Source organism: Arachis ipaensis, chromosome B7, assembly GCF_059453495.1.
Source record: "Arachis ipaensis isolate K30076 ecotype BB chromosome B7, ASM5945349v1, whole genome shotgun sequence".
In the NCBI taxonomy this organism is placed as follows: Eukaryota; Viridiplantae; Streptophyta; class Magnoliopsida; order Fabales; family Fabaceae; genus Arachis; species Arachis ipaensis.
The window spans coordinates 33,234,510-33,306,598 of NC_142442.1; the positions used below are offsets into that span (position 1 = coordinate 33,234,510).

The window sequence follows — 72,089 nt, forward strand, 5'->3', positions numbered from 1 at the left end:
TGTAGAAATTACTCCTCAATTTTGACGGTCCTCAACTTATTCCATTAAGAAATAAGAAAACATCATACTGCTCCTTTTCCTTGGCTCCGTCAAAAATATCATACTGCTCTCAATTATTCTTCAACTCTAGTATAATGAGAAAGTATAGACATGCATGTTAACGTACATAAATTGCTATAACTTCAGTTTCAAGATCTCATCTCATTCTTTAACTCCAAATTCAACTTCATCTTGTTAGGTATTTTCTTTTCCTCTCTCAAGATTTTTTATTCTTTCATAAATCTGATTTAATTTTTGCTTTGATGCTTTAGATTTCAAAATTTTTATATTCAAGCTTCTTATTACTTTACGTATTAAGGTAAGTATTCATATTCTAAGATCTATTCCCTAATTTATATTTCTGATTTGGCTTCTGATGAGCGGATATTTTATACGCTTTTTGGGGTTAATTTCATATAGTTTTTAGGATGTTTTAGTTAGTTTTTAGTTTAATTCTATTAGTTTTTAGGAAAAATTTATATTTCTGGACTTTACTATGAGTTGTGTGTTTTTCTGTGATTTCAGGTATTTTTCTGGCTGAAATTGAGGGAGCTGAGCAAAAATCTGATTCAGGCTGAAAAAGGACTGCTGATGCTGTTGGATTCTGACCTCCCTGCACTCAAAGTGGATTTTCTGGAGCTACAGAACTCGAAATGGCGCGCTTCCAATTGCGTTAGAAAGTAGACATCCAGGGCTTTCCAGCAATATATAATAGTCCATACTTTGCACGAGGATAGATGATGTAAACTGGTGTTCAACTCCAGTCCTCTGCCCAATTCTAGCGTCCAGCGCCAGAAAAGGATCAAAAGTTGGAGTTCAACGCCAGAAATGGATCCAAACCTGGCGTTGAACGCCCAAAACAGCCTTAGGCACGTGAATTGCTTAAGTCTCAGCCCCAGCACACACCAAGTGGGCCCCAGAAGTGGATCTCTGCACCATCTGTTACAGTTTACTCATTTTCTGTAAACCTAGGCTACTAGTTTAGTATTTAAACAACTTTTAGAGAATTATTTTGTATCTCATGATATTTTAGATCTGAACTTTGTACTCTTTGACGGCATGAGTCTCTAAACTCCATTGTTGGGGGTGAGGAGCTCTGCTGTGTCTCGATGAATTAATGCAAGTATTTCTGTTTTCTATTCAAACACGCTTGTTCCTATCTAAGATGTTCATTCGCGCTTAACTGTGATGAAGGTGATGATTCGTGACACTCATCACCATTCTCAACCCATGAACGTGTGCCTGACAACCATTTCCGTTCTATATCAGATTGAATGAGTATCTCTTAGATCTCTCAATCAGAATCTTCGTGGTATAAGCTAGAATTGATGGCGGCATTCATGAGAATCCGGAAGGTCTAAACCTTGTCTGTGGTATTCCGAGTAGGATTCAAGGATTGTATGACTGTGACGAGCTTCAAACTCCTGAAGGCTGGGCGTTAGTGACAAACGCAAAGGAATCAAGGGATTCTATTCCAACCGGATCGAGAACCAACCGGTGATTAGCCGTGCTGTGACAGAGCGCGTGAGCGTAGTTTTCACTGGAAGGATGGAAGGTAGCCATTGACAACGGTGATCCACCAACACACAGCTTGCCATAGGAGGACGTGCGTGCGTGAATAAGAAGACAGAGGAAAGCAGAGATTCAGAAGACAAAGCATCTCCAAAACTCCAACATATTCTCCATTACTGCATAACAAGTAACCTTTAATCCATGCTCTCTTGTTTATTTGCAATTCACTTGATAAACATAATTGACTTCCTGACTAAGATGTACAAGATAACCATAGATTGCTTCAAACCAACAATCTCCGTGGGATTCGACCCTTACTCACGTGAGGTATTACTTGGACGACCCAGTGCACTTGCTGGTCAGTGGTACGAGTTGTGAAAAGTGTGATTCACAATTTGTGCACCAAGTTTTTGGCGCCGTTGCCGGGGATTGTTCGTGTTTGGACAACTAACGGTTTATTTTGTTGCTTAGATTAGGAAAAAATTTTCTTTTTTTTGGTTTAGAGTCTTTTATTATTTATCCCTTGTTAAAACACTTTAAATTTATAGCTCAATTAGTTAGAACGTGGTGTTTATGTTCATGGTAATTGGCTATCATATTTTTAAAATCTTTTTCAAAAATATTTTTTTTTCTATTAAATCCTGTGCCAAACTTTAAGTTTGGTGTTTTCTTGTTGATTTTTCAAAAAAAAAAAATTCAAAAATTTATTTTGGTTTTCTAAAAAAATTTTAAGTTTGGTGTTCTTCCTTTGTGTTCTTGTGTTCTTGTGAGTCTTCAAAGTGTTCTTGAGTTTTCCTTGTGTCTTGATCTTAAAATTTTTAAGTTTGGTGTTCCTTGGTGTTTTTCCCCCAAAAATTTTCGAAAATAAGGAACCTCAGATCTAAAAATTTTAAATCCTGTGTTATCTTATTGTTTTTCTCTCTCCTTTAAAAATTCAGATTTTTATTTCAAAATTTAAAACCTTTTTCAAAAATCATTATATCTTTTTCAAAATCTCCTAACCACTTTCTCTCTCCTCACTTTTTCGAAAATCTTTTACTCATTTTTATTTATTTTATTTTGATTTATTTTATTTTCAAAATAAATTAATAAATAAATAAATAAAAATAGTTTTTCTATTTTACATCATCTCCCTTTCTCCATCATGGACCTAAGCGGAAATGAACAGTCCAGGAGGACTCTGGGGTCATATTCTAACCCCTCTACTGCTTCATATGGGAGTAGTATCTGCATACCCTCCATTGGAGTCAGTAGCTTTGAGTTGAATCCTCAGCTCATTATCATGGTGCAGCAAAGCTGCCAGTATTCCGGTCTTCCACAGGAAGAACCTACAGAGTTTTAGGCACAATTTTTACAAATTGCTGACACTGTACATGATAAGGAAATAGATCAGGATGTCTACAGACTATTACTGTTTCCATTTGCTGTAAAAGATCAAGCTAAGAGGTGGTTAAATAACCAACCTAAGGCCAGCATAAAGACATGGAAACAGCTGACAGAAAAATTCCTGAATCAATATTTTCCTCCAAAAAGGATGACACAGCTAAGGCTGGACATCCAAGGCTTCAAGCAAGGAGATAATGAATCTCTTTATGATGCCTGGGAGAGATACAGAGAGATGCTACGAAAATGCCCCTCTGAAATATTCTCAGAGTGGGTTCAGTTAGACATCTTCTACTATGGGCTTGCAGAAGGAGCTCAGATGTCTCTAGATTACTCAGCTGGTGGATCTATCCACATGAGAAAGACAATTGAAGAGGCTCAAGAGCTCATTGATACAATTGCCAGGAATCAGCATCTGTATCTAAGCAGTGACCCTTCCATGAAAGAAGAGGTTAAAACAGCAACTGCTGAACTCAGTCCTGTAGAACAAGCTGCTGAATTCAATCAGCAATTGGACTTCCTAACAAGGCAGTTAGCCGAATTCAAAGATAGACTACAAGAGACAAGGATGGCTAATGTACATATGGAAGAACAGTTTAAGAAAACAAAGCAGCAGTTGTCAAGGCAAATAACAGAAGAATGCCAAGCAGTTCAATTAAGAAGTGGGAAGACATTAAATATCTCACCTCAAGGCAACAAAAAGTCAAGAAATGAGCAACCCACCAAAGATTCACCTGAGGACAGTAAGAGCCCAGGGAAAAATAATGCTGGCGCTAAAACGCCAGAAAATTGGTGGAAGGCTGGCGCTGAACGCCCAGACCATGCCCACAACTGGCGTTCAACGCCAAAAACAAGGCAGGATTGGCGTTCAACGCCAGAAATGGGCAAGAATCTGGCGTTGAACGCCCAAAATGGGCAGGATCCGGCGTTGAACGCCCAAAATAGGCACTTTTCTGGCGTTCAGACGCCAGGAACAGACAGGGAGCTGGCGTCTAACGTCACTCCAGCTTCTGACTCTGGCACTCAATTGCCAGTGAGGGATCAGACACACACAAATGCTGATAACAACTCCTCTAAAAAGGCTTCTTCAACCACTTCTGTAGGTAATAAACCTGCAGCAACTAAGGTTGAAGAATATAAAGCCAAGATACCTTATCCTCAAAAACTCCGGACAGAGGAGCAGGATAAGCAATTTGCTCGCTTTGCAGATTATCTCAGGACTCTTGAAATAAAGATTCCATTTGCAGAGGCACTTGAGCAAATACCTTCTTATGCCAAGTTCATGAAAGAGATCTTGAGTCATAAGAAGGATTGGAGAGAAACAGAAAGAGTTCTCCTCACTGAAGAATGCAGTGCAGTCATTCTGAAAAGCTTTCCTGAAAAGCTTAAAGACCCCGGGAGCTTTCTGATACCATGCATATTGGAAGATAATTGTACCAAGACAGCTTTATGCGATCTTGGGGCAAGCATCAACCTAATACCTGCATCCACTATCAGAAAGCTTGGTCTAACTGAAGAAGTTAAACCAACCCGGATATGTCTTCAACTTGCTGATGGCTCCACTAAATACCCATCAGGCGTAATTGAAGACATGATTGTCAGGGTTGGGCCATTCGCCTTTCCCACTGACTTTGTTGTGCTGGAAATGGAGGAGCACAAGAGTGATACTCTCATTCTAGGAAGACCCTTCCTAGCAACTGGACGATCCCTTATTGACGTCCAACAGGGGGAAATAACCCTGAGAGTCAATGATGATGAGTTCAAGTTGAACGCTGTCAAAGCCATGCAGCATCCAGACACATCAACAAACTGCATAAAAGTTGATCTTATTGACTCCTTGGTAGAAGAGATCAACATGGCTGAGAGTCTCGAATCAGAGTTGGAAGACATCTTTAAAGATGTTCAGCCTGATTTGGAGGATTCAGAGGACATGAAAGAGCCTCTGAAATTTCTTCTGAAAGAGGAAAAACCTCCTAAACCCGAGCTCAAGCCATTACCACCATCCTTGAAATATGCATTTCTAGGAGAAGGTGATACTTTTCCAGTGATCATAAGCTCTGCTTTAAATTCACAGGAAGAGGAAGCACTTATTCAAGTGCTAAGGACACACAAGACAGCTCTTGGGTGGTTCATAGGTGACCTTAAGGGCATAAGCCCAGCTAGATGCATGCACAAAATCCTATTGGAGGATAATGCCAAGCCAGTGGTTCAACCACTAAGGCGGCTAAATCCAGCCATGAAGGAAGTGGTGCAGAAAGAGGTCACCAAATTACTAGAGGCTGGGATTATTTATCCTATTTCTGATAGCCCCTGGGTAAGCCCTGTCCAAGTCGTCCCAAAAAAGGGAGGCATGACAGTGATTCATAATGAAAAGAATGAACTGGTTCCTACAAGAACAGTTACAGGATGGCGCATGTGTATTGACTACAGAAAACTCAATACAGCCACCAGAAAGGATCATTTTCCTTTACCATTCATAGACCAGATGCTAGAAAGACTGGCAGGTCATGAGTATTACTGCTTTTTGGACGGCTACTCAGGCTATAACCAGATTGCAATAGATCCCCAGGATCAAGAGAAAACAGCATTCACATGTCCATCTGGAGTGTTTGCTTATAGAAGGATGCCATTTAGGCTGTGTAATGCGCCTGCAACCTTCCAGAGATGCATGCTCTCTATTTTCTCTGATATGGTGGAAAAATTTTGGAAGTTTTCATGGATGACTTCTCAGTATATGGAGACTCATTCAGCTCCTGTCTTGATCACCTGAAACTTGTTCTGAAAAGATGCCAAAAGACCAACCTAGTTTTAAACTGGGAAAAATGTCACTTCATGGTGACTGAAGGGATTGTCCTTGGGCATAAAATCTCAAACAAGGGAATAGAGGTGGATCAAGCAAAAATAGAGATAATTGAAAAATTACCACCACCTGCCAATGTTAAGGCAATCAGAAGCTTTCTGGGGCATGCAGGATTCTATAGAAGGTTTATAAAGGATTTTTCAAAAATCGCAAAACCTCTAAGCAATCTGCTAGCTGCTGACACGCCATTTGTGTTTGACACAGAGTGTCTGCAGGCGTTTGAAACGCTGAAAGCTAAGCTGGTCACAGCACCAGTCATATCTGTACCAGATTGGACATTACCATTTGAGCTAATGTGTGATGCCAGTGATCATGCCATTGGTGCAGTATTGGGACAGAGGCATGACAAGCTTCTGCATGTCATTTATTATGCCAGTCGCGTTCTAAATGATGCTCAGAAAAATTACACAACCACAGAAAAAGAATTACTTGCAGTGGTTTACGCCATTAACAAGTTCAGATCATACTTAGTAGGATCAAAAGTGATTGTGTATACTGACCATGCTGCTCTTAAATATCTACTCACAAAGCAGGATTCAAAACCCAGGCTCATCAGATGGGTATTGCTTCTGCAAGAGTTTGATATAGAAATAAGAGACAGAAAAGGGACAGAGAACCAAGTGGCTGATTATCTGTCCCGGATAGAGCCAGTGGAAGGGACGTCCCTCCCCTTTCTTGAGATCTCTGAGACGTTTCCTGATGAGCATTTATTTGCCATTCAGGAAGCACCATGGTTTGCCAATATTGCAAACTATAAAGCTACAAGGTTCATACCCAAGGAGTACAACAGGATACAAAAGAAGAAATTAATTACAGATGCAAAGTATTACTTGTGGGATGAACCCTATCTCTTTAAGAGATGTGCAGACGGAATAATCCGTAGGTGTGTGCCTAGAGAAGAGGCACAGAGGATCCTATGGCATTGCCATGGATCTCAATATGGAGGCCATTTCGGAGGTGAGCGAACAGCCACCAAGGTCCTCCAATGTGGCTTCTATTGGCCCACACTCTATAAAGATTCCCGAGAGTTTGTACGTAACTGTGACAGTTGCCAAAGAGCTGGCAATCTGCCTCATGGTTACGCCATGCCTCAACAAGGGATCTTGGAAATTGAGTTGTTTGACGTATGGGGAATTGACTTCATGGGACCTTTCCCACCATCATACTCAAACACGTATATTCTGGTGGCAGTTGACTATGTATCAAAATGGGTTGAGGCTATTGCCACACCCACCAATGATACTAAAACAGTGCTGAAGTTCTTCCAGAAACATATCTTTAGCAGGTTTGGTGTCCCTAGATTACTTATCAGTGATGGGGGGCACTCACTTCTGCAATAAACAGCTTTACTCTGCCATGGTTCGGTATGGAATTCGCCACAAGGTGGCCACTCCATATCATCCACAAACCAATGGGCAAGCTGAAGTCTCTAATAGAGAATTAAAGAGAATCCTGGAATGGACAGTAAATACCCGTAGAAAGGATTGGGCACGGAGCTTGGATGATGCTCTGTGGGCTTACAGGACAGCATTCAAGACCCCTATAGGGACCTCTCCATACCAACTGGTGTATGGTAAGGCATGTCACCTGCCCGTGGAACTGGAACATAAGGCCTACTGGGCAACCCGATTCCTAAACTTTGATGCCAAATTAGCAGGAGAAAAAAGATTGCTCCAGCTAAATGAGCTAGAGGAGTTCAGATTCACAGCTTTCGAAAATGCCAAGCTTTATAAAGAGAAATAAAAAAAGTGGCATGACAGAAAGCTGTCATCTAGAATCTTTGAACCAGGACAGAAGGTTCTGCTGTTCAACTCTAGACTCAGGCTATTCCCCGGGAAACTGAAATCCCGGTGGAGGGGACCATACGTGATTACAAGCGTATCACCATATGGTTATGTAGAGCTTCAAGATATTGACTCTGACAAGAAGTTCATTGTTAATGGACAGAGAATCAAGCACTATCTTGAAGGCAATGTTGAGCAAGAGTGCTCAAGGTTGAAGCTAGATTAAAAGCTCAGCAAGGTCCAGCTAAGGACATTAAAGAAGCGCTTGTTGGGAGGCAACCCAATTTTTATTTATTTTCATGGTTTTTCATGTTTTATTAGGTTCATGATCATGTGGAGTCACAAAATAAATATTGAAAATTGAAAACGGAATCAAAAAAACAGCAGAAGAAAAATCACACCCTGGAGGAAGCACCTGTCTGGCGTTCAACGCCAGAACAGAGCATGGTTCTGGCGCTGAACGCCCAAAATGGGCAACATCCTGGCACTGAACGCCCAGAACAAGCATGGTTGGCGTTCAACGCCAGAAATGGCTAGTAAATGGGCGTTGAACGCCCAAAATGGGCACCAACCTGGCGCTGAACGCCCAGAGTTGTGTGCAAGGGCATTTTGCATGCCTAAATTGGTGCAGGGATATAAATGCCTTGACACCTCAAGATCTGTGGACCCCACAGGATCCCCACCTTCCCTCCTCATAATCCTAGTTTTTTTTTCCACATCTTCTTCTTCATCTATTCCTTCTTCTTTTGCTCGAGGGCGAGCAACATTCTAAGTTTAGTGTGGTAAAACAATTATGTGCAGGATCTATAGCTCAGTGGTAGAACATGTGGCTGCAAATCAAGAGATCCCTGAGATACCTCAGGGGATGCACTTCCCTCCACATAATTATTGGAAGCAACTGAGGATAGAAATACCAAAAATCACTAGGAATCAAGCCACAAAGGCAAGGAAGAGACATAAAAGAGCTCAAGAACATCACTGGTGCCTCAAGAAGGAAATGCCATCATCACTAAGGTGGACTCGTTCCTTGTTCTTACTTTCTCTATTTTTCGTTTTCTCTATGTTAAGTGCTTATCTATGTTTGTGTCTTCATTACATGATCATAAGTAGTAATTAGTGTCTATTTTGATTTTATCCCCAATTAAGTTATAGTCTATTTTTCTCATCATCAGCAAACATGAATAAAATAGTAGATCTTTTGAATAAGAGGCAATAAAATTTCGAGTTTTTAATAAGAAAAATTCTAATTAGTAACATGTGGTGGCAATACTTTCTGTCTTCTGAATGAATGCTTGAACAGTGCATATGTCTTTTGAATTTGTTATTTAAGACTGTTAAATATGTTGGCTCTTGAAAGAATGATGAACATGAGACATGTTATTGATAATCTGAAAAATCATAAAAATGATTCTTGAAGCAAGAAAAAGCAGCAAAGAACAAAGCTTGCAGAAAAAAAAATATATATATATAATAAAATAGGCGAAAAAAATAGAAAGAAAAAGAAAAAGCAAGCAGAAAAAGCCAAAAGCTCTTAAAAACCAAGAGGCAAGAGCAAAAAGCCAATAACCCTTAAAACCAAAAGGCAAGGGCAAATAAAAAGGATCCCAAGGCTTTGAGCATCAGTGGAGAGGAGGGCCTAAAGGAATAAAATCCTGGTCTAAGCGGCTAAACCAAGCTGTCCCTAACCATGTGCTTGTGGCGTGTAGGTGTCAAGTGAGAACTTGAGACTGAGCGGTTAAAGTCAAGGTCCAAAGCAAAAAGAAGAGTGTGCTTAAGAACCCTGGACACCTCTAATTGGGGGCTTTAGCAAAGCTGAGCCACAATCTGAAAAGGTTCACCCAATTATGTGTCTGTGGCATTTATGTATCCGGTGGTAATACTGGAAAACAAAGTGCTTAGGGCCACGGCCAAGACTCATAAAATAGCTATGTTCAAGAATCATCACACTGAAATAGGAGAATCAATAACACTATCTGAATTCTAAGTTCCTATAGATGCCAATCACTCTGAGCTTCAATGGATAAAGTGAGATGCCAAAACTGTTCAGAAGCAAAAAGCTACTAGTCCCGCTCATCTAATTAGAATCTGAGCTTCACTCAAAAACTCTGAGATATTATTGCTTCTCAACTTATTAGTCTTCTATTTTATTTGTCTAGTTGCTTGAGGACAAGCAACAGTTTAAGTTTGGTGTTGTGATGAGCGGATATTTTATACGCTTTTTGGGGTTAATTTCATATAGTTTTTAGGATGTTTTAGTTAGTTTTTAGTTTAATTCTATTAGTTTTTAGGAAAAATTCATATTTCTGGACTTTACTATGAGTTGTGTGTTTTTCTGTGATTTCAGGTATTTTTCTGGCTGAAATTGAGGGAGCTGAGCAAAAATCTGATTCAGGCTGAAAAAGGACTGCTGATGCTGTTGGATTCTGACCTCCCTGCACTCAAAGTGGATTTTCTGGAGCTACAGAACTCAAAATGGCGCGCTTTCAATTGCGTTAGAAAGTAGACATCCGGGACTTTCCAGCAATATATAATAGTTCATACTTTGCACGAGGATAGACGACGTAAACTGGCGTTCAACACCAGTCCTCTGCCCAATTCTGGCGTCCAGCGCCAGAAAAAGATCAAAAGTTGGAGTTCAATGCCAGAAATGGATCCAAACCTGGCGTTGAACGCCCAAAACAGCCTTAGGCACGTGAATTGCTTAAGTCTCAGTCCCAGCACACACCAAGTGGGCCCCAGAAGTGGATCTCTGCACCATCTGTTACAGTTTACTCATTTTCTGGAAACCTAGGCTACTAGTTTAGTATTTAAACAACTTTTAGAGAATTATTTTGTATCTCATGACATTTTAGATCTGAACTTTGTACTCTTTGACGGCATGAGTGTAAGATCCGGTTAATTAACGGCTAATTAACCCATAAATGAGAATTTATTCTAGAAAGCCAAAAATGTTATTTTTATGGCTTAATATGATAGAGGAAATTGAGACGAGAATTTCGGTACCAATTTTATAGAAATCGGACCAAGATTGGACCGAACGGGTCAAACCGGGCCAACTGGACCCAAAGTGGGCCCTTGGCCCAACTAAACTAAACCAAAACCCTAGTTTTCAGCACTCTCTCTCCTCATTTGAGACACTAAACACGCTGAAATGGAGGCCATGGAGGGAAGAACACTCTCTCAAGTTCTATCTCTCACTTGATCTTCAAACCACCATAACTTTTGATCTAGAGCTCCGATTGCCGCTCCGTTTGCGGCCACGCGTTCACCGCGGAGAGCTCTACAAAACCCATACAATTAATCTTGAGGTAAGCCACGTTTTACTGTTCAAAATTCCAGCCCTTGATTTCGAGTTTCATGAGTAAAAATGTTGAGATTTTGGGTTCTTTGATGTTATAGGACCCAACTCTCTTGAAGGAGAAGGTTAATCTTGTCTCTTTGGACCTTGGGTGTGGTAAGATTCTCAACCCTAGTGTAATTTGTTGTTCTATGAGGTTTGGGCATTGAGATGTTGTGTATGGGTATGATGATTGTGGCTTAGGTTGTGTATATGTGAATATTGGAGCTTGATTGGTGATTTTGGAAAGCTTGGAAGAGGGTTTTGTGTGATAAAATCTGTTCTTGGAGGTGTTGAGACCTTGAGAGCTTGAGGAAAAGTGGTTTGGAAGTGCTCCGGTTGAGCTTGGGAAATCGGCTAAGGTATGGTTTCGGTTTCCCGTATCTAATATGTAATGTGGTAGGAAATACTTAGGCTAGAGGCCCTAAGATAGGCATTGAATTGATGATGTTGTGGAATGGTTGAGATATATGATGTGATCATATGTGTGATTATGAATATTGATGCCTTGATTGTGTGATATGTGAGAAAATGCATGTTGTGATATATGCTTGATGAATGATTGAGGTTGAATTGATGGGTGGTGCCATATTGTTGGTGAGTATGATGATTATGTATAATGATGGTTGATTGAAAATTGATATTGTTAGAAATTGGGATGAGAAGGATGTATGACATAATATTGTGTTTATCCTTTGGCCTTTTGATTGAGAAGTATTAAAATGGTTGGAGGTAGTTTTGAGAATTTTGGTAAAATGTCAATGCGTGAGTTGAGGATGGCTTGTTGTTGAATTTGGTACACTTTGATTGATTTCAAAGAAAAGGGATGAAATTGGCATGTTTTAATTGATTTCGAAAAGAGTTGAAAGTGGCTTGTTTTGAAAATGGCACTTTGTGGTTTTGAATGAAAATATGGTTTTTGGGCATACTTTGACGGGACATAACTTGGACTACGGATCTTTGATTTATGCTAATTCTATTTAGAAATGAAATTGGATCCGGGATGTCCATGCCGTTCGAAGAACGGGTGAAAAATGATTTAAAATGAGAGAGTTATGACCGTCGGAAGATTGGGGGTTGAATCTGTGAATTCTGCAGCTTTTAACTTAGAAAATTTTTAGCAGAATGACCCCTCGCGCGTAGGCGTACTTGGCGCGTATGCGCCGTTCTTCGAGAAAGCATCATCCACGCGTGCGCGTGGAGTGCGCGTACGCGTGGCCCTGTTTTCATCCCAAAGTTGATTTTTGAGTTTTAAAAGCCAAACTTCATACTTCTAAGCCTCCAATATCACCACTTATGTCTTAAATCATTATGATATGCCTAGCATGAGGAAAAGGGCTAGTGAATGTGGTAACTTGCGAGTGAAGCAAGGGAAAAATGAATGATCCATGAGGATCAAAGATGATTATGTGAGATGTGGAGGATGGCGGTGGAAGTGCTTGTTATGCCATGGGCCGAATGGCCGTAATTGTTAATGAATTGGCTGGTTATGGATTTAACTGTGAGCCGGATGGCTGGATTATGCCGTGTGGCGGCGGAGCCATGTTTATGGCTAAGTATAAATGCATATATGCTGTTGAATGAATTGTGAATGTTGGCACTTCCACCATTGGAGATGAGGGTTTCCCTGGGTAGTAGCAATGGCTAGCCACCATGTGCTCCAGGTTGAGACTCGAAGCTCTGTTAACCCAATGTCGTAAGTGTGGCCGGGCACTGTGAAAGGCCCGGATGAGCTCGCCCCCATAAATATTCACCAGTGATGGTGATGGATAAATATTCACCAGTGAGGGTGATGGATATGGATCATGATTATGATCAAGTTTATGATGAGTATAACTCGAGTTGGGGATGCACGACAGAGGGACAGTCCAATGGCTAGCTACCAGGACTTGTCGGGTTGGCTCTATAACCGACAGATGATATCATCAGCCACTAGGGACAGGCATGCATCATAAGCATACTACATGAATTGTTTGAGATTGCCTATTTGACTGCATATTACTTGCTAATTGCCTAAATGCCTTATCTGTTCCTATTTGTAAATCTCTTGTCTGATATAACTGTGTTTGCTATATTATACTCCTGCTGGTGGTTGGGAGGTCTGAAGGAATTGGAAAGGGAAGTATTAGTTAGACTGAAGAATCTTTAGTCAGTTGCCACTTACGGTTTAGCTTGTTTATAAGCTTTGATATTATCTGAAGGAAGTTCTAGGATTGCCTTCGGCTTTCCTCTATTATTATGTATTATATATGTGGAAGCTGTTACCGTGCTGGGGACCTCTGGTTCTCACCCATGCGGATTTTGTGGTTTTCAGATGCAGGACGCGAGGCTTCTCGTTGAGGCATGCTGGGGACTTCTGGATTAGCGAAGATCCTTTGTTCTCGGGACTCTGTTTTGGGTTATATATCTTGTTTAGATACTTTTATCTCCATTAAATAATACAAACTGTGACGACTCCTTCTAGAGGGGATTTTTGGAGAATAGGTTTTCTGTATTTGTGTCCCTTTGGGTTTCCTTTGGGGTTTTCTTATTTTATCATATGTATATATTGCTATGCTCGGACCGGTTATCTTCGCAACCGGGTTTTGAGTCTTGATATTCCCATTTTTGACACTCTTTATATATATGATCTTGCACTAGCTTACCCTTTGCTCGTTACGTTATCATTCGGAGTGTTACGTTTTCGAGTTACGGTTTTTGTTTACCCCTTTTTCTTCAAAGGCTCCTAGTTATAATCAATCATTCATAATACTATACGTACTAAATTTTTGTTTTAGAGGTCGTAATACCTTGCCATCTCTGAATTATGACTTAAGCATAAGACTCTGTATGGTAGGGTGTTACAATGAGTCTCTAAACTCCATTGTTGGGGGTGAGGAGCTCTGCTGTGTCTCGATGAATTAATGCAAGTATTTCTGTTTTCTATTCAAACACGCTTGTTCCTATCTAAGATGTTCATTCGCGCTTAACTGTGATGAAGGTGATGATTCATGACACTCATCACCATTCTCAACCCATGAACGTGTGCCTGACAACCATTTCCATTCTATATCAGATTGAATGAGTATTTCTTAGATCTCTCAATCAGAATCTTCGTGGTATAAGCTAGAATTGATGGCGGCATTCATGAGAATTCGGAAGGTCTAAACCTTTTCTGTGATATTCCGAGTAGGATTCAAGGATTGAATGACTGTGACGAGCTTCAAACTCCTGAAGGCTGGGCGTTAGTGACAAACGCAAAGGAATCAAGGGATTCTATTCCAACCGGATTGAGAACCAACCGGTGATTAGCCGTGCTGTGACAGAGCGCGTGAGCGTAGTTTTCACTGGAAGGATGGAAGGTAGCCATTGACAACGGTGATCCACCAACACACAGCTTGCCATAGGAGGACGTGCGTGCGTGAACAAGAAGACAGAGGAAAGCAGAGATTCAGAAGACAAAGCATCTCCAAAACTCCAACATATTCTCCATTACTGCATAACAAGTAACCTTTAATCCATGCTCTCTTGTTTATTTGCAATTCACTTGATAAACATAATTGACTTCCTGACTAAGATGTACAAGATAACCATAGATTGCTTCAAACCAACAATCTCCGTGGGATTCGACCCTTACTCACGTGAGGTATTACTTGGACGACCCAGTGCACTTGCTGGTCAGTGGTACGAGTTGTAAAAAGTGTGATTCACAATTTGTGCACCAGCTTCTTATTGATCTGTTCTATAATTCATAGTTTTTTATTTGTTCGTCATACCTAATTGCTCTTGAATTTGTTCCTCATATCTGATTTGGTAATTTGTGTAAATTTGTTCTATATATTCGGTAATTTGCTCTACTTCGTTGATTTTTCTATTTTTTTATTCATAATAAAAAATGAGGGAAAGATAACTGTGACTTAGTGATGCAATTCTATTGTTTGTTCTGTTTTAGAGTTCTATTCAGTTTATGTTTTATCTAATTTGACTTCTAATCCTTCATTTTTTTTCTTTTTCAATTTTTGTACACCAAGTATTTGTTCTTTTTCCTAAATCAAAAGTTCACATCAAATAGGAGTATCTAGCTTTATTTTAAGAGCTTTTATATATATATATATATATATATATATATATATATATATATATATATATTCTATTTTGAGAGTTTAAATTTCTATAATATATTAATGTACATTAGTAATATTGTTTATTTGCTTAGATACTTGATATAGGTCAAACAATTTTATTAATGGTTTCTAAATCGCTGTTAAAGAAACAAAGTCAACTAATTGAGGTAAGTATTTTTTATAATTGAAGCTTACTCTTTGTTAAACTTAAAGAATTTTAATTGTGTTTAGTGCCATTTTAATTGATTAACTATATTGGTAGCATTCTTATTATTAGGATCTTCACTTCTTATACATCATGCTTATTACAATTCTAATAAAAAGATATGTATACATTTAATCTAATCTAATTTGAGATTATGTACCATAATTTATTGTTGAAATTTTCAACTATTATTGTTCATAAAGTTAAAATTGTATATACAAGTGCAACTTCTTATTATGAATAATAATAGTTGAAAGTTTTAACAATAATAGAAAATAGAAAACTTTCTACGGTCAAATTATTCATCAAATTATTCATAAAAAAAATAGAAAATTTGACATTTATAATATTTTTTAAAAATATATATTAATTTTTACACTTAATTACAACTGTTAAAAAAATGTTAAAATAGCTTTTTTTTTCTTGTAGTAATATCAATACACGATTTTATAATATTTAAAGAATACAATTATAAGTAAATCAAAATAATTATGCCTTATTTATGATAGAAATAAATACATTATTTCATATACTAATTACTTCCTCTCTTCTAATTCTTTCTTATATTTTCTCCTCACTCGAACAGTATTAAACAAAGTATAATTTTTTTTGTAATGTATTTTTTTACTTTTTTTATTGGTCTAATTATTCTGTTGGTCCCTATAGTTTCGTTAAATTTTTAATTAGGTTCCTATACTTTTTTCTTTTTAATTAAATCCATGAATTATTTATTTTTTTCAATTAAGTCTCTATCGTGACAAAAATATTTGATTTAACGGAATATTCCGATCCTAAACTAAAGATACTTTAACGTTTTTGAATTCCTAATTATCTCTTCCCTTCGATTTTTTAAAACGACAAAATTAGCCTTTTCACTGTCATTTTCTTTCACTCCCTCTTTCGTCCCCTCGTTGCGCACACCATCGTCAGCTGAGCTCAAATCCACCACTGAAACATTGCTTGAGGGGTGTCGCTTCGCCTTTGTTATCGCCACCATTGAAGGTGTTTTTGCTGAAATTTTTCCACCAGAGTCGTGCTTCCTCGTTCTCTTTTTCACAAAACATGCCATTACGAGCAGGTTTGGTTTTTGTACAAAACTTCCCTAGTACGAGTTGAAGGAAGGATTGGAGACTCACGGGTATAGTTCATGGTGTTGGTTTGAAAACCACTTTTCGTGTTCATCCGTCATGTTGCCAAGGCTTGGCAAGTCCCCACAGATAGAGCCAATATACAAGACTTTGCTAGTATGGATTGAAGGAAGGATCGAGGACTCGCCAGTCTTGGTGATGATGTGATCGGATTCCTGGAGCGACGGGGGTGGTACCTGCAAAGACACTCCGATACTCAAGTCAAAATGGATCTAAGAGGTGTAAGTAAGGGTTAGGAATGTGTAACGTACCCGAGGGAGTTTCTGGCTCCCATTATATAGTTTGTGTTGTTATCTTATCTTATCTTGTTGACTAAGATAAAAAAAAAAAGTATTTGAATTTGAATATTAGTTAGAGATTCCCGACTTTCTAGCCACTTTGGGCCATAGGGATATTTTGGGCTTTGGGACCCGGGTCGTCGTTAGGCGGTATGGGGCTCCATACGCCAAGTCCAGAACAGTTTTCATCGCTACTACTTGCAGCACCGCAGTTTCCACCGTTTAGAGTTTTGAGTTCTGTGAAAATCCTTTTATTTGCCGATTGTAATTTGTTTTCCTCCTAATTGTTATTGGTTATGTTGTCATTGTTGTACACTCAGGAATCTTTTTTCTTATGTGTTAGGGACTTGTAGAACAATGAACGAGTGATTGATGAAGCAAAAATCTTCGAGTAGAAATTAGAATCGAATCGTTTTATATAAATAAGTGAAATCAAATTTCCTTTTGAACTGTGTATTGTGATAGCATAATAATGATGATAACGCACGGTGGCAGTGCATTGAGCTCAGGGGTGAAGCAGCAGGTTAAATTGGAGAAAGAAAACGAGCTCAGGATTGAGGTTGGAAATGATACTTTCTTTCGCCTTCGTCTTCTCAATAGAAATGCCGATATTTTAGGCACTGAACTTACCCCCAAAATTTGGCTCAATTTTTCACTTGACTCAAATTTGCTTTATTTTCAAATTCATACTCTACTATTCTTCTATTTTCATCATTGTTATTGTTATTGCTCTTATTTGTATTTAATTTTTCATTTAGGTTTTTACTTAGTATGGTGCTACTATTAAAATGGAAGGTATTATTGAAACTGATTATATTATTATGGATGAAGTAAACCTTCTTTACTACCATAATTTTTGAGTTGGTTTAATTGTTTAAGAAAAATGTGACTCTTTATGAGTTTGATTGTAAATTCTAATGGTCAATTATATTAATGTACATGCTATATTAAAAGTCAAAAGAATTCGTGCTGAAGCTTCATCCTCTCTTAGGTGTGATTTTGTCATCTATTTTTATGATAAACTGTTATTTTTGTTTATAAATCACGCTGAACAAATTATAGGAAGTCAAGAAAATACTTTTTTTGTTTGTTTGTTAGTATATGCTTATGTGAATTTTGTTGACAGACTTGATTGTTGTTCAGGAACCTAAGATAATTATTGTAAGATTTACTGAATTTAGAAAGAGTACCTACTCAATATGAATAATTTGTAAAGAATAAATGAGGAGTATAATAATAAATTTATTTTTATTTAATATTTTTTATAATGTTTACTATCAGGAGGGGCTTAAGTAAAAAAAATAGTTTAAAAATTTAATTAAAAAAATAGAGACTTAATTAAAAATTTGACAAAATTATAAAAACTAATAGAATAATTAAACTTTTTTCATTTTGTTTATATTTATATTAATAGAAACATAAACAAGAATAACTTCACGTAGATCAAAACTAATTTTTATATCTATATATTTCTTACTAAAATTTTTCGAAGATCATTCAAAAACTGAATTTATGTGAATACTCATTTTTAATGATACAACAAGCTTAATAACTCATATAATGCACTCATAAAAAAAATCTGGATATTATTCGTAAATATAAAAATAATATCTAAAAATATTTAAAATTATTCGTTAGTAATATATCTCTATTTTATTTATATATAAGAATCGATTAATTTTAAATAGAATTTTTTTTTGAAAATGAATTCAATTAATAGACTTAACAACAATTAATTAATAGAGTAATATTTTTAGATTATACCTAAGATAATTATAAAAAAATCCAACTATATTTCAAAATTAGTCTGCCGTGATCGTCGGATTTTGCATGAGATTATTCGGCAATAAAAAAATTCTATTCTTTTAAATTTTATTTTATTCAGGTTCTTTAGATTTAGTGTCGACTTTATAGTGAGATATATAACACTAAAAAAATTCACAGTAATTTATCACTATTTTATTTTATAATTTTTTAATTAGCATCGATTGTGCTGACGGTAATTACCATCAAATAAAAAATTAAACGATAATATATTTTTATCAAAGTTTTTACGGTCAAATAAATTCCAATGATAAATTCCATAATACCGAGTAAGGTTTTGAGAACCGAACCAATCATCAAATCGCTCTAATTACTGATTTATTGGTTCAACCAGTAGTTTAACCGAAAAAACCATTTTTCATTCACTATTTGTAGAGCAATATATTTTCAAGCTAAATCTATTTTTCGTCATAAATTAGAAGAACCTTGTAACTGACTATTGTTAGAACTTGGAGGATTAGGATTAGCAACATCATTCGAATAAGAGGATTGACATGCAAATTATTAATCTTACATTGTTATCAACTTATCACCAATTGCTTCTTGATTAATATTATCATTCATAATTGAAATTAATAAATTATTTATGAAATTAAAAACAACAGCGGCACATACAGCAAGAAATCTAATAATCATCAACAATCAGCATTCAGCATTTGGCATTCAACACCAGCATAAACATTACAAAATAGTGATAACACTAAATATTACAAAACATTAATCAATAATCACACTAAACTTGCAACCAGCATTCAGCATAAATATTACAAAACAGTGATAACACTAAATATTACAAAACATTAACCAATAATTACATTAACATGCAACCAGCAATGACAAAATAGCAACAAACATTAGTACATAAACATTTCAAAACAGTGATAACACTAAATCTGCACCCAGCAACCAGCAATTACAAAATAGCAATAAACATTACAAAACATCACTACAAGAAAAAGCGTATTTATCGACGCAAAAAATCGACGGCTATCTCTCCCGTCGATATTTTTCGACGGCTTGCTGTCGATATTTAAAAAAAAAATAAAAAATAAAATAAAATAATAAAATCGATGGCATGTTCGTCGATTTTTTTATGATGCATTAAATTCCTATTAACTATCATCATATTGTCAACGAACCGGATGGTGAAAATACTTTTATTTTAAAATCGACGGACATGGCGTCTATTTTTATATTTAAAATATCGACAACCTTTCCGTCGATAAATTTAAACAGTTCAGATTGATTTCTTAAATAAAATGAAGGGTGTGGATTTAATGTATAAAATAGACGCTGAAGGCGTTGCTTTTTTTCAAATTAAAATCGACATGAATGGCGTCGATTTTATATAATAATATCGACGGCACCGTTGTCGATTTTAGTAACAATGTAAAATTCCCAAACTTATATTATAGATAGAAACAGTCGATCTCACTACAAGAAATTATTAAAAATAAAATATTAAAATCGACGACAATGCTGTCTATTATTTTAGCAACTTTCAACACCCTTTTCCTACAATCACATTGCCGACAAAGGAACGGATGATAAATCTTTTTCTTTAAAATCGACGGATCTTTTGTCTATTTTAATAATTAAAATATCGACAATTTTTGCCGTCGATAAATTTTAACGATGGAGATTTTCTTTTGCAATAGGATGAACGGTTTAAATTTATTATATAAAATTGACGATTAATATGTTAATTTTTGTTTTAACTAAAATCGACCAACTTACCGTCGATTTTTATCTAACAAAAAATTATGCCCGCGTTTATTACCCGCGTCCTCCGTTTCAATCAATTTCCCAAACATTAACCCCAAACCTCCACAGACTCAAAGTTTGGAGTGAAGCTGCTGCTGCTTCTTCTTCTCCAACGCTTGAGAGTAGAGACCAGAGAGGAAGTCACCGTCACGGAGAGAGGCAGAGAGCAGATCAGTAGAGCTTCTTCTTCTCCGACGATTGAGAAAACCCGCCGTCCTCCGTCAGAGAGCAGAGCTTCTTCTTCTTCTCCTCCTCCGCCGAGCCTGCTGCCGCGCCATCCTGTTCATGTAAGTTTCTCTCAGTCTCTCTGATTATTATACTTATTTTTGCAGTTGTTGTATCTACTATTTTCATAATGAAATTCTGAATTTGCATTTGTTAATAACAATCGCATCACTGAAACCTAGTTAGCATAATCAATTCACCACATTTCATCAATCGCTTCGTCTCTCTGTGCCGTTGTTGCTGCTGCCTTCAATTGACCGTGCTCAATCAAAATCAGTTACTCTCTCTCTTTCGTTCTTCAATTGATTTTTTTTTCATCAATAAAAAATTTTCAGGGAAGAATCATCTCTTGCAGTCTGAGATTAATCAATAATTTTGTAGAAGAAAAGAAGATACCCGAGGTTCTTCTACTAAAATTATTTGTTGCATCAGTTTCTTCTTACAAAGCATGATTTTTTGTTAAATGTGATCAATCATTTTCATATATTTATTTCTGAAACTTCTCAGCTATTGAAGACATTTCCAAATGCATCGAAGTTTCTCAAGAGTAAGTTTTCACTGATTCTTTACACAGGTTTCCTAAAATGCCTCTGTATTATAAAGAAGCAATCACATTTTTTTCTTTTTTGTAGCACTTGTGGCTGGTTTTGAGGTATGCAATTCTCAATTTGGAAGTTATTCAAGCAGCAATCTCTTTGGCCAAACAGGAAGGTCTTCTTGTTTCTTTGGATTTGGCCAGTTTTGAGGTACTAACCGCCACAATTTGTTTTTCTTCTTCTTTTATTATTCTCTTCTATGAAAAAATTAATGAAGCTAACTGTTCTCTAATACTTCTTTTCTTTGACAAGATGGTGAGGAAATTTAAGCCACCACTTATGAAGTTATTGGAGTCTGGCAATATAGACCTCTGTTTTGCCAATCAGGATGAAGCAACGAAACTTCAATTGTAATTTTTTTTGCTGGCTTCTTTCCCAATCTTGTTCTTTTTTGCTTTGGTTGGAAAATGTGTAGTTGACTCTGCTGTGAACTGTTTGCTGTTGTGCATTGATCATTTGGAGAACATGACTAACTATACAATCATGGTAGTTTGGTTCACACTGCAGGAATTTGTTCTCAAGCCATTGCCTCCCAATATAGTGCATATCAGGATCTGATTCATGAAGCTTTCTAAAGAAAGCTAGTGTTCTCATTGCTCTTGCAATGGCTGCTGGCACTGGAGGGGTACAATGATTGCTATATTCATAGTGCTATGTTTTGCTCATATTATTGTAGATTCTAGATTGGCCATCAATAGCATTTTTAATGACTTTGAAGGTCTGGCCATAATAAATATGGAAGTTCACAGCATCCTCCACCTTTGAGAAGCTGCTCACTTTTGTTGGGGTGGTCCCTCCACAAACACCTCCACAACAGCTCAAGACCCAAACCAATGCCAAGAGAGAGAACAAGGCTTGAAGCCAAGAACTACAAGGAGTTGAGTCCATGAAGGTGAATGAATGATAAAGTAATTAAATCTGTTGCTATACAAAAATAATGTGAACAGTTGAGCTAATTATATATGTGCCACACTTTGCTCATAGTCATTATTTTAAGCTACCTTTTAGAAGGTAATAATAGAAAGCTAATAAACTTTTTTGCTATAGCAATTATGTTTTGCAGCTAAGCTAAACTGATAAATAATGCTTTAGTTTCTGTGATGAGAATAATGAAATATAGATGGAGATTCAGACTTGAGAGTGCAGAAATAATATTAAATGGATTGCAATAAAGAAATAATATTGTTGAAATATATAGTATGAAATGAATTATTAGTCATCTATTTGAAAGGTTAGTTAAGTTTGGAGGAAGAGATTATTAGCCATTTAAATTTAGAGGAAGAGATTACTCATTATTGTTAGTTAAATTTTTATCAACAACCAAAGCTATTTGAAAGGTTAAAAAATACATTCAGACTAACTTCTAAAACAAAAATGAAGTATTTGTGTGTTTGTGAATTGAGTAAGATACCTTCTTGTTGATGGTTAATTTACTTTTTTTCCTCTGTCTGTTGTTGCAGTTATGTTAAGAGAAAAGTTGTGAAGGGGTGTGGGGTTGAATAATTAAGGTATTGTGTAGTGATTTTTTATGCACATAATAGAATAGATTCTCCTAATATAGATATAGATCTTCTTTCTCATTTCATACTCTCACGTGCAGAAATGATAAATCTAACTACATCTTTCTATATGGTCCTGAAATCCTATATCATATGATGTCCTTTGAGACTGTATTTGGTAAGTATTTGCTTAGTTCTGTGCTTTGGTTATGTTTATATATGTATGTATACTATAGAAAATAGATGCCTTCTGCAAGATTTTTGTTCTTTTCATTATCTATGTATATGGATGTGAATTGCATAAGAAAGGTAACAACGTGATTCCCATAAATTACTTACGTATGCTTCTTGAACTTTCATTATATGTGTAACTAAAAATAATGTGACTTCAAAGTCTTCATTTAGTGCTAAATAATAATAATTTGATGAAAAGTTGTTCCTGCCCTCAAATATTACGTTGGTGTTAACTGTTAAGTAAGGTTTACATAGTTTCTGGCTACATCCCCACACACATTAGCATAATATCAAAAATAGAAAATTAGTTAGTATTAATTAAATATACCTATATTTGGCATTTAAACCCACCTAAAGTCTATATTTTAGACTTTTAGGTAACTTTAATTAATTTTTCTCCTCTTATTTTAAAGAGCTAGCCTTATATATAAGTGGTCATTTTATTTGGACTATGTTGTGATTATTATGTAATTATTATATTTTAAAAAATATTATTAAAATTAAAATTTGAAAGATTTTAGGAAAATAAAGTTGATAAAGTGAACAAGTATGCTCTGCATATTTATTATCCTTAATAAAAGTTCAACAACTAAGACTTGGAATAATAATCACACTACTCTAAAAGTCCAACGTATTTGGCCTGGTTTAGTGCTTACTTGAGTGCCTGATAGGATGTCAACCCCATGTTTGGCATGGTTTAGTGCTTGAATCATGGTAATTAAGGTGAATCTTGCATCCCCCTCTTCATAGACACTTGTAAGATAGTTGTGAAGTTCAATTTGGCCCTGTTCCATGTGATAGAAGGAGTGAGAAGAAAAAAAAGGTGAAAGAGGATAGTTTCTTGGTGATAATAGGCTCTCATTTTTAAGTTTTTTGTGTTAAATGATAGTGTATTAGAGTAACTCTATGCACAATTCAATATCCTACTTTGTGGTCCATTTCTGCAACTTGAACTAACCTGTGTATTAATCCTTGGTTTATATTTTCCAGTGATTTGGTTGTAGCTTCTCCTGTGGAGGATTACTTTTTATACATTGATGATCAGAAAAATCCTGAAAAGGTTAGAATTTTGTTCAAATTACTTTTCTACTTTATTTCCAAAGAAAGAAACTCTTTTGACTTAATTCCTTTCCTCGTCATTGTTAATGGTAGGAAGAAGCTGAGAAAATTACACAACCAATTTTAGATGCTTTTGGTGAAGACTGAAGACTATTCTATTTGTTGCCAAGGTAATGAATGAATCACAGTTAGTGTTAGCCCACTGATTATTGGAATTATGCAATTTTATTTGTAATTATACCTGAATTCTTTTAAATTTTACTATAGGAGCTGCTTTTTTTCCTTTGCAAAGTTGCATGAACCATTCTTGTTAGTTTTTAGATAAATTAATCTCATTAATTTTCTGTCTTACCTTTTAATACAGTATTGAGAAGCAGCCCCCACATCAAAAAATTTGAAAAGTTGGAATAAATATGGTTGTTTGAGACGGAGATTGCGGCCGCGGCCGTGGCCGAGACCGAGGCCGAAAGGGGAAGCCTAGGTTATTTAGACTTGGATGATTCTGACGATCTTGATGACTCGGATGATTATTTAGACGAGTATGAGTAGGTTATTTAATTACTTTGCTTTGAATATTTTGTATTATTAGTGGATTTCAATTTAAACGAATATAAGTCTAAGTTTAATTATTTATTTTGTCTTGAGTCTTTTATGTTAGAGGATTATTTATTATTTTGATAAGTTTGTAAACTCATTATCTAATATTTAGTATAAATTTTATTTTTATATTTAAAAGTTTATTTGTTTTGTTATTTATATTCTATATAAATTTTATTTTTATATTTATTTGCATTAATTGTTTACTATTTTTCAAATAGAAAAAATAATTAAAATATATCTATTAAAATCAACGGAATGATTGTCGCTTTTTAATTTTAAAATAGACAAGAAAAATTAAATATAGACAAAGAATTTGTCGGTATCTAAATAATAAAATCGACGGCAACTGTGTCGATTTTATTGGATCAACTATCGACAGTCACGTTGTCGATTTTAGTAAGCATATAATGAACGAAAACGCTGTCGATTTTATTGAATCAAATATCGACGACAACCTTGTCGATTTTAGTAAGAATGTAAAATTTTCAAACTCATATTATAGACAGTAACGCCGTCGATTTTATTAAATTATTATCGACGGCTAGGCAAGCCGTCGATTTTATTAGAATTTTGAAAAATCGACAAGCTTTATAGCGACCACCTCCGCCGTTTATTTTACCGTCGAAAATTAATATTATCAACGGCTAAGCCGTCGATTTGGCCGTCGATTTTAACGATGTTTCTTGTAGTGCATTACACAAAAATTTGAACAAAAATTCCAGAAATTAAAAAGAACAAGAAGAACCAAGCATTACGAAATTAAACAGAGTCATAGCAAAATTAAAAGGAAGAAGCGGATGCAAAGCAAAATTAACTAGAGCCATCAATAATCAGAAGCAAAATTAAACAGAGCCATCACTCATCACTCATCAGTAACCACTAACCATGGCAAAATTAAAAGATGCGAAAAAAAATTAAACAGACTAACAAAGTCATCAGTAACTAGAAGCAAAATTAAACAGAGCCATCATTAACCTTCGACGGAGACATGGATGGCAACCGGCGACCCAACGGCGAGACCACGGCGATAGGCGAGGCGACGGCAAGCGGCGATCCAACGGCGAGCTGCTCCAAGCCACGAATAGAGAAGCCAGGGAAGATGGGGACGACGAGTCGAGCTACCTAAGTTCCGGACAGGGAGAAGAGGAAGAAGTGGAGGCGGCGAGAACCTGGGGATGGCGGCGGCAAGGAACCTAAAGCTAGAATTCTCTTTGCTTTGCTTCAGAAGGGGTCAATGGGTGCACAAATGATCCTCGATTCGGAGAAAAGGGGGGTGTTTCATGAATGGGCTGGTTTTGTTTGTTTTTTTTTAAATAATAAAACAACGTTGTTTTCTTAGAACCGGACTATTACTAATCCAGTTCAACAGATTGGTTTTCGACCGATTTAACGGTTTTTAAAGGATTTTTTCTCTAGCGGTTATTAGTACTAGACCAAACTGTTTTATGACCTGTTTTTGGTTAGATCGGTTCAACTAATCAGTCCGATTTTCAGAACCATAATACCGAGCGATCGAATATGCTGTAGTGATCTATCTAACAAGTTATTATTATTTTATTTCTTTTAACGAGAGAAATTTGTTATAATTAGAGAATAAGATACAAAGGAACAATCTTGTAAAAGGTTATTTTTGACTTATAAATGTAAACAATTAATTAACATATACAAATGACTCTAATTAAACAATAATTTTAAATAACTTAACAAAAACAAAATCTAAATTATTTTTAATTTTTTATTAAATGATTATTTCTTATATAAAAGCTATGTTATATTATTTTAGCCTAAGCTAGCGCGATCTAAATCTTGTAGTAATATAAAAGAAAGCTATATGGGTTTAGATTTTAGAAGATGCAAGAATGCTTTTATTGTTTTAACAAGAAAAAACTAACGACAAGAAAGCTATGCCATTTCCTAAAAGTGTTTGATGTGGCACCGTGGGTCAAATGCAAGAGATAAGTGTAAAACTTATTTGTTTTATTTTATTTTGTTTGTTTGTTTTTCTTTTTTTTTTTTTTTTTTTTTGGGAGAAAGAGTGTAAAACGATGTATTTTCTAATTAAATATATTATAAAAGATTATTGCTTTATTTCAATCAGACCAACAAATAAAGCTCAAGATAATAAGTAATATATTATTACTATTTTTCAATCTTTATGATAATTTAGAAAATAATGTGAAATGATAAATATGAAAGAAAAAAAGGTGCTACATAAAAAAGGGGTTCTCTTCTTTCTGCCATTGACCCCTTCCAAGGTCCATGAATGACAAGAAGATCCCCCTTTTGCATTCAATAACAGTATCATCAATTTTCTCAATTCTATTTGTTTCTTAGGATTCTATGCAGATTATTGTTATGTGTATGAAGAAATTAAAACTTTGTCAAATTATTTGAGCTGAATCATGGAATTCGACAAGAAATTGTGAATATGAAGGGGTCATTGACGACTTAGCTTTAATTCATTCACATGATCAAATAAAGGTTTAAACCCTTTTCGTTACGTTGTAATAATCATATTGATCCTTATAATTTCTTCTTTTACCTTTCTAATTTCCACTTAATTTTTTTTTTTGTATTTTGTTCTGAAGATCTGATTTAACATGAGATGTCATGCCTTGCAAATAGGATACATTACATTGTTCGTTGCAAACTTCATATAATTTCTTGTACCCTTTCTTTGATCATCATTATCATATTATGTTAGAGAATGTTAGTTTAATTTTTTGTAAATTAAGAGAGAAATATTTTACTTGTAATATTGCCTAAGGAGATTAGATTAGAGTAGTAATTTATCACACACAATTTCATGATGTAAGAAACAATATTTCTTTTAATCTGTTTCACTGAGATGAACTCATGTTTATTTGTTTCTCTCTACATATATATGAAACAAGAAGAAAGTATATTCTAGCATCAAGCTGCTTTAGAACAAGGCAGCAGATAGAAACAACAATAATGCTTCATCATAGGTATATATCTCTCCTTTGCATACATGTTATTATTTCTATTCACAATTAATAAGGATTTTATATGGAACGTATAAATACTAAAATTTCATTAATATAAACATGTTTAAAGAATGCTCACCTTTTTGGATTTTTATGAGTCTAATAGAGCTCCTTGCATGTTTTTTTTTTTTTTTTTAATTTCTTAGGAGCCTGCAATAAGGTTATAATTTCTTAATGGGCTCCTTTTACTCCAAGTTGCCAAGCTCCAAGTTCCCAAGCTTCAAGTTTGCTTGTCCATCATGTTTTCTGTGCTGTAAGGTAAATTTCTCTTTAATTTGGATTTTGGTATGGTTTTCTTTTGTTTCAGATTTTAAACTTGCATAAACACTTTAGCCCTTTTGGTATAGAAAAATTCTACGTGTTTAGAACACCAAATTAAATTTACAAACTATTAATTAGACACTGGTATTTATATGCTTTTACTTTCACTTTATACACTTCTATAAATTATATAGACAGTCTTTTTGGCATTTTTTTATTATTTTAAAGGTTAAAATTTTTTATATAAATAAATAAATTAAATATTTTATTTATCAATATATATAATTTTAAAAATATTTACGTTTTTAAATTGTATTATAGCGTAAACAAAATAAATAATATTTTAATTAAGTAGATTTTATTTACAAACGAGATATGAAAAGTTCACAATAAAATATATCCCATATGTATAATTGTATATATGTATCTGTAAACGATATATGTAAACGATATATATGTATACAGTATAAATGAGAAAAAAAATAGTGCTTATAATACGATTTGGACCAATTTAAAAAAATAAAATTGATATAATTTATAATGATTAAATTATATCAGTCTAGTTTTAATTTTCAATCTAGTTATTAAATTTATTTTAAACGATTGTTATATTTCAATTTTGAACAATTATTATATATCTAATTTAATTTGATTTAGTGTTAATCTAATTTAAAAAAGATAATCTACTGCTTCCAACCGTTGCCACTTAGAAATAAGGATGGAATTAATAATCATGTTCAATTTCGATAATCCACTTCTCGAACATGTACACTTTTAAATCTAGCATTGCAAAAAAGAAATTATAATTTAAATCTTATTAATATAAAAATTAATAAATTTTAAATATTTAAAATTTACTATAAAAATATAAGTTTGACAAAAATTTAACAATAAATAATAAATTCTGTAGAATTAGCCTTATATTTTATTTAGAGAAAAATTATAAACGATTTCTGATAATTATCTCAAAAAATAACGAAATTCTTAAAAAAAATACCCAACCCGACTCCTAAGTTTTATTTTTATGAGATTGATTAGTCCATGTGTCAGTATTTTATTTTTTTATACAAGAGCTAATCAGTCCTATAAAAATAAAGATCAAGAATCAAATTGAATATTTTTTTTATTTAGGAAGCTCGTAGTCCTTACTCTCTTTCTGTATCCTCTACACATTTTTACTGTATATCACAGTATATATGCACGATTTTAAAAGCTTGTTTCTCGTTAATGATATCTTTTTTAATTCAGTGATTATTCAATTCTTACTATTATTTCTTCCATTAAGATATATTGGTTAAAGAGTAAAACTGAGGCGAAACTTTTCATAAAGCTTATAGAGTAAAAATTTTCATGAATGTTATTACTTATCAAACTCATCCATAGTAATTCCCATCATACCAAAATTTTCAGTTAATTTCATCAAACTTGTTATTTTAATTTTGAGACGAGCTGAAATGTGAGAGTTGTACGTTTACAAATGAGTTAATACTCAATTTGGTCCCTAAATTTATACGCGAGTCTCAATTTAGTCTTTGAAATTTTAATTGTCTCTATTTAATCTTCAAACTTTATAAATATGCCTCATATTAGTCTCCGAGACGATTTTCAGTACAAAAACATCAATGGAGTGATGATATAGACAGTCGGATGTCACGTTTAAACTTGTAAAATGATGCAGTTTTGATTTTGGCATTCAAATAGCTCAAAAACTGCGTCGTATCACTTATTTTGTTAGGTAAAATTTTAATAAACACCACTTATGATGATGTTTTTGAGTTATTTGAGTGCCAAAATTAAAAGACATCATTTTACAAAGTTTAGTATGGCATCTGACAGTCCATGACAGTGTTCCATTAACATTTGTAGGTTGAAAATTGTTTCAAAAACTAACATAAATTATGTTCGCAAAGTTTGAAGACTAAATAAAGACGATTAAAACTTTAGAAACTAAATTGAGGCTTACATGCAAGTTTAGGGATCAAATTAAATATTATCTCGCTTACAAATTACAATGTTGATTTTATTTCCATTCTGTGTCTTCTGTCCTTTTGTTATTAATTAGTCGATTTAATTGTGCAGGTATCTGAAGGTGATGGTGGTGAGAGCCATTCTGGAGAGGTTTCCTCCAAAAACGTGCATCACGTAACTTCCATGCAAATTTGGGAAACAATGCTAGCTCAGGCCAGCACAGACGGCAAGATTGTAAGTCTTTATATAATCCGTGTGGAATAATTAACAATGAGAAATGCTAAAAAAAATCAGAATTTATTATATTTAGACAGCATTTATTAATATTTAAAAGTGTGGTTAAAAATATATTGTTAGATTATTAAATTAAAAAAATTAAATTGATAACTAAAAGTGATGACAAAAAAATAATAAATTTTAACGACTTGTAAGCATTTTTCATTAAAAATATTATTATTGGCGCAATTTATATAAGAGCAGAGTTAATATTTAAATTGACTTTTGAACAAACTTAAATTCATCCTTAAAATTTAAAGTGTTTTGATATAGACTTTAAATTCATTGTGTAATTCACATTAGCTCCTCAAATATATAGTTTCTATTAACACCATGTTGTTGACATGGCATGGTTATATAAATAGTCAATATCATGTATTAGAACAGCATTCAATGCAACTATGTAGAATAAAGAGATGGAAAAGTCTAGGGCCAACAATTTTGTTAAATTTTGGTCAGCATATAATTAACAAAGAAAAGTGAGTTATTGGATGAAATTTTACATCAATTTCATACCATTATAACCATTTTGATGGTTATTTGATGGCTACAAATTATAAAAATTGCTGACCCCCTAGCATTCCTCTAAAGAGATTATATGTCTGTTAGACAGTGTTTGGTGGAGAGATAGAAATAGAAAGACTGAAATTAAGAGACAAAGACTAAAGACAAAGATTGAAATAAATTTTAGTATTTTATTTGGTGCAAAGTGGAAGATAGAAATTGAAATAAGAATGAAATTCTAATTTAATTTGTACAGAGAATAAAATTGAAATTAATTAATTGAAATAAAGGTATTTTTGGTATAAAATGTTATTAAAGTTTTAGTCTTCATCTTTAAAAATTTTAGTCCCTGTGTCTCCACTTTTTAGAGGTACTGAAATACTAAAATTTTAGGGACATAGTCAGAAATTTTAGTACCAATCTCTAAACCAACAAACATGATACTGAATCTCAATCTCTGTATCTCAGTACCTCAAAACAAACACTACCTTAGTGATGCATGACATGCTTATATAAACAATATATAGTACCATATATCATATTATCCTAACATAGTTTGTTCATTACTCATAGGAAAAGTATATGGAACCAAAATATTATCAGCCAAAAACTAAATAAAATCATATTAATTTATATTAATAATTAATTTTAAATTTTTAAATTCAAAATTTAAAAAATTTAAAATTAATTAAGTAAACCTAATTAAAATCTATAAAAGCTTTTCTCTTCTCTCTCACATTAACTTACCCACCTCCAACAATTATATACACCTCTCTCTCTCTTTCACCAATATTGCTGGAAAACGCCGGCGACTTCCATGCTCTCCGCAACGTCCTTAACAAGCGCATCTAAGACAACTACTTCAACACGAAGTCCACTTTCGATCCCAGAGAGAGAGGTAGATGCCGAGGTCAACGCTGATAAATTTGGCGGCGGCAAAGAGATCAACGAAGACGTCCCAAGTATGTGGCGATTCTTAAAGTAGAAGAGGTGAAGAATAAGGAGGAGAACAAATGTTGTGCCGTTTTGTGTCTCCCATCGCCTTTGCCGTCCTCGTGCACCAACTGTTCGGGCAATTGCAAATGTGTGGTTGTATGCTCATCAAAATGCGAGGGCAAATGTGACAGGTGCGAGAAATGCAAAAACTCTAAATGCAAATGCAGGTGTGTGTTGGTATGTTCAAAGTGTCAAAGTGCAAAGTGTGATGGGAATAGGTGTCTTGTTATATGCTTCAAGTGGAAAAGCCCTACGTGTGATGGCCAATGTTGTAAGCCTCTTCCACAACAACCATGCTGTCAGGGGAAGAAGAGGGATATGTGGCTCAGTTGTCATTGAATATGGAAGGGGTAATATGGGAAGTGGCGGAACTATTGAATAACAACAACAACATGAGAATAATAGTCCATCTTCAAAAAATATTCATTTAATATGAAAAAAAAAAAATCCTAATACTTAACAAAAGAAACATTCAATTATATTTTAGCAAAAATAATTAAATATCTATAAAATTTAAAAAAAATAAAATTCTTAAAAAAATAGAGACATTCACATTTGCAATACAAAAAAATTCGAAAAATATATAAAAAAACATCCATTTAGTATGAAAAAAAAATATTCTGATACTTAACAGAAGAAACATCCATATATATTAACTCGTATAGATTTTGGATTCACCCAAAAATATTTGGCTGATTTTTGGCTAATATCCTTTTAGTTCCCTAGGATTGCTCTTACTCATAATATAAACTGTAGTTCTTAATATGTATAATTTTAAGAAATTAAAATTGGTGTTCTAAATTTTTATTTATTATTCATTTTAGTCCATAAAATTAAAAAAATACGAATCAAATTAGTCCATAAAATAATTTTTCTCATTTTTTTAGTTCATAAATTCAAAGGTATTAATATCGTTTTTTTGTCTATTTTTTCACATGTAAATTAAATAAAATTCTTGTTACATAATAAAAAAAAATATTTCAAGAAACCTAAAATATGAAACTAGGAGCTGGCGATGAAAGACAAATTATTTTTTTGTTTCGTTTGTTTGTTTTCTTAATTAGTCAATCAGGCCATTAATCAGTTTTCAATTCCAATGATATATGTGGTTTATTGACAAAGCCTTGTGAGGGTTTGATTTTGATGATGAATATGAGAAAGAGGAAAAATAAAGAAAAAAAAAACAAAAGGTTATTAACGTTTATATAAATGATAAATTTAATCATTCTTTATATATTTTTCAAACAAATTATATTGTGATAATTTTTATATAAATATTCTTTTTATTAATTAATTAGTGTTAATGATAACATGCATAATTTAGACTATAGTAAAAATATACATATTTTAGTCAATTATATATTTATTTTATTAAAATAATATAATTATATGTTATAAAATTTATTAATATTAAATTATTATAGAAAATTGTATGATCAAAATAAAAAATATTTAAATATTTATACAAAAATTTATATTTATGTAATATATAAAAAATAGAATAGAAATTAATAAATTTAAATAATTAATTTTAAATGTATGAAATAAAAATGAGAGAAATTATTTGAGAGACATTTAATTTGATTTACGATCTCTAATTTTAAAGATTAAAATGAGTCATGAGCAAAAATTTATATATTTATTTAAATTAATTAAAATAATAACATATTAATGATACATGAACAAATTATATTATGATAAATGATGCATAATTGACATGTGAATAAATCGTATTATAATACTCGATACTATTACTGTCCACTATGTATATAGTATAGATAAATATAGATATAGATAAGGGTAGTACTACATTAATAAGTTATTATGGGACCAAATTTTTAGTAAAATATTTTAAAGTTGTATTTTTTACTGTCTTAGAATAATGACAGAGACACAAGATATATTTACGCAACGACACAGATTCATATTATTTATATAGAATTTTTGTGTTTTTATTTAAATATTTTGTTTTTTATTTTTTTATTTATTATATATTTGTTTGGAACTTGGTTATGAATACACTTATTAGTCTAGTATTTTTCATTAAAAAAAAACTTATTTATAAAATTATTTTTGATACTGATAATTACTTTACCCACTTATTTTTTCTCTCATTCACTTACTAAAGGGGTATGACGACTGATGAAAAATGAGAACTAATGTTACATTGATTTATTTAAATAGTCAATTATTCAAAAAAAAAAATCAAAATTAGACCGTTAATTAAAAACGAAAGAAAGAAAAAGGTATATCTTAAATAATAAAGCTTTTTAGCTTCTTCAGTCCTTTGCATATATTAATGATTATTTAACAAATTAACTTGGGTTATTAATATTAATACTTACTAATATTGTTAGGTGGTTGCAAATTTTGTTGCATCTTGGTCTCTTCCTTGCAAAGAAATAATGCCAAGCTACTGTCATCTTGCGGACACATATTCTTCTTCCCTTTTGTTTCTCACTGTGGATGCTGATCAGCTTGCTGTAAGTCATATATACCTATACCATCAATATATATAACTACATGAATTCATGGGATAATACTCAATTTGATCTCTTAATTTACACATAAGTATCAATTTAGTTTCTGAAGTTTCAATTATCTTTATTTAATATCCAAACTTTGTGAATGTAACTCACAGTAGTCCTTAAACTAATTTTTTGACGACACAAATATTAACAGAATATTGACGCAGATAGCCAAATACCATATTGGACTTTGTAAAACAACATCATTTTTATTTTGACACTCCAATAATAAAAAAAATATCTTAAGTAGTATTTATTAAAACTTTTTTCTCCTAAAAGATTCGGCATCGTTTTTGGACTATTTAAACGCTAAGATCAAAACGGTGCGTTTTACAAGTTCTAGCATGGTATTTTGTTGTTTATGTTAGCGTTTCATCAACGTTTTTGTGTTGAAAATTGTCCCAAAGACCAATAATGAATCTAAAAAATTTTAGAAATAGGGACAAAATAATATAACAAATTAATAAAAAATATTAACATTAATATATTTAAATATTTAAATCTTGAATATTAGTTTATTCAAGTTTTTAACAAATAAATATAATTAATACTTTTAAAAATATATTAATTTAAAAATATTTTTTATTTCAATGTTTTAATAATACTGCATGAATAATACATTTATTATTAATATTAGTAACTAATCAAGCATTTAATATTCGTCAAGTTATATTTTTTATTGATTATTTTTTATATGATACAAAAAATAACTCAATAGCTACAAAATCTATAAAGAGTATAATTTGAATCAACTAATTTAAAATTTTTACAATTTTTTTTTGGTGTCTAGATTTTTTCCTAAAATTATGTGAGAAAGACAAAAAAATTTATAAAAAAAATAAAAATTCAAATCAAACAACCACAATTTTTGTTATAGGTAAGTATAGATAAAATAATATTTTTTTTATATAGAAAATGTTTAAATAATTTTTTTATATTTAATTAAAAACTTGACATTTTATAATATTATGATAAATGCTTTTGTAACGAAAATAATATTATATGTATAAACAAAACTAAATTAAACAAAACAATAAAAAGTAAATAAATGATATATATTATAAAAACATTAAATATTAATAATTTCATTTATATTTAAAAAGTTAAGCTTAACTTGAAGTAATTAAATAATTAGATTATTGTTAGTTATTGTTATTATTTGTTTTAAATTTATATAATACAATAATTTTTATTATTATATTAATGTCTAATAGCATAAATACATTTTAAAAGTGATTTTTTTTAAGTGTGGGGATAAATAAATTATTACAATAGAAGCAATTATCTACCCATATATACTTGTTATTGATTTTTTAAAAATATAATTGGGCCAATTGCTCCCACACAATTACATATAGATCCATCCCTACCAGGGATCAATGTGAGTCACGTGTTTGAAAATTTTAAAAACTAAAAAATAAAACAATTAAAATTTGAGGAACTAAATTAAGCTTTACATACATATTGAGAGATTAAATTGAATAATTCTAAATTTATCATTGTCTTTATTTTTCTTTTATTTTGAATATTATATTTTAGATTTAGTGTTTGTTAGTCTCGATTTATTTTATAAAAAAATATTTTATATATTTTTATCTAAGAAATTAGTTTTAATAGATTCTGATTTTTGATATTTTTATCGAAAACTTCACAAAAAAAAAAAAAAGTAAACTGACATTTTGTTTTAAAATTTGTTAACAATAACAACAAAATCTTATCTCACTAGGTGAGGTCGGAACGATATTATTATATTCTATCATGTATCATGTCTATAGTACAATATTTACGTGTAAATCTCTTTTGTCCTTTTTTTTAGCTTCCATCCCATCCACCCTCCTAATCAAGTATTTTGTTGATTTTCTTCTCATACATCCAAATCACCTGAGACAAGATTCTACCATTTTTTCTACAATAGACACTACGCTAACTTTTCCTATTTTTATTTCTTATTTTGTTCATTTGTATCTTCATTCATTCATCTCAATATCTTTGTTACTTTCACACTTATTAACTTATGTTTATGGTTATTCTTTGTCGTCCAATAGATTATTTCATATAACATATAGTTAGTGCAATAAAATATTTTTTTTTAAATTTTAAAAGTATTTTTTTGTCGCATATAAAAAAGACTGTATTAAAATTTGTTAATCATACAAAAAGTTAAATTATAAAATCTTTGTTTTTCCAACATAGAAAACAAAATATCCTTCACCTTACAATCCTTAGAAAGGGATATTTTTAGTAGTTCATTCTCTTTTTCTCTTATATCTTATTTGGTTTGAAGTTGTGTTCAGCTCTTAAATTTATTTCCTAAACGAACCCCCCCCCCCTTTTTTTTTCTCTCTCTGGCCTTGGTTATTTTTGGACTATTGTATTTATTCAACTTATCTATGGCTTGGAAAATAAGATTTATTATGTTGGTAAAATGCAGGAGTTAAGTACTTCATGGAGTGTCAATGCAACTCCAACATTTTATTTTCTGAAAGAAGGGAATCAAGTAGAAAAACTAGTTGGTGCTGACAAGGTAGAGCTTAAGAAGAAGACAGCTTTTGCCGCTGATTTAGTTACCAAATCTCGCAAATGACACGTTATCATAAACTAATTTTGCAAACTCCATTAATACCTCTCTAAAACGAGAACTTGAGTAAAATGATATAGCGAGGAATTAATCATTCTTGGATCAATTCGCTAAGTACACTAACTTGCACCGGAAGTTATTGTTCTATTTAGTGGTTCATTTTTTCACTTTGCTTTTTGTAATGCATTGGATGTCTAAAGAGAGAGAAGACTTGAGTGGCCAATCCTTCAAATCCTCCATATAAAATATGTCACTAATTATTTTGTACAAGGGTGGATGCACTAAAAAAAATTGGAACGAGATTTACATGATGCCTTTATAAATAGCGAGTAGTGATTTATGTTTTGTGACAATTTCCAGATAGCTATTTTATTTAAAGACACTACAAAAAGATAGCAAATTTATAAAATGATAAATAAATGTATTGCTGCATCTATAGTTGTCTTTGTGTCTCTGGAGTTTGTAGTTATTCTTTAGATTATTGACTTTGTTCTTGTACTTCTGTCATATAGGACATTTTATTAATTATTTAATTTTGACTTCATGGTGGGACTATATTGAAGTTAAATGAAATTTTTTTGGATTCAAATAGAATACTTTAAACTTTAAGGACTAAAGCATGTACTTTACCCTTTATTTAAAGATACTACAAAAAGGATAACAAATTTACTCTTTCCTCCTTGAAAATCACTATAGTAATTTGTTCATGGTTTTGAAAACTGAACCGAAGTGATCAGATTGACCTAGTTAACCAAGAATCGGCTTTCACATCGGCTATTAGAATTTGTTTATAACAATGTGCATATGCAAATGTGGGTAAAATGAGAATAATAAAATAACAATTTCAAAGGCTTATCTTGGTAAGAAACGTTTGCATGGATTTCATCAAATCTTCTTGTACATCCTACAATACTCCAAACAAAACCTAGGAAAATGATCGCTGATAAAGAGACAAAAAGGGTTTTTAAATGGAAGCAGCAATATCAAACAAGATAAGAACAAAGCCAATGCCTCAATCTTAGGGTGCTAACTGATTGCAGCTTAACCACGTATACAAAATTACACACAAGAGAATGATTTATTTTTTCAACCTTTTAACATCAAACAAAGTGATTTTCTTTAATACCAACGTTTTTTTTTTCTAGATATATTCGTTAACTATGACAAATTTTTGCAGCTAATAAATCCAAAGTGAGTAAGAAACATACCTGAAACTGATTTATATAAACTAAGCATGCCATTACTCTGTCCTTTCGCCTACCTTCCCTGGTTGAAAACCATCCTTTGATCATCACCATGGCAACACCGACAAGCAAAAATGTTTTCTCAGAACTTGACAAAGCTAAGACACAAAGATACCATTACAAAGCAATTGTAATTGCTGGAATGGGATTCTTTACTGATGCCTATGATCTCTTCTGCATCACGGCCGTAGCAAAGCTTATCGGCCGCCTTTACTACTATGATCCTACTAGTCATGACCCTGGAAAGCTACCAAAGAATGTGAACAACGCAATAACAGGCGTGGCGCTGTGCGGAACGCTTGCAGGACAACTCTTCTTTGGCTGGCTTGGAGACAAGCTTGGTAGGAAAAAGGTTTATGGAATAACTCTTGCTACCATGGTTGGTTGTGCTTTAGCATCAGGCCTTTCCTTTGGTTCCACATCAAAAAGTGTGGTGGGAACTCTATGCTTCTTTAGATTCTGGCTAGGATTCGGCATTGGAGGAGACTACCCCCTTTCGGCCGTGATAATGTCCGAATATGCGAACAAGAAGACTCGAGGCGGCTTCATTGCAGCCGTCTTTGCAATGCAGGGAGTTGGAATACTGGTGGCTGGAGGCGTAGCCATGTTTGTCTCCCATCTTTTCTTATCAGCATATCCGGCTCTTGATTTCGCAGCTGATCCGGCTGCGTCTACTCAGCCTGAAGGAGACTTTCTGTGGCGAATTGTGCTAATGTTTGGTGCATTTCCAGCAGCATTAACATATTATTGGAGAATGAAAATGCCAGAAACTGCGCGATACACGGCCTTGGTGGAAGGAGATCACAAGAAAGCTGTCCAAGATATGGAGAAAGTTCTAGACAAGGACATACCTTCAGAAGAATCGAATTACCGGCTTGATGACGCTGCGCCTAGCACCTCTTATGGACTATTCTCATCAGAGTTTCTAAGCAGGCATGGTTTACACCTTCTTGGAACAACCAGCACATGGTTCTTGTTGGATATTGCATTCTATAGCCTTCAACTTGCACAGAAAGATATCTACCCTGTGATTGGACTAGTACACAAGGCTTCCAAAATGAATGCCATAAGAGAGGTTTATGAACTCTCTAGAGCAATGTTTGTCGTGGCCCTGCTCGCCACCGTGCCCGGATACTGGTGCACTGTATTCTTCATTGACAAGATTGGAAGGTACACAATCCAGCTTGTTGGCTTCCTTGCAATGTCTGTTTCTATGTGGTTTCTTGGACACAATTATGGAGAATACAGGGGACAATCTAACTGCAGCCCGGCCATAACGACCGATTACTGTAACGGCAAGCCTCACATGTTTGCTCTACTTTATGGAGTTACCTTGTTCTTTGCTAACTTTGGACCCAATAGTACAACTTTTATAGTGCCGGCGGAGCTGTTCCCTGCTAGATTCCGATCCACTTGCCATGGTTTATCGGCCGCAGCCGGAAAATCTGGAGCTATAATTGGTGCTTTTATGGTCCAGGGTTATATTGATAATGCAGATAACAAAACAGAGGGAATGAAGAAAGCAATCCTGGGACTTTCAGTTGTCAATTTGATTGGATTCTTTTGCACTTTCTTGGTTCCGGAAACACGAGGTAGATCGCTTGAAGAAATTTCCGGTGAGGATAAAGAATTCCATAGTGTTATTGTAGATGATCCAGATATGAAAGCAGATGATGAAACAAAGGAAGAAAGAAATGCCAGTGTTGATGATTCTTCAGGAACCTTAAGAGTTTAACTCCTTGGCAATCCAAATTATATAACCCAGAAGCATCATCAAGTGAGGAAAAAAGAAAAGAAAAAGAAAAGGAAAAAGAAAGAAATAAGAGTGCAATGTTTTTGGTAATGAATAGAATAAGTGCTTCCATGTTTGCACAAAGTGTAGTTCTCAATTTCTGTCCTAGCCAATACTAAAAAGAACCAAAAGAATAATTAATGTCTGTTTTCTAGAGCTGCTAGAATAAGCAATTATTTGGTGTCTGTTACTGTGTATTCAAGCTCTCCCATTTTATTCTAGCTCCTCTAAAGTACTCAAAAGAAATAATGCTTCTTGCTGTAACCTTTATTATGAATAAATGCTTCTGTTTTATGTATATATTCAGATGTTCACTTTTAATGCTTAGTTTGTAAATTTTCCACCATAAGTTCTTCTTCAGTTCTTCATTATATATTTATATCTACATATGTGTATTTATTTAAGTCATTTCTTTCTCCTTGTTGCACATTCTCTAGAGAAGATAAGGCCCATGTGATACTATTCATCAAAAAGCACACAACACACAAAGGCAAGTCAAGACAGCAACCAAGAGATAATATCGATTTGGTTTATTCGATACAAAATCATGTCATTGATACTTCTGTGAAAAATAATACGCTTCAGAGTGAAAAACATTTTTTTTTTTACTTGTCAATAAAAGAAATGTGGCTTCTATGATGGCTATTATTTCGGTTGATATAATGGTTGGCGGCGACTCTGGTGTAGAAGCTCTTATGGCTTCTAAACATGTAGAAGTGCAGTGGCGGATGGAGCTGAACACACGTGCCTGAGGAGGGAACACAACTTGTGTTGCTGCAGGTGATGTGCAAGGTATGTTCAGTTTTTATCACGTTGGGAAGTCTCCTTGTATAATTATGTGTATTAGCGCTTAATGAAGATATCATGGTTACGGGCCTAGAAATTGGGCTGAATGTTGAGGATTTTGTTTTGAAGAGCGTATTTTTTTAATTTAAGGGCAATGTTTATATCCAGCAATTTTAGAAGCTGAAAATGTAAAAGATATGTAGAAGGTTGTTTAATTTGTCATATGTAATTTATTAATTTTTTTGGTTTTGAAAAAACAATTCAAATAAATATAATTATATTTAATTAAAAATATAATTTATTATCACTTATTGAATATGTGCTTTTTTTGGCGTTTATATTTTTCTCAAAAAAACTGTGATATTGTTGAACAAATCAAACTAACTTTGTGAATTATTTGAATTACATAATTAATAGTTTAATTTAATATATTACTTCAAAGATTCATTCAAAATAGATGACATAAATACTATTTAACTATATTATATTATGATTTTTATGACATTTTTAATTATATATATTACCCAAACATTAAATTATGGTCACCCATTTACTTAAAAATGTCATCTAGTAGATTTTGATAAATATACCAGTTTTGATTAAGTAACTGGGTGACCATAATTTAATATTTGGGTAACATATATAATTAAAATATTTTATTTCAAAAGATATTATATTATAAAGTAATTTTACTACAAAGGTTAACATTCAATATTTTAAAAAAAATTAATCAAAAAATAATTTATAGACTTAATATCAAAATGTTTAAAATGAAATGAATGATAGTAAACAACAAAAGCAATGTAATTGATGCTAAAAGACAATAACATCACTCCTAGAAAATGAATACAAATGAGTAACAAAAGATTGGGAGAGTAAATTTTTCGTAGTTTAATTATTAGTGTGGGTTTATTAAAGATTGCAATTTGTAAAAATGGTATAGTTTTTGCTTTTTTAGATATAACGCTGATTTGATAAAATTTTTAAGTTTAAAAGTAACTTATTAAAATTAATTTTTGAAAGAATTTTTTAAAAATTGTAGCACACATATTTAATAAATACAAGTAACAATATTATATTCAGTAAAATAATTTTAAAATTTAAAAAATTATAATATAATATAGTTAAATAGTATTTATGTCGTCTATTTTAAATGAATCTTTGAAGTAATATATTAAATTAAACTATTAAATTATGTAATTCAGATAATTCACAAAGTTAGTTTGATTTGTTCAACAATATCACAGTTTTTTTGAGAGAAATATAAACGCCCAAAAAGACACATATTCAATAAGTGATAATAAATTATATTTTTAATTAAATGTAATTATATTTATTTGAATTATTTTTTCAAAACCAAAAAAATTAATAAATCACATATGACAAATTAAACAACCTTCTACATATCTTTTACATTTTCAGCTTCTAACATTGTCCTTAAATTAAAAAAATACGCTCTTCAAAATAAAACCCTCAACGTTCAGCCCAATTTTTAGTCCCGTAACCATGAGACTGTCATAATCCCAACGTGATAAAAACTGAACATGCCTTGCACATCACCTGTAGCAGCACAAGTTGTGTTCCCTCCTCAGGCACGTGTCTTCAGCTTCATCCGCCACTGCACTTCTACATGTGTAATGGCTTCTACACCAGAGTCGCCGCTAAAAGAATAACTAAAAGGTGCATACTACTGTACTTATGGGTGAATTCTAGGATGCAGAAAGAAAGATTTTTTTATATGTGTATATTTGTGTTGTCAAAAAGATAGTGTGACAAATATTTAAAAAGAGAGTACTTAAAAGGATAAGATTTGACATGTTGCAGGTAAAATATAATATATTTTGTCTTATATAATATGTGAATGATGTATTGATTAAATAGGCTAATTATATTTATGTTAATTAGTTATTAAAGATAATGTTGGGTCTGGTATGTTTTTTTTTTTATTTTTAGACTTTTTGAATGTCCACTCTCTCTCCCCAGATCACAGCAACAACTGAAAAGAAAATTTTTAAACTAATAAATCTAAGTTAAAGTTAATATAAAAAGAAACCTAAGTTAATAATTTTTCTTCCAATTCATGTTACTTGAAAAAGAAAATTCAATTAATTATTTTTATTTACATAATAAATATCATCTGAAAAATTAATTTTTACACACAAAAATTATTAATATTTATTTTAAATTAAATTAATAAATATATAATATATATTAGAAAAATTATCATCTTTCTTTAACACACTTCTATCATCTCAAAGAGAAACTAATCATATAATTTTGTTAAATCTGTTTAGACATATTTTTTTGTTTAATAAAATAATAAATATTAAATATTCATTCAATAACATAGTTTATTCATTGTAAAAAATTAATAATTTAATTATAAATAATAGGTTGCATGCATCTAAAATATTTCAATAATAACTTGAAGTATTTAATTTTTTTGTAGATAATTTTTTTTTAAAATATTAATTATTAAAAGATTTTTCTTTTTTTAGTATTTAAATTTTTTTTAATTATTTTTTATATTGTAAATAGATATTTTAATGCAAACAAAATAACAAGATAGCATCTACATAATATCAAAAAATAACTATATTTTCTTATATTTTTTTTGGAGTCTACCATATTTTTCTATATATCTGGTGTTATACAAATTTTGGATACACATATTTTTAGTGAGTTTAATTTTGATGTATTGACAGTATAAAATATGTTTTACACACGTATAATTATATTTGGTCTTTTGAATGACAATTCACACCGTATATAAAAAGTAATTATTTTTGTTAATATAGTGTTACATCATTAGATATAAATATAAAATTATTTTAAACTAACACTACATTAAAATTAAATTTATTTTTAATTTTTTTTATAACAAAAAGCAAAGTTTCTTATTACTATTTTTATTCTTAAAAAAAATAAACTCTCCCAAAATATATATTCTTTCTTTTTACACCATAAAAATGGCAGTATTACAAATGCTATTTTGACATTAATATTTTTTAAATAATTAAATATAATTTTTTTTTGTTTTATTAATTTAAAAAATTTAAATATATAAATAATTAAAAACAAACTATTTTTATAAGATGTCAAGAATACGTGATATTTGAATAATATTTTTTTATAAATATCTATATGTACCCAGAATTATATTGACAAATATATTGATATAATATTTAAATTAAATATATATAAATATTACCGTTAATTTAAATGTATGTAAATACGTAAAGTTATATGTTTTTTTGTTGATTAAAATATGTAGATACATTTTGATATTTGTAAAACTGAATATATCGAAGTCATCAAAAAAGAAAAAAGGTATATATTAAAATAAATAAATATTAATAAATTTTTGTGTCTAAAGTTAATATTTTTAGAGAGAGAGAGTGTACATTCAAAAAGTCCAAAGATAAAAAGATTATACAAAGTCCAATATTATTTTTAATAATTAATTAACATAAATATAATTAGCCTATTTAATCAATATATCATTTATATGTTACATAAGACAAAATACACTACATTTTACTTGCAACATGTCAAATCTTATCTTTTCAATTACTCTCTTTTTAAACACTTGTCACACTATCCTTTTGACAACACAAATATACACATGTAGAAGAATCTTTCTTTCTATATCATAGAATTCACCGTACTTATGTTATACAAATTATGGTTCCTTAAAAAGTATTGCTAAAGTTAAAGTAACGTTTTTTACTATTTAACAACATTTTTTAATTTAAAAAATAAAAAAAAGTTACTAAAATATAAAAAAAAAATAATTTTAATTTTAACAACACTTGTATAGTGACTGTAATCATAGGCATAATAGACTCTACCTAGTTAAAATTATGGTTATATCTTCTTACTATTTGACCGCACTTTTTAATTTGATCACACTTTTTACTTTCTTTTTTTTCAAATTTAAAAATATTGGCATATGTTTAGAATAGTAAAGAAGTGTGGTTTTAATTTTAGTTAATTTTTTTAAGTGTTTTTAAAATTTCATAATTATATCAAAATTCAACTAAAGCACAGCAGAACTGCAGACGAACACATTAAACATAACAATGATACTACTTGCTTGTATAATTACCAAAAAGCATACAAAAAGAGGTCGTATGGAACTGTTACAATTTTCTCAGCAATCATATGAATTACAAGAGTTGGATTCTCTAACTGAACCTTTTTAAGAATTCAAGCATCTCCCACAAGGCACAGACTGGGAGTACCAATAAAGGAGAACTTCTTGAAGGTATTGTCATCCTTTTTGGGACTAGCAGCTGGAGAATCCAGCAATGGCATGTTAGTCCACCGCTCCTCGAAGTTCGCAACACAGTGCTTTCCGGAAACTTCGGGGACAAAACTCGGCCTTATTTCTCGAGCTTCCAGCTTCTTCCAGTTGACTGATTTAAACCATTTGTGGCTTTTTATCTCCTCGCTGCCTCTGTCCCCGCTGCCGAGGCGCTTCCTGGCATCTTTCTGCAACAGCTGTAGAGGGAAACTTCATTAAACTGCTGCTGTCCAATATATGACAGTTGCAGAGACAAGAAATACAACAAAAGAGTGAAATACCAAAATTATCTAAGAAAGATCATGTTGCTGACAAAATGACCAAGTGAAGGATGAAAATTCACCTAGTATACACAAAAGGCTTGGTTTGTTTCACAATCTACTAAGGAAAGGTGGTAATTTTGTTGGTGACATGATCTTTCATGGTAATATTGGTACTTCTCTCTAAAAGATTTGGTTCTTTAAGGGAATTTTCAGTAGCATAAAAGCAGTGGATTTTTCAGACCATTAGGAAAAAACAAGATTTTTGCATGAGTACAATAAGCAAAGCATGTGCCTAGACAGCTAACTACAAGAGAGTGAGGGTGAAAATTTTGTACCCCTTTTAGCAGTGAATGTGCTTCGCTTGACAAGAAAGCCGGGAGCTTCAGTTTGTCTTTTATTATCTTCTGCTGAATCTTCTGTCTATTTCCACCCGTAAAAGGAGGCTGCAATTAAACAATAAGATTTAGTTGAGGGAATCTATAATGCAAGTTACAGCAACTTATGAAAAGATCAACAAATAAGTGTATAGGCAATAAACAATTAATAAATCTAGGTGATTCAAGATTTGGACCTGTTTAGAACTGAATCCCACCAAATTATAGAGGCAAATCTTTGCAGACCAAGAAATTACAATGAATAGTTAAGAAAATTGCTACTAGAGGACATCCTTTAGTTTTGGCTGAGATTTTGCACACTATTTTCACAAAGCACTACATAATCTAACCAAAGAAATAAGGCCCAATAAATTGATATTACTCATAAGTCATATCAACTGATAATGATTGCTTAAAATCAGGATATGCTATTATTCATATCAATAAAACATTATTTGAGATAGACTTCTTAAGTTATAAGGCTGATTGTTACTGTAGACCATTATCTAGCAAATAGAAATCATTCGCCATAATCTTAGATGAACTCAGTTGGATGTAGTAGATATCATCAACCAGTTTTCCTTGTTCACATAAAATTTCATATTAATTTCTATTACTTGATGCAGAAACAAATAAAAATCCAGGCTTAGCATGAAAACTTCTAATTTCCCAAGTCATCAATTCAAAGTAATTATTTTCGCCAAGATTGAAAATAGTGTACTTCCTCTAACATAATCATCAAGTTAGTAAATCAAGTTCGAAGAAATTCAAGCTCTATCTTAAGCAGCATATTCTGAAAGGAACAAGACTAATTGATATGGAAAATAAAAATAATTAGGTAACCCCTATTTCTTACTAATAGATGATGCAAACACACCAAGGATACTAACTTTCCCTGTAAGCATTTCAAATAGCAAAATCCCCACACTCCACCAATCTGCTGCCTTATCATGACCCTTCCCTATAAAGATTTCAGGAGCTATGTACTCTAAAGTTCCGCACATAGAATTTGACCTTGCGCTCTCAGTGAATTCCTTAGCCAGGCCAAAATCCGTTAACACTAGCTGGTAAAAAGCACAGGACCAAAGTCATAATACAGCAAGACATGAATCAAATACAATTCTTAACTCCCTTGTGAAACAAAGAAGTGTGAAAATCCTACTGCAAAATTACAGACAGATATGGTCATGGGATCTTACATGACCATCTGCATCGAGAAGAATATTTTCAGGTTTAAGATCCCTGTGCATTATACCATTTGCATGAAGATGAGAAACAGCACAAACAATCTCTCCAGCATAGAAGCGTGCCAAATCCTCCCTGAAAGAAGTTGCATCTTGTGTAAGATATATTAGCATTTCATAGTGTAGTCACAAAATATAGCTTGCCACGCACCTGAATAGACCTTGGCGATAGAGATGAAAGAAAACATGACCACCATTGACAAAATCAAGCACCAAGTATAGCCTATATTTTGTCTGCAAATCCCAAATAGGTTGTAAGCTTGTAATTATGTAAATATGAAAGTATTGTACAATTTATGTAGCTTTCACATATAATGAAAAGTGTTAAGACCCAGATAATATGAAACACAAGATATGGCAAATAACTTCATTTAGGCAAAAGAATTACTTGGAATGAGTATCTGAGCCGCACAATAAAAGGGTGTACCACCTTTGTCAATATATCTCTTTCAGATTTTATATATTCTGCATGATTTTTTTGCACAATCTTATCCTTGTGCATCACCTTCATCGCATATATTTCCGAAGTACCGGTCCTCCTTACCTGGTACACCTTACCAAAAGCACCTTGACCAACAACCTTCAAAACTTCAAAATCCTCAACTCCAATACTCTGATAATTCATGCAACAATCATTAGATTCTAAATTATTTTCCTTTACAGCATCATCATTAACTGAATACTCAAGTTCTTCCTTTGCTTCTCTATACTCCTTCTCTGCAAAAAGTTCCAACGCATCACCTGTCTCGTGTAAAGTGAGTTTGCTACGCACTGAGGATGGATCAATATATGCTCCACTTGAATGTAAAGAATGTGAGCGGATATGAATGACAGAAGGATAATCATTGCAAACCTTTCCACTTGAACTTGTTGCAACTACCAAATTCCCAATTGAAGCTTCAATGGGAGTAGGACCAAACACATCAGAAAATGAATCCACATAATCAGATTCACAAGTAAATAGATCAGGTGGTCCATTTGGTAGTTTCAATTCCAAATGGTTCACGAATGGCTTGTGTCGAGCGAAAACCATGGCTTATCGACAATTGAAGATCACAAATGCAAGAACAAGATGAGATTCCAACAACTGAAGTTAAAAATTGGAAAAATAATGAACATATAATTTAGGAGCTGCTAGAGAACTTGGTAGCAAGCAAACCAAAATCCAGAAAAAGAAATTGTTGTTGCTTCCCGGTTCACAGGAAACAGCAGATGCAGCAAAATTTCCCAAATACATGAAGATTAGGTTTTCTGTGCTGCAAATTCAAGAAATTAGAACAGTTATTTTCAGTTTGCATTAAACAGAAAGCGCAGAACAGCATGGATTACAAATATACACTTGAAATTAGAGAATCCAACTAGAAATTTAAACACATAACTACATAAGAGAGTAGTTAATTTCTCAATTAGAAGTAAGTAGTTTCAAATTATGCACAACCGAGACAAGTTTAACATTCAAAGTTCTCTTTGTTCATGATTCATGAAGTGGAAAACATGCCACCAAATCATAACAAATAAAGGAAGACATATAGTAAATAAAATAAAATAAAATAAAGGCGCAATATTACAAACATAGAAGAAGCTTTACAAAGAGGAGCTGATGGTTCACTTACATAGATTGAGGAGAATGGAAGCTACAATGGCAGAAAACCGTTAATAAACGAAGATATAAAATTGGCGGTTTTTTTTAATTAGAAATAAATATTAAAAAGAAAGTTTCAGTTTTGGAATTTGGCATTTGCCAACACGTTTTGTTTCGCCGCTTCCGTGAACAACGAATATTTTGTCGTCTTATTATTCCCTATCACATCAATGATTAATCGTTTTTTATGTTTAAATTTTTTATGGAATTTAAAGTTTTGCTCGGACCCTTTGATCTCACTCATTATAATGGTTGAAAAGAGTGATTGGGATAAGCAGACTATGCATTGTATCGTTGTCATCCTGAAGTACTGGAGATCCACCCCTGTGGTATCAGAGAGCCTCAGGTTGATAAGAGGAAGAAGAAGGTATTACTAGTAAAAGCAAGTAAGAGAGAATCACTAAACATAATCATGAATCTCACAGACTCATCAAGTTCTTCCCAACCTATACATCACTCTACCCCTCTGAACATAGACCGATTACCCTCTAATTTAAAGAAAACTCTTGGAAATAAGATTGATCAGTTAGTAGAATTCACTTATGTTCCAGAAGACTCTCGAACCCCGGCCACTGAGTACCCTCTCATAAGTCCTTACTCTTTCTACCATAGACAAAAGAAATCAACCCTCACTTCTATTCGCCATCTCATCCATAGAAACCCTTCTCCTCCTCCCAAAGAAGTCATCCAGTCCTCTAATCTCCAACAGTGTGGTTTAAAAGCCACTACTGCTGAACAATACATAACCTTAGAAATCCCACAAGAACTCATCCAAAACTACCAAAACCAAGGTTACACTCATATGCATCTAGGAGCAGTCAGGCTCATTCTTACCCTTCATGGAAGGAGATCTCTTCCGGTAACAGCCAAAGTTGCTCTTTTAGACACCACTTTTAAAGAATACCAACATGCCCTGATCGGAGCATTAGTAACAACACTCTCAAATGGAAGTGTCATTCTTACTATAGCTCCTAATTTCACCATGAGATTATCAGATCCTACGATAAGTCAAAGGCTGAAGATCCAAATACAATTGGTAGGAGTAATTCAAGACTCTAATGCTGAACAGGCCACCTTACATCACCAAGTCCTCTACAGAGTCCAAGATCATGCTCTTGATCTTAATCTCCCAAACACCACTGGAGAGGCACTATTCATGTTCACAGACAGTGCTGGAGGACCTACAATAGTAAATATTCCAAGAATGATCACTACTGAAGAACTTTCTTCTATCATTCCTTTGGAATGGATTACTGATTATGAGAAAGCCTTCCCAAAAGAACAGGTTGATGTTCATACTACAGCACCTCCAACTATTACTCATAATAGTGATGGTACGGTGACGACTGTCTTTCAGAAACCTGGAATGACCAAACAAATTTCACTGCGAAGATCATCCTTCAGAAGGATCAATATGATCTCTCCTGTTCAAGTGCAAACAACTCATGATCAAGATGATCCACCAGTGCATTTCTATGAGAACGGAAAACCTGTTTACGTCTCTCACATAAATGGCCACTTCATTTGGGATGTTGATCCCTCTATGTGTGATTCTGACTGTGACTGTGCTGATCAATGGAGTGACACTGATGATGAAGATTATGCTAGAAGACGGAGGAACAAGAAAAAGAAGAAGAAGTCGTTACAAGCCCCATGCTCCTTTAAAAGACCTGAGCCTCCTGATGATGCTGAATCTGCTCCAATGCTTAGAAAGAAACCAATGCTCAAGAGAACGAAACTGTCTCGAAAAAGCTTTGCAGATTATCCTTTTCAGCCAGTTGATGCAATCCCATGTATCGCCACCCTCAGATCTTATGAGGAAGAATTCCCACCTTTAGTGACCCAAACTGATGAAAAGAAAATCACAAGGAGACCTTATGTGATACCTCAAGGAATCACTCCACATGGACATCAAACAACAACTCCTCAAGAAGAAGTGCTCAATTGGCATACAGATAATGCAGTCAGCCAAAATAAAGTACTGCTACGGATAGATCATACTCTTGATACTCTTGTAGAGAAAACTGAGGGTCTCTCAGTACAATTAAGTTCTATGGCAGAACAAGTGGCTGAACTTAAAGAGCGACTTTCCACACAAGCTTTTCAACTTGATCAAGAACTCAAGGCCTACATTGACAATCGCTACTTTGGCCCAGAATTCCAAAAGAAGAACAGAGAATTGGATCAAGTCAAGGCTCAACTTCGACAAATTGAGATGGACAAAAGTGAAACAGCTATACCCCAAACGCTGTCCATAGACCCATTATCCATGTATGCCAAACCATACCCCTCATATTCACCTGTCTTATTTTCTTCCACATATTCACTACCAGAAACCCCAGATTATGACTCTATCTTCAAATCCACCTACCATTTGGCCAGGCAAGCAAACACTAAAAGATCCATTTCACCCCAAGGACGGCATCATTCGTCCCTGCCTAAGCCACAACAACCTCAGCCATCCCTCCAATCTAGACCTCATCCTCCTTGGAAACCAGGAAACTTTTTTAGAGACGAAACATCTCCCAATGTCCCTATGAAAGATAAGGGCATCAAAGAAGGGTCGCCAGCTCCAGGACGATCAATTTATACCCTTACTCTGGATACTCAATCACCTAGTGGAGAGATTACTGAAGAATCAGAAGATGAAACTACTGAGACCAGTGAACAAGAAGATGAGGAGTCTGAAGGAGATTATGAAGCAGATCTTTCAGCAATAGCCATGGTCAACCCTGTAGAGGAAGAGGAGGAAGAGATAACTTCTGAAAGGGATGAACCAGAAACTTCAGCTAATCACGAACATATAAGCCCAGTTGAAGTTAAAACTCCCAACAGATGGTTCACTTTTGATGATGTCCCACCAGCAAAGTACAGAGAAAGGTTGAATGAATTTAGTGCTTGGATTCAGACTAACATGGCCAACCCAAATCTCACAAGCAGACAAGTCCTTGCAGATTTCATAAATCGGATGACTGGCAACCTCCGAGAATGGGCAACCAACCTTTCTGAGTATGAAAGACTCCAGCTCATCAATGGTACCTCTTCACAGTTTCTGGGGATAATACATCAAGAATTTCTAGGAGACATTGCAATTATCCAAAAAAGAAATTCTCAAGAATACTTTGAGATGAAGTGCTGTTCACTCAACAGAAAAGACTTGGAAAAACACTACAAGAAGATGGCTGCTAAATATTATCCTCTTGGAGGAAATAATAATCCGCCACTTAAGCAAGTCTTTATAGCATCCTTGCCAGATGAGTTTCAGCCTGAAATACAGCGAATGATGATGACCCTTCGCAAAGAAGTGGCTACCACTACCATTGGAGAAATATACCAGTTAGCCCTGGCTGCCTTGGACAAGTTGTGTGAACAACAACAAATGTTCAAACAGCTTAACAAAAACTCAGGCAAACTCAAAGGAGCATGCAGCAAATCCCATCTGAAAATCAAGTGCAAAGAGTCAAGTATGTGTGAATGCAAGCCAAAGAAAAAGACGCATTGGCGATCATCAACCAATACATTTCATCAGAAAGCATTCAGAAGGAGAAGAAGCAAGCAAAGATATCGTTACTTCAAAAGGAGGAAACCCCATACCAAGTCAAACAAATGCTTCATTTGTGGAAAACAAGGACACTTTGCTAAGTCATGTCCTCATAAGACAAAGAAGGAAATAAAAATGCTCCAGTCTTTAATGGATGCTGCTTCCATTGGTGAAGAGGAAGACCTAGAGTCAGTACTTGAAGAACAGAGAAGCAAAGATGATGAGACTGAATATGTTTTCCAGGACTCTGACTCAGAAGAGAATAGTTCAGAAGAAGACCTCCCACCAAAAAGGTCTATCTTTACTATATCATCCATTGCTTCCATCACCACAAGAATTCCTAAAGGATCTAGTATGCCTGAAGAAGAACTTGGATACCTTGGATCTTTAGGAGTAAAACAGATTGATGGTACTCCTCGACCCCATTTCGATTTAAAGGTCAAGACATCTGTCTATGATAAGCCAATAAAGGCCGTTGCACTAATGGACACCGGATCTTGTGCTACTGTCCTGAAACCACATGTCTTACCAAAAGAAATGTGGGCACCTTTTTCCAAGAAATTTGCAGCAGCTAACAGTGAAGTCTTCACCATCAATCTCATCTCTAAGAAACCAGTTGGATTGGAGATATTTGCAGGCCAGACCACTTGGCTTAGAGTGCTGGGAAGCTATCTCCCAGATAAAGATGTTTTGTTCGGGTTTGATGCTTTCTTCCGAACTCATGGGCTGCATATCAAACCCACTGGTCTGAGTTACAAAGGGCAGTTTTTGCCTTTTACAGGGATACAAAGTATCCTCGAAATTCAAGAAGCTCCAGAAGAATATAAGGAGATCCAACAGTTACTCCTCAGTGCTTGTTGTGATAGTCATGATCAATTTAACCACCCTGCTCCTTTATGGAAAAATCCAGAATTTTATGTTCGACTCCCCTTCAAAAAGAATGAAGACATCAACCCTACAAAGGCCACTCATTCAGGGATGAACCCTGAAGATCTTAAGTTGGCAAGAGCTGAATGTGCAGCCCTTCTTGTTCAAGGACTCATTGAACCAACCAACTCCAACTGGGCATGTCAAGCATTCTATGTTGAAAAAAGAGCCGAGCAAAATAGAGGAAAAAAGAGGCTTGTCATTGATTATAAGCCACTTAATGTCTTCTTACAAGACGACAAGTTTCCTCTACCAAGGATCTCAGTTATTACACAAAGATTAAGTGGAGCAAAAATATTCAGCAAGTTTGACTTGAAAGCTGGATTTTGGCAAATTGGGCTCCATCCTGAAGATAGGTATAAAACAGCATTCTGTATACCTGAAGCCCAATACCAATGGACGGTAATGCCATTTGGACTCAAAGTAGCCCCCTCTCTCTTCCAAAAAGCAATGACCAAAATCTTTGAGCCCATACTACACTCCACACTCATCTACATTGATGACATCTTACTGTTCTCAAAAGACAGTGAAGCCCACAAAGCACTCCTGGCCCAATTCACTCAAATCATCAAAGATCAAGGAATCATGCTATCTTCAAAAAAGAGTTCTATTGCTAGGACAAAAATTGAATTCCTTGGGATGGTCTTCGAGAATGGATTCTTTCAACTAGGAGAACATATTGCCAAAGAGTTGCTCAACTTCCCAGATGAGAACATGACAGTCAAACAAGTCCAACAATTCTTGGGAATCGTCAATTACATCAGAGATTTTATTCCAGATGTGACTAAACACACCAGCCAGCTGTCAAAGCTCTTGAAAAAGAAGCCCCCACCATGGGGACCATAGCAAACCACAGCTGTCAAAACCCTGAAGGAGATAGCACAGGACCCCCCTCCTTTAAAGATTCCCAGCACAGGAAAAAGAATATTACAGACAGATGCTAGTGATGAATTCTGGGGAGCTGTGCTACTTGAAGAGATTGATGGGACAAGACACTATTGCGCGCATGCTAGTGGACAGTTCAAAGAATCTGAAAAACATTACCATGCCACTTACAAAGAGATTCTTGCTGTCAAAAGAGGGATAGAAAAATTTAATTTCCACCTCAGTTCTTATCATTTCACTGTGGAAATGGATAACACCTCTTTCCCATCAATGCTAGAAATCAAGAAAAAAATCCTGCCAGACTCTCAATTGCTAAGATGGAAGGACTGGTTCTCTCGCTATAAATTCGAGGTAAGGCACATCAAAGGACACCAAAACACACTTGCAGATTTCTTATCCAGGCCAACCAAAGAACCACCCCCCAAACCAGTAGAATCACTCCCTAAACCAATCCATTACATTTGTACCATGAGCACCTACAACCCTTCATACACCATTCCATTTCCCGATTGTCCACTCCGCAATAACCCATACAGAAGAAAAATTGGTCCTTTTCCTTTCAAAGCAAGACCCCAGACACTGTTTCAAATAGTCTGTTTAGCCAGGCAAACTTTGTTCTACTGGCTACACCAGCTCCTTACCATAACCCAAATACATCCAAATCCAAAGTACTTTGACATGGATACCCCTTTTTGCACTATACCAATAATCCAAGGACCTATACCAGAAGAAATGATGTGGTATATCTGGGCTCTGTCTTTCCTATATCCATGTGCTATCATAATACCACTTTTCCCAGTATATCACATTCTGTGTAACAGTACTCAAGCCCAGTCTCATCTAGTCAGGTTATTTGCTATGTATGCACCACTTGAGGCATGGAGAGGAATGTTATATAACATGATCGAGCAGCACCAATTATGGGATAAACCCTCCAGGACAAAACGGAAATTCTGTTGTTTTGTCACCCTACAGAGAGATTACTTTGCTGGATGTAAAGCCCATAATGAGAAGACACATACCAAGAACAAGGTCGATATTGTTGGATATTCTACCATATGGCCCACAGATGAAAAAACAGTCCTAAATGCCTTGGCCAAATACCTTTGTCAACTTTGGCAACCTGGACTATATGGAGAAAAAGATGTAGTTGAAGGACTCCCATTTCAATCAGATGTACCACCAATAACTCTCCAAGAGTTTCAGTCCAGATTCATAACTTCAGGGATAATCAACCAGTTTAGACAATACTCCTTTTATGCTCCAACAGACCAGCCCAGTACGTCCACACAAGCTCCAAGCAGGTATTCTGGAGAAGATCTGAATTCTGAAGATCCAGGTGGAAGAGTGTATGCTTTACCACCAAGCCCAACTAGAATTGATGCAGGAATACCCGATGATGCTGAAGGCCCAAAATCAGACCCATATGACCCATATCTGCAAGATGCCCAAGATCCAAATGAAGAAAACACTGAAGACCCGTTTCTCTACCTCCAAGACCCAGATACGGATTTCAGAGCTGTCAATCTAGCTTCTGATTCATCCTTCTCAGACGGTGATGGGACCCTGCCAGAAGACTATTTCAAACCGTCTCTTTATTAGAATACTGCTTTTCCCACTATGTATAATTATGAGTGTGCTAGAATAAAGTGACCTCAGTCACATGCTTAGAAAAATGCCAAAAAAGATAAGGCTTATCCTTATCCTCCAGGTGGCATTATATGATAGGCTTGTTTAGATTTCGCTTCTATCTAGAGGCCTCTATATAAGGAGGTGCTCACCCCAGTTGTAATCGGATCACAAGAAACATTGTAATATATCCACTTTTCCTATCTCTCAAAATGTTCTTATTTATTATTTTTTATTAAAATAATATTATATAATTAAATATATTATATAAAATTATTTTATATTAACAATATATTAAAATTAAATTTTATTTTGTTTTCAAAAGGTGAAATATTAAGTGAAAATATTTGGCCAATAAATTATAACTCAAATGACATAGTCTCCTTATTATAGGTTGTGGATTTGAGTCTCCCTATTTTCGATTAAAAAAAAAAAAGTAAAAATGTCTAGAAATACAAACTTAAATATTCACTTGTATTATATACGTAGTTGTTTAACGGTTTAATTATTATATTTTTTATAATTTTATTAAATTTTTTTATTTTTTTTCATTAGATTTTTAAACCATTTTTTTCAATTAGATTCTTTTTTACAACAAATGTAAAGAAGAATAAATTAACTATTATACCCATCCTTTACTCGTTACAAATCTCTCCTACTCAGTGTGACTCTAATTCTCTTTGCTTCTCTCTCATTTTTCTCTTCCTTTGTTTACTTCTCATACTTTATGAACACTCATTGATTCAAGTAAATGATGAGAGTGTTCCACCTCAAAAAATTTTACCATAAAACTCAAATGGCTCAAAACTACCTCAACAACAAAATCAACCACCAACAAAAACCTTCTTCTTTGACCACTCATCTTCCCAATTTATATCTCTACCAATTCCTACCACGTCGACCCTCTCTGCCTCCGTGACCTCTACGGCACGTGCCACCACTTTTTTCACAAGTTCCCAAGCCACGTGGCAGAGGATTAGTCCTTCTTTCTCGACACTTACAAGTTTTACATTGCTCTCTCCCACAGTATCGTTATTGTCTTTATCTTCTAAAAGTCTCACCATGTTCTTGTTGCTGTTGATGGTGGTGAGGATGGAAATTTTGGGATAGACGATTTGGTTGAGTGTATGACATTGGTGACTCCATCCAATGGTAAATTGTGGGGTTTGGCTGTGCCGTTTTTAACTGTGATCTCGCTGCTTCAATTTATTCTGTCATGGTAACACTTGCAAAAATAAATTAAAAGCATGAGCTTTACCTATTTTATAAAATGCCTATGAGCTGAGTTCGATTGCAACAAACATATGAGTTGTAAGATTGGGTTTTTAGTTATTTGTTTTTGAGTAAATACTCTATCCGACCCTGACATTTTTTTCGTGAGACATAGCATACCTTAATCATTTTTAAATCTCAACCAAAGCTCCACTCATTAAAGAAAATGGACAAATAGACCCCTGTACCGGATGACAATTGGTTGTTCGCTGATGTGTCAGGTAATAGTACCAAGTGTCACCTCTAAAAGGTTACAGGGACTAAAAATCCCGTCTTTATCTCTTCTTCTTCTTCCTCTTTCCTTCTTTTATCAATGGCGAATTTCATTGTCACCCCTTACATAACCACTAAACCGCATTCCCCATTCATCTCAAGGATTCACTATCCAAAACCTTTTCAACCCTTACCATCCAAAATCCTTCTAACCCATTACACAACCACTGTTTTACATTGCTCTTCCACTTTTCTCTTCATAAGCCCTTGACTTTGTAAGCCAAACTATAACATCAATCAATTGAATGAAACTAAAGAAAAAATAAAAAAAAATTTGTGGAAGATTAAATCAATTAGGATGATGACACACCTGACCTAAATAGTGTTAGGATTTTGTTGGCAGCAGAGAATAGGGATAAAGTGGTGGCGGGCGAGAGGATGCAGACGGTAGAACACGAAAAGCTTCAAGTGGCGGAAGAACTCTGTAGGTGGTGGAGAGCAGAGAACTATTGGCGATGGAGAAAGAAAGAAATGATGGCAAATACGACAGAGAGCGATGTCATCAGACAACGGTGAAGCACCTCACATGACAAGAAAAAGAAGAGAAAAAACCATAGCTTGAGACCGTTTCTGTGTGTGTTGAAAGAAAGTATATTGAAGAAGAAAAGGTAGAGAGGGGGTTGTGTAAGGGATTGAAAGGAGTTTTGGATAGTGGATCCTTAAGGTGAATGGGGAATGCGGTTTAATAGTTGTGTAAGGGATGGCAATGGAATCTGCCATTGATGAAGAAAGGAAGAAGGAAGAAGGAGAAGAACAGATAGAGAGGGAGTTTTTAGTCCCTGTAATTTTTTGGAGGTGACACTTGGCACTGTTACCTGACATGTCAGTGGACAACCGTTTGTTATCCGGTAGCAAGAGTTGATTTGTCCATTTTCCTTAATAGATGGGCCCTGATTGAGGTTTAAAAATGATTAAGGTGCGCTATGTCTCACGAAAAAAAAAAAGTCAAGGGAGGAATAAGATATTTATTCTTTATTTTTTGGTTACTGAGTTAATTTGGTGAAATGTATATGAATAAATTGTGCACAATAAAGAGATGAAGTAAGACGTGAAGAAGTATTTTCGTCTAAGCGTGAGGACGAAGAAAGAAAGGGTTAATTTTGTCTTTATATAAAAAAGATGAGAAACAAATAGAAATTCAAAAAAATTAGGATATATTTAATTTGTGACGTAATATTCTGTTAAACTAAATATTTTTATCATGTTGATAATTTAATTAAAAAAATAAATGATTCAGAAACTCAATTAAAAAAAAAATATAAAAATTTAATTAAAAAATTAATAAAATTACAAAAAATAACAAAATAATTAAACCTTATTTAAATAGTAATTTAGTTGAATCAAGATAAAAAAAAAAAAAAAAAACACGACTGCTAATTATTTGTAAAAATAATTGGATATTTTTTTTTGGTTGAGCCAGCTACATATAACGCATCCCAAGATCTGAGACTGAATTTTCATATGAAGATAAATTTGAGCATCTTCCCTTCTTGAAATAAATACCTACTCTATCTCTTCTTTCCTTGATTTGTTTATCATTATGGACAATATTATATTGTAAGTTAAGTGATTTACATCATATCAATTGCTACTTTAATTTGTTTTTTTAACTGACTGGTACACAATACGCGGCTATATTTATTTACTTTTCGCTTTCCAGAATAATATATAAATACTCACTCTACGAAAAAAATTTAATATGACTATGTTATAATAACTACGTAATTATATAAATATTATTAAAATTAAACATATGTTTTTTTATATTCTAATAATATTTTTTTATATAATACTTTTAAAAAAATATTATTTAATAATAAAAAAATATTATTTGAATTTTAATAATAACTTTTAAAATACTATAATTTTTATAATTATTATAACATGTATAGTCATACTAAAATGATTATATATATATGACAAAAGGGAATGACCTTTTCTAAATTATAATAAAAACAGGGAAGGTAAAAAGAAAAGTTAAGCAACGTAATATCATCTTTCTAAAAATCAAAACATGCATGCATGATACTTTTTCTTGAACAAATAATATATATACGATGATCTCTTTAAATCTTATCATTCTAAAATCGAAGTTTCAGTTTTCTTAGCTTATTATTACTTTGCATGATTTGATGCAATTTTTCTTTTCTTTTTTAAAAAATTGAAATAAACGATTGTATCTCAAAGATTATTTAAAAATAAATAATTGAAATAAATAAAGGAATAAATCCTCCGAGTGTGGCTTGGCGCGTTTGGGATGAGCTACAATTCAAGGAACCTAGGAAAGCAATAGAAAATTTAGACAAGACAAGATAGCGTGGATGCACCTGTACGCAATAGTTTAGACTTCCTTTTAAGTTGCGTAAGCATAACAAATTCCACATACATTATTCCTTTGCACGTCCGATCCATAACCTTTTAATGTTTACCTACCTCTAAATTCTTGAAGGGAACCTTATTCTTCGATCGTTGAAATCAACACTGTGATTTGGAACATCTATCATATATTATTAACCTTTTCTTGGGTTTCTTACATTTGCTACCTCTATATATATATATATATATGGGTAACTAACTTGGGGCTAAGGTATAGGATTTTCTTCAATAGAGGATGGCGACTCCCAATTGGCAACGATAGATCCATGAGCAAGACTTATAAGGGAGTGGCATTTATAAGGACTTTAATGCTCCAGTAGTTAATTATTCTTCAAGAGGTATAAGGATTAGAAAAAACAATATGATTAGGTATGTTTTAAAAGTGATTTTTTATTTAGTTTTTTATTATAATAATTAAAAAAAATGTAAATAAATACATCTAAATAGATTTAGTATCTTTTTAAAATTAAATATATATTTAAAATATAAATTAAATAAAACTGATATTTAAAATTTAAAATTTTTAATTTCTATTTTAATTTTATCATTTTCAATTATTAACAGATTCATTTAAATACATATCTAAAAATATAAATTCAGCAAAATTAAAGATTTTGATTTTAAAATTCAAAAAATAAACTTTAAGGGTTTTAATTAACCCACACTGCAAAAAACCCCAAAAAAAAAATCATAAAGCTCCCGATCCAGCCGTCATCTTCAGAGAGCTACACGTCGTCCGTGGGATTCTTCGTTCGCGCTGTCTTCCTCCTCCTCCTCGTCGCCACTTTTCGGCGCCGCCGTGTCATCCTCAGAGAGCTGCACGCCGTCCGTGTGATTCTTCGTCCGCACCGCCTTCCTCCCTGTCGCCGCCTTCCTCCTTATCGTCGCCACTCCTCGGCGCTGCCGCGTCATCCCCAGCACCGTTTCTCTGCACTGCCGTAGTCCACCTCGCTTGTCCTTGGCATCGCCTTCCTCCTCACCGCTCAGTCCGCAGCCTCGCTTCGTCATATTTCTCGTCGCGTTCGTCCTCATCAGCATCGCCAATCCTTCTGCGCCGGAAGTGAACCTCAGGTATTTTGGATGTGTTTAAGAGAAAGCGATTCATAGTTAAACGTATGTATCTGTTTATTTATTCAATCACATTGATTTTGCATGCCATGTACAACATCCTAATTTGCATTGGAGAATGGTTTAGGTAGAAGAACAACTTAAAGAATCACAATCCTCAAATTATCAACACTGTGATATCTGTAATTACGGCCACTGCAAGGGTTTAAATTTCTAATTTTAAATGTGTTTTAGAAATATTTTGTGTATCACTTCATAATTTTAGATGTGTTACAATTGTTTTTTAATGTTTAAATTTAAATTTTTGATTTATGATTTTGGATGTGTTTCAAAAATATTTTCTGTATAACTTAATAATTTTAGATGTGTTACCATTAAAAAAAAAATTACAGCCACTGCAAGAGTTGTAATAAACTCTAAAATTGTTTCATATATCACAAAGTTGAGGAATTGACGTTAAATATCTAATTTATTTTTGTATCTTCCAGTGGTTTTGATGGTCTTTTATTTCTATTTTACATTGGAGAATGGTTTAGGTAGAAGAACAACTTAAAAAATCACAATCCTCAAATTGTCAATATTGTGATATTTGCAAGTACAGCCACTGTAAGGGTTTAAATTTCTGATTTATGATTTTGGATGTGTTTTAGAAATATTTGATGTATCACTTCATAGTTTTAGATCTGTTATAATTGTTTTTTAATGTTTAAATTTAAATTTTAGATTTATGATTTTAGATGTGTTTTAAAAATATTTTTTATATAACTTAATAATTTTAGATGTATTACAAACTTACAATTGAAATTTTTTTTGTGAGAATTGTAATAAACTCTAAACTTGTTTCGTATATTACAAAGTTGAGGAATTGACTTTAAATATTTAATTGGGTTTTGTATTTTTCATTGTAGAGAAGTAGCACTCTTTTATAAAATTTTTTTGTGAAGAACGTGAGAGAGAGAAAGACAAGAACATACGAAAGAAGGAGAGAAGAACTTATTGAAAAAATAAAAAAATGATAAAGTAAATACTTTATGAAGTAGATAGAAAGTTAGAAAAATTTTAGTATTTAAAATTTAAATTAATTTTAATTACCAACATATTTACTTATAAATTAAAAATGTGTTTTAATTAAAATTTAATTAAATAATATTATTTAAATTAAAAAATTAATTAAAAACTGAATTTTAAAAGACACATCATTTTTCTAGAAAAAAACATAAAACAGCAACAATCCCAACACTTATTTGTCCTCATCAACCTCCACTGTAAATAACATTGTTAGAAAAACACCAAAAAAACTCACAAAAATAAGGAAATCAAAACTAGAGTAAAACTTAAACAAGCCAAAAACCTAAACTAATTAAAATAAAAAGTTACTCACCAGAAATAAAATGGTGGTCTTGAAACGGTGAATAAAGCTCTCACCAGAGACAAATTCACGTCAGAAAGTCGGGATTTAAATAGAAAATGAGAGAGTTTAGAGAGAGAAGGAGATAGAGGAGTTTCTGTAGGAGAGGGGGGAAGAATAAGAAGATGACATTTTATTTCTGAGCTTGACTTTTATGGATGGTCAAAGCCTCACTAAAATGATTTATCCACACATCAAAACACTGCATTTCACTAAACTTCTCTTACCAACAACCAAATTGTCGATAAAATTGACTAAGACACAAATTTTAAATTTTTTATAATTAAAATTACCAACGATTGTGACCATCAATAACGTTATAGTAAAAAAATAATAAATTAAATTAAGCCTTGATAACTTATTTTCTATTTAAAATTTTATTTTTTATTTATATCTTAATTTTATTTATTAAGGTAATTTGAAATTTAAAAATAAAAGTATTAATAAAATTAGGTTACCAACATTATAATTGTGGTGCGTATAGTCAATTTTTTTTTTAAATTATAAAATAGTTTAAAATAATTATCGACAGTCTAGCCGTCGATAAATTTAACAACGCTGAGCCATCACTTAAACAGTCGTAACATCATTTGCGCCACTTGACTTCAAAATTTTGATGCTTATTAGGTCATTGGTAATGCTAGATCTGAAAATTTTTTTTTTCTCATTTTACCGACAACTTGATCCATTATTGACATTCCAACCATTGATAATTTTCCATCCTCGACAAGTTATTGGAATGGCCGTCGCTTAGGCTGCGTTTGTTTCTGAGAACAGGATAAGATAAGACACTGAGAACAAGATATAAAAGATAGAGACACAAAATTTTGTGTTCTTGTATCCTATTTGGTGATAAACTAGAACAAATTATGAAAATCTAATTTATTCTCATTTTTTTATTCAAAAAATTTGAGACAAAAAATATAATAATAAAAAATATAATTATAAAAATTTAACAAGAATAATAAAAAAATGAAAAATAAGTTGTGTCCCTTGTTAGTGTCTCCGTGTCCTTCATGTCATGATGGACATAAAATACACTAATTCAGTGTCTCTGGACACATTGTCTCTGTTCATGTCTCCTCTGTCAAACACAATTTTGTTTCTCTGTGTTCTTGTCTCAGTGTCCTGTCTTTATAAACAAAATTCTTTATAGTAGTGTTTTAAGCTTTGGATGATAATGCAGTTTTAAATTATATTCTAAATTTTAATTTATAGAATTGTGTGCAATGCACTTTATTTTTGAATGTGGTGGTCATAGATGCTAGAATCTATTTCATGAGAAATTAAAGTAGTATTAGAGTTGTAACACCCTACCATACAAAGTCTTATGCTTAAGTCATAATTCAGAGATGGCAAGGTATTACGACCTCTAAAACAAAAATTTAGTACGTATAGTAGTATGAATGATTGATTATAACTAGGAGCCTTGTAGAAAAAAAGGGATAAACAAAAACCGTAACTCGAACGCGCAACACTCCGATCGATAACGTAACGAGAAAAGGATAAGCTAACGCAAGATCATATATATAAAGAGTGTCAAAAACGGGAATATCAAGACTCAAAATCCGGCTGCGAAGATAACCGGTCCGAGCATAATAATATATACATATAATAAAATAAGGAAACCCCAAAGGAAACCCAAAGGGACACAAATACATACAACCTATTCTCCAAAATCCCCTCTAGAAGGAGTCATCACAGTTTGTATTATTTAATGGAGATAAAAGTATCTAAACAAGATATATAAACCAAAACAGAGTCCCAAGAACAAAGGATCTTCGCTAATCCAGAAGTCTCCAGCATGCCTCAACGAGAAGCCTCGCGTCCTGCATCTGAAAACCACAAAATCCGCATGGGTGAGAACCAGAGGTCCCCAGCACGGTAACAGCTTCCACATATATAATACATAATAATAGAGGAAAGCCAAAGGCAATCCTAGAACTTCCTCCAGATAATATCAAAGCTTATAAACAAGCTAAACCATATAAGGGTATCTGACTAAAGATTCTTCAGTCTAACTAATACTTCCCTTTCCAATTCCTTCAAACCTCCCAACCACCAGCAGGAGTATATAATAGCAAACACAATTATATCAGACAAAGAATATACAAATAGGAGCAGTTAAGACATTTAGACAATTAGCAAGTAATATGCAGTCAAATAGGCAATCTCAAACAATTCACATAGTATGCATATGATGAATGCCTGTCCCTAGTGGCTGATGATATCATCTGTCGGTTATAGAGCCAACCCGACAAGTCCTGGTAGCTAACCATTGGACTGTCCCTCTGTCGCGCATCCCCAACTCGAGTTATACTCGTTATAAACTTGATCATAAACATGATCCATATCCATCACCCTCACTGGTGAATATTTCGGGGGCGAGCTCATCCGGGTCTTTCACAGTGCCCGGCCACACTTACGACATAGGGTCAACAGAGTCTCGAGTCTCCACCTGGAGCACGTGGTGGCTAGCCACTGCTTCCTCCCAGGGATCTCGTGCCTCTGATAGTGGAAGTGCAAATCTCAATTATCAATAATTCAGCATAAGCATGCATAAATTCTCATCCATGGATCAACATCCATATCAGCCATCCGGCTCACGGTTCAGTCCAGAACCAGCCAATATTCATATTATACACAGCCTTTCCGGCTCACGGTTAAATCCATAACCAGCCGTTTCATTAGCAATTACAGCCTTTCGGCCCATGGCTTAACAAGCACTTCCACCACCATCCTCCGCATCTCACATAATCATCTTGATCCTCATTGATCATTCATTTTTCCCTTGCTTCACTCGCAAGTTACCTCATTCACTAGCCCCTTTTTAATAGCTAGGCATGTCATAATGATTTAAGACATAAATGGTGAGATCGGAGGCTTAGAAGTATGAGATTTGGCTTTTAAAACTCAAAAATCAACTTTGGGATGAAAACAGGGCCACGCGTACGCGCACTCCACGCGCACGCGTGGATGGCGCTTTCTCGAAGAACGGCGCGTACGCACCAAGTGCGCCTACGCGCGAGGGGTCATTCTGCTAAAAATTTTCTAAGTTAAAAGCTGCAGAATTTACAGATTCAAACCCCAATCTTCCGACGGACATAACTTCCTCATTTTAAATCGTTTTTCACTCGTTCTTCGAACGGCATGGACATCCCAGATCCAATTTCATTTCTAAACAGATTTGGCACAAATCAGAGATCCGTAGTCCAAGTTATGTCCCGTCAAAGTATGCCCAAAAACCATGTTTTCATACAAAACCACAAGGTGCCATTTTCAAAACAAGCCACTTTCAACTCTTTTCAAAATCAATCAAACATGCCAATTTCAATCATTCTCTTTGAAATCATTCAAAATGTACCAAAATCAACAACAAGCCATCCTCAACTCACACATTGACACTTTACCAAGGTTTCCAAACCACATCCAACCATTTTAACACTTCTCAATCAAATGGCTAAAGGACAAATACAATATCATGTCATACATCCTTCCTCATCCCAATTTCCAATAATACCATTTCCAATTAACCATCATTATACATAATCAACATCATACTCACCATCAACATGGTACCACCCATCAATTCAACCTCAATCATCCATCAAGCATATATCACAACATGCATTTCTCATATTTCACACAATCAAGGCATCAATATTCATAATCACATATATGAACACATCATATATTTCAACCATTCAACAACACCAACAATTCAATGCCTATCTTAGGGCCTCTAGCCTAAGTATTTCCTACCACATTACATATTAGATACGGGAAACTAAAACCATACCTTAGCCGATTCCCCAAGCTCAACCGGAGCACTTCCAAACCACTTGTCCACAAGCTCTCAAGGTATCAACACCTCTAAGAACAGATTTTATCACACAAAACCCTCTTCCAAGCTTTCCAAAATCACCAATCAAGCTCCAATATTCACATATACACAACCTAAGCCACAATCATCATACCCATACACAACATCTCAATACCCAAACATCATAGAACAACAAATTATACTAGGGTTGAGAATCTTACCACACCCAAGGTCCAAGGAGACAAGATTAACCTTCTCCTTCAAGAGAGTTGGGTCCTATAACATCAAAGAACCCAAAATCTCAACATTTTTGCTCATGAAACTCGAAATCAAGGGCTGGAATTTCGAACAGTAAAACGTGGCTTACCTCAAGATTGATTGTATGGGTTTTGTAGAGCTCTCCGCGGTGAACGCGTGGCCGCAAACGGAGCGGCAATCGGAGCTCTAGATCAAAAGTTATGGTGGTTTGAAGATCAAGTGAGAGATAGAACTTGAGAGAGTGTTCTTCCCTCCATGGCCTCCATTTCAGCGTGTTTAGTGTCTCAAATGAGGAGAGAGAGTGCTGAAAACTAGGGTTTTGGTTTAGTTTAGTTGGGCCAAGGGCCCACTTTGGGTCCGGTTGGCCCGGTTTGGCCCGTTCGGTCCAATCTTGGTCCGATTTCTATAAAATTGGTACCGAAATTCTCGTCTCAATTTCCTCTATCATATTAAGCCATAAAAATAACATTTTTTGGCTTTCTAGAATAAATTCTCATTTATGGGTTAATTAGCCGTTAATTAATCGGATCTTACATTCTACCCACCTAATTGGGAATTTTGCCCACAAAATTCAAATTCAAATTCAATTACCTGAGAATAAGTGCGGATAATCCGTTCGCATCTCCGACTCAAGTTCCCAAGTGTGTTCCTCAACACCGCCTCGACTCCAAGCCACTTTGACTAATGAAACCTCTTTTCCACGCAACCGTTTGATACTAGTATCATCAACTCTGACTGGAGCCACTGGAAGCGTCAAATCTTCTCTTACATGAACCGATTCGGGTTCTAACACATGGCTAGCATCAGGAGTGTACTTTCGAAGCTGCGACATGTGAAATACGTCGTGCAGGTTTGAAAGATGGGGTGGTAGAGCCACCCGATACGCCACCGGCCCAATCCTCTCCAAGATCTGAAATGGACCAATGTATCGAGGATTCAACTTCTTTGCTTTAATCGCTCTACCTACTCCTGTGGTCGGAGTAACTTTCAGGAAAACATGATCTCCTGCCTCAAATTCTAAGGGCTTCCGCCTTTGATCGGCGTAACTCTTTTGACGACTCTGCGCCGTAAGCATCCTATCTCGGATTTTCTTAACTTGTTCAGTGGTCTCAGCTATCATTTCCGGCCCCAACAAGCCTTTCTCTCCAGCTTCATACCAACATAGTGGAGATTGACATTTTCTCCCATACAAAGCCTCATACGGAGCCATTCCGATGCTCGCATGGTAACTATTATTGTATGCAAACTCTACTAACGGCATATACCGATCCCAACTCGCCGGTTGGTCCAAAACACAAGCTCTCAACATATCCTCTAGTGTTTGGATCGTCCTCTCGGATTGACCATCTGTTTGAGGATGGTACGCTGTACTCAAGCTTAATCGAGTTCCAAAAGCTTTCTGAAATGCACCCCAGAACCTCGAAGTGAAATGAGGATCTCTATCAGAGATTATAGTAGCAGGTACACCATGGAGTCTCACAATCTCCTTTATGTATAACCGAGCTAGCTCCTCAAGGGTGTAAGTCATCCGAACGGGTAAAAAGTGAGCTGACTTCGTCAGTCGGTCCACGATCACCCAGATAGCATCAAAACCAGTCCTAGTCCTTGGCAATCCCGACACAAAGTCCATTGCAATACTTTCCCACTTCCATTGCGGAACCTCTAAGGGTTGCAACATCCCGGAAGGTCTTTGATGTTCAATCTTTACCTTTTGACAAGTTAAGCACTTTGAAACATATTCCGCCACATCATTCTTCATACCCGGCCACCAAAACATCGCCTTTAAATCATGGTACATCTTAGTACTTCCCGGGTGAATGGAGAATCCGCTTTTGTGTGCCTCCTTTAAGATATCTTGCCTCAAAGTGCCAACATCCGGCACAATGATCCTACCCTTGAATCTCCATAACCCATCTTTTTCTTCCGACACTCTCCACTGTTTTCCTTGCTCGATAGCCGGTAACACCTTCCATAACGCTTCATCATTTTCATGAGCCTTTAGGAGTTCGGACTTAAAGTCACTCGAGATTTCTAATCGGCTCAAACACAAGGTTCCAGATACTTCTCGAGCACCAATTTTTAGACTCTCGAATCCCTTGAGCAACTTCTCCTCTTAAAGCATCATCCAAGACGCATATAACGACTTTCGACTTAACGCATCCGCCACTATATTCGCCTTTCCAGGATGGTAATTTAACTCAAAGTCATAGTCTTTCAACAATTCCATCCACCTCCTTTGCCTCATATTAAGCTCTTTCTGATCAAAGAGGTATTTCAAGCTCTTGTGATCGGAGAAGACTTGGAACTTAACCCCATAGAGATAATGCCTCCACACCTTCAAGGCAAACACAACCGCAGCGAGTTCCAAATCGTGCGTAGGATAACTAACTTCGTGAGGTCTCAACTGTCGTGAGGCATACGCCACCACATTATGATGCTGCATCAGCACGCACCCTAGGCCCTTTAACGATGCATCACAGTACACCTCAAAAGGCTCGTTCGGCTCAGGTAACACTAACACAGGTGCAGTGGTCAACTTTTTCTTCAATGTCTGAAAGCTCTCCTCGCACTCAGGAGTCCAAACAAACGGAGTGTCTTTGCGAGTTAACTTTGTCAACGGCAAAGCTAATTGCGAAAAGCCTTTGATGAACCTTCGGTAATAGCCAGCTAAACCCAGAAAACTCCTTATCTCAGTTACTGTGGTTGGTTGCTTCCAATCCATCACAGCTTCTACCTTGGTTGGATCTACGGCTATTCCCTTCTTACTCACCACGTGACCCAAAAACTTCACCTCACTCTTCCAGAACTCACACTTAGACAGTTTCGCATAGAGTTTCTTCTCCTTTAAAATCTGCAACACGGTCCGCAAGTGTTCCGCATGCTCTTCTTCAGTCTTGGAGTAAATTAGTATATCGTCAATAAAGACAACCACGAATTTATCCAGAAACGGACGGAACACTCTATTCATGTAATCCATGAATACTGCAGGAGCGTTCGTCAACCCAAAGGACATTACAGTGTACTCGTAATGACCATAACGAGTCCTGAAAGCGGTCTTAGGGATATCCTCACCCCTCACCCTTATCTGGTGATAACCGGATCGCAAATCAATCTTAGAGAAAACCCCAGCTCCTTGTAACTGATCCATGAGATCATCAATCCTCGGCAATGGGTACTTATTCTTTATGGTGACCTTGTTCAGCTGCCTGTAATCCACACAGAGTCGCATACTTCCATCTTTCTTCTTTACCAGTAACACTGGAGCTCCCCACGGGGAAACACTTGGTCGGATAAAGTTCTTACCCAACAATTCCTCTAACTGAGACTTTAGCTCGGCCATCTCTAACGGTGACATCCTATAAGGAGCACTTGAGATTGGTCCCGCCCCAGGCACCAATTCAATAGCAAACTCGACCTCTCGGTTAGGTGGAAATTCCTCAATATCATCGGGAAACACTTCCGAAAACTCACACACTACCGGAATCTGATCCAACCTTTGATCATCACCCGAAACACCCGCGGTTAACAACAGGATACCCTGACATTCGGTTCCAGAACAGTTCACCATCATTGAATTCAAGTAATAATTATTCACCACAACCGGCCCTTCTGTATCCTCCGGCATAAAGTACACCGACTTGGTAGAACAATCAAGCAGGACATGGTTTTCGGATAACCAGTCCAATCCCAAGATAAGATCAAGACCGATCATCGGTAAGCAGATTAGATTATGGACAAAATCACGCTGCTTGAACCTAAACGAAACTTTCGGGCATCCTAGTCTAGTTACCATGGCTTCATGGGTAGCAGTATACACTTTTAAGTCATAACCTAAGGTTACGATCTTCAACCCTAACTCATGGGCTTTCTCAAATGCAACGAATGAATGCGATGCTCCCGAATCAAATAAAGCATTTAAAGTTTGACCAGCCATTTCACAGTTACCTCGAATGAGTGTCTCGGATCCCTCTGCACCCACAGCTGAGGTGGTGAACACCCGACCAGTCTGTTGTGATTTCCCAGCACCTTGCTTTTGCTTCTCTGGACAACTTGTGGCTTTATGCCCCGCCTTTCCACAATTGTAGCACAAACCCCATCCGGCCTTGCATGGTACTCCCGAATGGTGACTCCCACACCTAGTACAAGCTTGTTCATTCTGAGGTTGCTTCCCAAACTTCTTCCCTTGGAAATTGTTGTTGTTGTTGGGCCTCCTGAAAGAGCTTCCCCTCTTGAAAGACGGACCTCTAGGTGCAAAGCCCTTCCCTCGGTTCTGTGGAAATGAACCTTTGTGACTCCCTTTCTCAGCGGTTGCCCTTTTCACACACTCCTCAGCAACCCTACACTTGTTCACTAATTCGGAGAAAGTCCTAATCTCCATTGGTCCTACTGAACTGAAGATATCACTACGGAGTCCTCCTTCATACTTAACACACTTCCATTCCTCATATTCCACCGGAGTCCCTTGACACATACGAGAGAATCTGAACAGCTCCTCAAACTTGTCAGTATACTCAGATACAGACATAGTACCCTGCTTCAGCTGCAACAATTCAAGCTCCTTGGCCGTCCTAGCAGAAGTCGGAAAGTACTTCTTATAGAACTCTTCTTGAAAGACATTCTAGGTGATATAGTCATCACCCTGCTGCAGAAGACGTCGGATGCCTTGCCACCAATGCGACGCTTCACCGGTGAGCATATAAGTGGCAAACTCGACACGCTGTCCTTCAGGTACCACTTGTGCTTGTAATGCTCGCTCTATAGCCTGAAACCATGTATCAGCCTCAGTCGGGCCAGTAGTTCCCTTGAACCTAGGCGGATTAACCTTCAAAAAGTTTGCCAAGGTCATCGGACCCTGAACTCCACCTCCATCATTACCATGGTTGTTCATCTGTTGACCAAGAGCCTCAGCAGTGGCTTGCATAGCAGCAGCCATGTTCTCCAACGCAGCCATAAAGTTCACCGGGTCATTAGGGTTATTCTCCGGTGCACGAGCATTCGTACGACCTCTCACACTACCTCTACCGCGTCCACGAGGCGCCATCTGGTTCCTATACACACCCAACAATCGATATTAAGTTGATCAGTCTCAATATCGGAAGTCTAGTGCTTCAAAGTCCCAAATGCATGCTCATGAATGTTTATGCCAATAATATCAAGCAGATATACTAATAGCACATAACACACACACAGAGAATGCACAGAAGCATAGTCAGTCCATCCCTCAGGCTCTATAGGAACGAACTGCTCTGATACCATAATGTAACACCCTACCATACAAAGTCTTATGCTTAAGTCATAATTCAGAGATGGCAAGGTATTACGACCTCTAAAACAAAAATTTAGTACGTATAGTAGTATGAATGATTGATTATAACTAGGAGCCTTGTAGAAAAAAAGGGATAAACAAAAACCGTAACTCGAACGCGCAACACTCCGATCGATAACGTAACGAGAAAAGGATAAGCTAACGCAAGATCATATATATAAAGAGTGTCAAAAACGGGAATATCAAGACTCAAAATCCGGCTGCGAAGATAACCGGTCCGAGCATAATAATATATACATATAATAAAATAAGGAAACCCCAAAGGAAACCCAAAGGGACACAAATACATACAACCTATTCTCCAAAATCCCCTCTAGAAGGAGTCATCACAGTTTGTATTATTTAATGGAGATAAAAGTATCTAAACAAGATATATAAACCAAAACAGAGTCCCAAGAACAAAGGATCTTCGCTAATCCAGAAGTCTCCAGCATGCCTCAACGAGAAGCCTCGCGTCCTGCATCTGAAAACCACAAAATCCGCATGGGTGAGAACCAGAGGTCCCCAGCACGGTAACAGCTTCCACATATATAATACATAATAATAGAGGAAAGCCAAAGGCAATCCTAGAACTTCCTCCAGATAATATCAAAGCTTATAAACAAGCTAAACCATATAAGGGTATCTGACTAAAGATTCTTCAGTCTAACTAATACTTCCCTTTCCAATTCCTTCAAACCTCCCAACCACCAGCAGGAGTATATAATAGCAAACACAATTATATCAGACAAAGAATATACAAATAGGAGCAGTTAAGACATTTAGACAATTAGCAAGTAATATGCAGTCAAATAGGCAATCTCAAACAATTCACATAGTATGCATATGATGAATGCCTGTCCCTAGTGGCTGATGATATCATCTGTCGGTTATAGAGCCAACCCGACAAGTCCTGGTAGCTAACCATTGGACTGTCCCTCTGTCGCGCATCCCCAACTCGAGTTATACTCGTTATAAACTTGATCATAAACATGATCCATATCCATCACCCTCACTGGTGAATATTTCGGGGGCGAGCTCATCCGGGTCTTTCATAGTGCCCGGCCACACTTACGACATAGGGTCAACAGAGTCTCGAGTCTC

At 34.5% G+C, this 72,089-nt stretch overlaps 4 protein-coding genes across 16 annotated transcripts; 3 read left to right on the forward strand and 1 right to left on the reverse strand.

Annotated features, from left to right (window-relative positions):
• Positions 1 to 20,259: 20,259 nt before the first annotated feature.
• LOC107609467 (uncharacterized) lies at positions 20,260 to 24,590 on the forward strand. Of its 10 annotated transcripts, none has more exons than XM_088492631.1 (12): positions 20,451 to 20,524; positions 20,798 to 20,863; positions 20,970 to 21,009; positions 21,095 to 21,208; positions 21,311 to 21,408; positions 21,549 to 21,683; positions 21,757 to 21,950; positions 22,519 to 22,566; positions 22,659 to 22,735; positions 23,782 to 23,851; positions 23,944 to 24,020; positions 24,215 to 24,590. In XM_088492631.1, exons 3-6 carry the CDS (start codon positions 20,989 to 20,991, stop codon positions 21,631 to 21,633), a joined length of 318 nt encoding a protein of 105 aa, XP_088348757.1. In that variant the 5' UTR covers positions 20,451 to 20,524; positions 20,798 to 20,863; positions 20,970 to 20,988; the 3' UTR covers positions 21,634 to 21,683; positions 21,757 to 21,950; positions 22,519 to 22,566; positions 22,659 to 22,735; positions 23,782 to 23,851; positions 23,944 to 24,020; positions 24,215 to 24,590. The 10 variants fall into 10 exon arrangements, with proteins under 10 accessions (XP_088348758.1, XP_088348764.1, XP_088348757.1 ...); XM_088492630.1 differs by having other exon boundaries at positions 21,777 to 21,950; XM_088492637.1 differs by having other exon boundaries at positions 21,566 to 21,683; positions 21,777 to 21,950.
• A 2,083-nt stretch (positions 24,591 to 26,673) lies between these two features.
• On the forward strand, positions 26,674 to 36,920 carry LOC107607137 (thioredoxin H9). Of its 2 annotated transcripts, none has more exons than XM_021107593.2 (6): positions 26,674 to 26,931; positions 27,345 to 27,419; positions 27,605 to 27,716; positions 29,799 to 29,921; positions 33,821 to 33,946; positions 36,423 to 36,920. In XM_021107593.2, the coding sequence occupies exons 3-6, from the start codon at positions 27,633 to 27,635 to the stop codon at positions 36,573 to 36,575; spliced, it is 486 nt and encodes a 161-aa protein (XP_020963252.1). In that variant the 5' UTR covers positions 26,674 to 26,931; positions 27,345 to 27,419; positions 27,605 to 27,632; the 3' UTR covers positions 36,576 to 36,920. The 2 variants fall into 2 exon arrangements, with proteins under 2 accessions (XP_020963252.1, XP_020963251.1); XM_021107592.2 differs by having other exon boundaries at positions 27,348 to 27,419.
• Positions 36,921 to 37,825: 905 nt separating this feature from the next.
• LOC107610118 (low affinity inorganic phosphate transporter 8-like) lies at positions 37,826 to 39,809 on the forward strand. The gene has a single exon (XM_016312197.3). The coding sequence runs from the start codon at positions 37,866 to 37,868 to the stop codon at positions 39,546 to 39,548; it is 1,683 nt and encodes a 560-aa protein (XP_016167683.1). The 5' UTR covers positions 37,826 to 37,865; the 3' UTR covers positions 39,549 to 39,809.
• A 4,659-nt stretch (positions 39,810 to 44,468) lies between these two features.
• LOC107609828 (serine/threonine-protein kinase AtPK2/AtPK19) lies at positions 44,469 to 48,345 on the reverse strand. Of its 3 annotated transcripts, none has more exons than XM_016311866.3 (7): positions 48,192 to 48,345; positions 46,967 to 47,834; positions 46,730 to 46,812; positions 46,534 to 46,654; positions 46,225 to 46,398; positions 45,296 to 45,403; positions 44,469 to 44,894 (listed from the first exon to the last, which is right to left on the reverse strand). In XM_016311866.3, the coding sequence occupies exons 2-7, from the start codon at positions 47,609 to 47,611 to the stop codon at positions 44,601 to 44,603; spliced, it is 1,425 nt and encodes a 474-aa protein (XP_016167352.1). In that variant the 5' UTR covers positions 47,612 to 47,834; positions 48,192 to 48,345; the 3' UTR covers positions 44,469 to 44,600. The 3 variants fall into 3 exon arrangements, with proteins under 3 accessions (XP_016167352.1, XP_016167354.1, XP_016167353.1); XM_016311868.3 differs by having other exon boundaries at positions 48,167 to 48,198; XM_016311867.3 differs by lacking the exon at positions 48,192 to 48,345 and adding an exon at positions 48,147 to 48,191.
• Positions 48,346 to 72,089: the final 23,744 nt, after the last annotated feature.

Excerpts from the sequence above, each read along its gene's own strand:
- LOC107609467 (XM_088492632.1), top strand. The coding sequence starts at position 20,989 with ATGCATCGAAGTTTCTCAAGA. Across the intron at positions 21,010-21,094 it reads TGCATCGAAGTTTCTCAAGA|CACTTGTGGCTGGTTTTGAG; the intron begins GTAAGTTTTCAC and ends TCTTTTTTGTAG. Across the intron at positions 21,409-21,548 it reads GAAGCAACGAAACTTCAATT|TTTGGTTCACACTGCAGGAA; the intron begins GTAATTTTTTTT and ends CAATCATGGTAG.
- LOC107607137 (XM_021107593.2), top strand. The coding sequence starts at position 27,633 with ATGGGCTCCTTTTACTCCAAGTTGCCAAGCTCCAAGTTCCCAAGCTTC. Across the intron at positions 29,922-33,820 it reads CCAGCACAGACGGCAAGATT|GTGGTTGCAAATTTTGTTGC; the intron begins GTAAGTCTTTAT and ends TAATATTGTTAG. Across the intron at positions 33,947-36,422 it reads TGGATGCTGATCAGCTTGCT|GAGTTAAGTACTTCATGGAG; the intron begins GTAAGTCATATA and ends GGTAAAATGCAG.
- LOC107610118 (XM_016312197.3), top strand. The coding sequence starts at position 37,866 with ATGGCAACACCGACAAGCAAAAATGTTTTCTCAGAACTTGACAAAGCT.
- LOC107609828 (XM_016311866.3), bottom strand. The coding sequence starts at position 47,611 with ATGGTTTTCGCTCGACACAAGCCATTCGTGAACCATTTGGAATTGAAA. Across the intron at positions 46,813-46,966 it reads GGCTCAGATACTCATTCCAA|ACAAAATATAGGCTATACTT; the intron begins GTAATTCTTTTG and ends TGGGATTTGCAG. Across the intron at positions 45,404-46,224 it reads TTGAAATGCTTACAGGGAAA|CCTCCTTTTACGGGTGGAAA; the intron begins GTTAGTATCCTT and ends GTTTAATTGCAG.